Source organism: Phodopus roborovskii, unplaced genomic scaffold, assembly GCF_943737965.1.
Source record: "Phodopus roborovskii unplaced genomic scaffold, PHOROB, whole genome shotgun sequence".
In the NCBI taxonomy this organism is placed as follows: domain Eukaryota; kingdom Metazoa; phylum Chordata; class Mammalia; order Rodentia; family Cricetidae; genus Phodopus; species Phodopus roborovskii.
The window spans coordinates 12,764,961-12,837,049 of record NW_026126460.1 but is presented as its reverse complement, the minus strand read 5'-3'; the positions used below and the strand labels follow the sequence as shown (position 1 = coordinate 12,837,049).

The 72,089-nt window shown below is 36.9% G+C and overlaps 1 protein-coding gene across 1 annotated transcript; it reads right to left on the bottom strand.

The window, feature by feature from the left end:
* Positions 1-34,288: 34,288 nt before the first annotated feature.
* Positions 34,289-35,310, bottom strand: LOC127226391 (gamma-crystallin E-like). Its single transcript, XM_051190374.1, has 3 exons — positions 35,259-35,310; positions 34,930-35,172; positions 34,289-34,608 (listed from the first exon to the last, which is right to left on the bottom strand). The coding sequence occupies exons 1-3, from the start codon at positions 35,265-35,267 to the stop codon at positions 34,336-34,338; spliced, it is 525 nt and encodes a 174-aa protein (XP_051046331.1). The 5' UTR covers positions 35,268-35,310; the 3' UTR covers positions 34,289-34,335.
* Positions 35,311-72,089: the final 36,779 nt, after the last annotated feature.

Here is a 72,089-nt window from a genome sequence, read left to right as displayed (position 1 = left end):
ACACACACACACACACATACACACAAACACACACATGCATGATACAAATGAAGTTTAAAAATTTAAAGAACAATGAATCAGTATAAGGACAGAAATATAAATGAGAGTAATTATATGGAGAAAAAAAATAGAAAATGTTCTCTGTTAATAAATTATTTGAAGTTGATCAAATGATATAATCTCACCACCTCCACACACATATAAACTCCTAATAAGTTACCTATAGTGAATAATGTGCATGGAATGAATAGGCTTTTTAAATCAAAGAGAATGCAAAGATTCTGTATAAACTAAATCTTTCATTTTTCAGGGAACATCGGTATTCAAGATAATAAGCAAGTTTTCAGAGTCTTTTACTCAGAGGAGTCTCAAAAATCATATTTGGTACTCTGGAAACCAGCATAGTGTTCCCTCAGTAGAAATAGCCTATGATCCATATTCTTGAATGAATTTAAATTTAAAACATTCTTCAAATCAACCAAGTAGAATATGGCAAGGCACATGTGCTAAGATTGTAGTTTTCAAACTGAGTTAGGGTGTTAAGTGGGAAAATGGGTGATCTTTTCTCAAGGAGGGGAGTATAGCAATTTGTGGAGAAATTTGTGTTTAATCCATTAAGGGCTGTTATCTCTAAGTAAGAAGGCTCATTAGATTACTGTTGAGTGAATTAATTGCTCAGCCTTCTGTCATAATCTGTGGACCATCATAGGCACCTGTCACCTCTGTCCTTTATCTGGGTCTTCCTGCTTCCTGTGGATGAGATAAATGAAGTTCTAAGTGTAGCTGTGCTCATAAATAGAATCCAAATCCACTGTTGTTCCCATAACAATAATAACATCAAATTGCAATGAATTATAATTAAACCTGTCTATAATTATATACTTTATAATAGTTCACTCTCTGCTGTTAGATAATCAATGACACAAAACAAAATGACATAGATGTAGGAGAGGGACTTTTGGAGGGAAGTGGAATAACATAAATAGAAGGGAGATGGGAGTAGGTGGGTTTTACAGTAAATAGAATATCATATATTCATATATAAAATCATCAGAGAACAGATTTAATGAAAGTTATTTTTGAAGTCCTTTAATTGAATTAAAATAACACTTAGCACATATACACACGCACACACACACAGGGTCCTGATGGGCCAATGGGAGAGCCTCATGACACAAATACCAAAACCAGGAGATGCAACAAGCAAGAGGTGTTTATTAAATGAGTGCACTCGGGTGTCAGCCATCTCGGGGAAAGCTGCACACCCCCTAAAGGGTTCAGGCTCCTTTTTATAGAGACAAGCTGCAAATCAGCATACATGCATGGGGCACAAGGTGACTGATTACAGAGTATGATCTCATGTTTGAGCGATCACCCAGGTATGAACTGTTCTTATTCAAGGGATACTCATATAATGATTGGGAGAGTCCCCATTCTGTCCATTGGCCAGGAGTGACCCAAACAGGGCAGTTCATCTGGAACCATTTGTTCCAGGGTTAGGAGCCTATTTCCATGTTGTGGGCCAAGACCTGTGAGAAACTTCTTTCATACTCTGGCTTTCTCTTGGCTGTACATTTAGAGCCTTCAGTTATTCTGCAAAGGTTTGATGATTCAGTAACTAGCCCTATTTAACAAGATCAGTCTAGCATATAACCACTAGCCCCATCACCATAGTAACCTTCCTTGTTCTCATAATTCCTGTTTTTTCCTCCCATGTCAACGTCTATTTTTTATGATTTTCTATGTTCCACTTGCAAGAATTATTCTCCTGCCCCTTTCCTACATCATTGCTCCCTTGCTCTTCAATCTTACACACACACACACACACACACACACACACACACACACACACACACATATATATATATATATATTATTGATCCCAGTTCCCTCTCCCTCCCATTCCTCCCTAGGAACTCCCCATCCCATCCCCCATCCACTACCCTGGGAGGGTGAGGCCTTCCATGAGGGATCATAAAAATCAGTCAAGTAATTTGGGGTGGGCTTAGGACCTCCTCAATGTCTCTAGGCTAAGGGAGTATCCCTCAATGGGGAATGGACTCCCACAGTCCATTCATGCACTAGGGATACATCCTGGTTCCACTGTCAGAGGTCCATAGACTGCCCAGGCCTCCTAACTGATACCCACGTTAAAGGGGGTCAGTGTCAGTCCTATGCTGGTTTCCCAGCTATCAGACTGGAGTCCATGAGTTTAGGTCAGCAGTTTCTGTGGGTTTCTACAGCCTGGTCTTGACCCCTTTGCTCATCACTTCTCCCTGTCTGTAACTGGATTCCAAGAATTAAGCTCAATGTTTAGCTGTGTGTGTCTGCTTCCATCATCTACTGGATGAAGGCTCTAGGGGCGGCAATTCAGGTAGTCATCAATCTCATTATGAGGGAAGGGCATTTAAGGTAGCCTCTCCACTATTGCTTATATTGTTAGTTGGGGTCAACCTTGTAGGTCTCTGGACATTTCCCTAGCCAGATTTCTCTTTAAACCTATAATGGCTCCCTCAATTATGGTATATTATGGTATATCATTTTTTTTTTTTTTGCTCTCCTTTATTCTTTCCCTGACTCAATCTTCCTGCTCCCTCATATTCTCTTCTGCTCCCTCTTCTTCTCCCCCTCTCTTTCTCCTAACTCCCTCTCCCCTATCCCCTACTCCCAATTTGCTCAGGAGATCTTGTCCCTTTCCCCTTCTGTGGGGGGGCATGTAGAGTCCTCCTTATTTCCTAGCTTCTCTGGCAGTCTGGAAAGTAAACTCATGATCCTTTATCTCTAAAATCCATATATGAGTGAGTACATACCATGTTTGTCTTTTTGTAACTGGGTTATCTCACTCAGGATGTTTTCTTCCACTTCCATCCATTTGCCTTTAAATTTCAAGAGTCCATTGTTTTTTTTCTGTGGAGAAGTACTCCATTGTATAAATGTACCACATTTTCTAAGTCTTGACTAAGGTGAATAATTCTGTAATGAACATTGAGTGCAGATTTTTTTTTAGATTCAGTTCTTCTTGTATGCCAAAATAGAGTTTCAATATAAAATAGTCTATAGATATAACACATCCCATGACCCTTAGCCTAGTTCCTGATAATCCTTAATCCCCTCTGAAACATCATGAGGGAGGTCTCTGGTATTTTTTTTTTCTAAGGGTAACTGTCTTCCATGTTCCCACCAGAGTAAACTTTTAACTTGTGCTTTCAGCCCAGGGTGAGAGAGTCTTCTATATTCTCTCTACAGAACATTTCTGAAGTCCTAAGAGCCACACAGTCAGTCAGCATTCTCACAGAAATGACCGCACTTTTGGTATCAACTTTATAAGTTGTTTGTCTTTTTCTGTGACAAAATATCCCAACAAAAAAAATAACTGAAGGAAAAAACAAGGGCTTATTTCAGCTCAGAGTTCAAGCATCAGTCCATTCTGATGGGGGGCATCCTTGAAGCAAGAGCTTGAAGTAGCTGGTCATCTTTGGTTAAGAAGCAGAAAAGGTTTCGTGCTTATATTCAGCTAGTTTTTATTATTTTTAGTTTTATTCAATCTGGGACTCAAGCTCAGGGAATGATGCTGCCCACTTTTATGGTGAGTCATCTCACATCAACTAATCCAATCAAAATAATCCCTCACAGGTGTGCCTGTGACAATCAGCACCAATAGTTAACAATATTATTGTTCTGGCTTCTGGCATTGGGAGTTACAAGACATAAACGTGAGATCAACCTATCATTTGCTCAACTGTTACTTGCTTTGCCAATCTAAACATTTGTCTCTAAATTTCAAAGATAAAGACAAAGGTTTTGTCTTGTTTGTATGAGATAATGCAATGTTAATTTGAAGAAGCAAGTGGATAAATAAAAGGTAATTTCATATCTAATACAAAGCCAAGCTGTATGATTTGCTGTCTGAACATTTTGATATATATATACCTATTGATTATTTATTGTCTAATGTCACAACATCAAACAAATTTAAGGATGGGCCCATTTCATTTCTATAATTCAGACAAGTACTTACATGAAATAGAAAATTTTCAAGCTTTGTGACCAGATGAGATGAACACTAATTGCAAATGCTAAGAACTACGTCTGAGTTCATGCACAACAGGCAGAAGCTTTATTGTTGACTACCTTCCTGTGGCAATATTACATTAGACATTTAACAGAGAAAAAATACTAGCAGGTAAGTAAGATATGCCCTCTCCTTTGATATTCAGCATTAGAAACAGAAGGCAATTAACATGGGGACAGAGAGGCTGGACTGTAATTTCTATCTTAAGAAGTTAAAGGAAACCTCAAAGGACTGATGACATTTTGAACAAAATTGAGGATTGTAATTTGCTAGCCAAAAATGTTTCATCATCACATCCCATGCTGAGATCCTTGGTATTACTGGTAACAAGTTTGAATATAGAAAGATATGAGCTCAGAGCAGTGTATTCTCTCACAAAATGGGAAGTGTTGAAAAGTATCATCTTTCTAAGCAAGACCGGAAGATAAAACCCTTTGAATATGTTGCTTTCATGACTTTTCTCATGGACACAGCTCTTCCTCTGTTTACAGCTAAAGCAGAGAAGTCGATTTGTGCCTGAGTCATGTCATTAGACATCTGTGACTTTTTAGAAGGCCAAGCTGCTAATATGAGGGTGAACGTACAAACAGTATGCATGAGTTGGCAGACCTATCCAATCCAAATCAGTGCCCTCCAGGGCAGGCAGATGATATAAGTAGAAAGACCTGACTCACTAAGTGAGCAAGTATACAATGATCAAGGCATGCATTAAGAACATAATCCAAGGAATTACTATATTCAGTATTTCACACTGAATGAAATTGTACTTAACTCCTACTTTTGGGAAACTTTAATGTGATACATCCTTATTTCCAGTTTTAGCCTAATTTTCAGATGACTGGAATATTCAAAGTCAGGTTTTATTTTGGATTAAAAACTCCAGGAAAGAAGATAAGTTTCTGTTAGTAATATCAAGAAGCTCTTGAAGGTTTCTTGTTTGGTTGTTTTAGGGTTTAGAGGTTCAATAGATGTGCCTTTCTTTGACTGGGTTGAACTGGGTTATAACATGAGGTTTTTCATGGTGCACAAGACGACACAGGCAGTGACACAGAAAGCACTCACAGTTTATGGCTTGGGAATAGAATAAACAATGGCATCTATACTGGGAAAGTTAAAGCTCAGAGCATGTTAACTGGGAACATCCAATGCCTTTAACTTCAACTTTACAGATCTGTCATTGATAAAATAAATTAGCAACATTCACCTTCCCCTCAGTTTGACTACACTTAAGACAATCATCTAAAATTTAATGTAGAGGCATATGTAGGCTGTAAGATAAAGGGTAAGCAAAGAAATTCCATGTAAACAGTAACTAAAAGAGAAACACTCTCTGTAGTCACATCAACATAAATAAACTATAATCAAATATGAGGAATTTTAAGTAATATGAGACAAAGAAGAAAATGATGGCATAAACCATAGTAATGTATAATGAAAAGAAGTTCTTCTTACAAGAAGACCTAATATATATATGTATGTATATATATATATATATATATATATATATGTGTGTGTGTGTGTGTGTATAACATGTTTATACATACATATATACATGTATGCATATACACATACATAATATACACACATTTCAGGGGATCCAAATTGGAAAGGAAGAAGTCAAACTTTCTCTATTTGCAGATGATATGATAGTTTACATAAGCGATCCAAAAAACTCTACCAGGGAACTCCTACAGCTGATGAACTCCTTCAGCAAACTAGCAGGATACAAGATAAACTCAAAAAAAATCAGTAGCCCACTTTATTCAGATGAAAAAGGGGCTAAGAAAAAAATCAGAGAAACATCACCCTTTACAATAGCCACAAACAACATAAAGTATCTTGGAGTAATGCTTACCAAACAAGTGAAAGAGCTATATAATAAGAACTTTGTGTCTTTAAAGAAAGAAATTAAAGACTGTACCAGAAAATGGAAAGATCTCCCATGCCCTTGGATAGGTAGGATAAACATAGTGAAAATGGCAATCTGGACAAAAGCAATCTACAGATTCAATGAAATCCCCATTAAAATCCCACCACAATTTTTCACTTATCTTGAAAGGATAATAATCAACTTTATATGGAAAAACAAAAGACTCAGGATAGCCAAAACAACCCTGTACAATAAAAGAACTTCAGGAGGCATCATCATCCCTGACTTTAAGCTCTACTACTGAGCTAGAGCCCTGAAAACAGCCTGGCATTGGCACAAAAATAGACAAGTAGGCCAATGGAATCAAATAGAAAATCCTGATATTAACCCACACACATATGAACACTTGATTTTCAACAAAACAGCTAAAAGAATACAATGGGGGAAGGAAAGCATCTTTAACAAATGGTGCTGGCACAATTGGATGAGGGTATGTAGAAGACTGCAGATAGACCCAAGTCTGTCGCCATGCACAAAACTCAAGTCCAAATGGATCAAAGACCTCAACATAAATCCAGCCACACTGAACCTCTTAGAAGAGAAAGTTAGAGTTACCCTTGAACACATTGGTATAGGAGCCCGCTTCCTAAACATAACTCCAGTAGCACAGACACTGAGAGAAACAATTAATAAACGGGACCTCCTCAAACTTAGAAGCTTCTGTAAGGCAAAGGACACAGTGGACAAGACAAAATGGCAGCCCACAGACTGGGAAAATATTTTCACCAATCCTATATCTGACATAGGGCTGATATCCAAAATATACAAAGAACACAAGAAACTAGTCAACAAAACACCAAACAACCCTATTAAAAATGGGGTATAGAACTGAAGAGAGAATTCTCAATAGAGGAAATCAAAAAGGCTGGAAGACACTTAAGAAAGTGCTCAACATTCTTAGCAGATTTTTGCAAGGAAAGGAGTGAATTCATTGACTTAGGATTCAAAACCACAAGCAGATGTTGCCAAGTTATATCCACATGTTGCTTACAACATTCATTTAATTATCTACACTCTTTAAAATTATTGTTGCAGAACTTGGACTGACGCCAATATAAGATGCCTGCAGATCTCCTCTGATGGCTCTGATGCTCCCCTGATTCTTGCTACCTAAGTTCAGTTGAGATGATGTGGAGTTGGTACAGGGGATGAGAAAGGGCATCTCCACCTTGTAGCAAGAGATAGTTCAGGACTCACCACCGTGACTCAGCCCCACAGCCAGCCTCAGGCAGCAGTCAGGACAATGGCAGCTCACAGTCAGCAACGCCCCCAGACTGCCAGCAAGCAGAGTGGAGGCTTTAAACATATCCATGTGCACGGATGTGTGAAATCACTTAGCCATTCCACTGAAACAGGAAAATGACCCTGCAGAGTATAGTCAGATTTCCCTTGGCAGGGAAAATTCACATCTTGGTAGTAATGCTGAGACAGAAGAAATGTTCACAATAATTCTGAGGCAAAGTAGAGTAGTTGAGCTAAGTGGACCTCCCCCACCACCACATAGAAAAAAAGAAAAAAAAAAGATTATAGTAAAAAGAAAGGAAAATGTACTTCTAAAACACCAGGACTTCCTATGAAACAGAAACTGAACTTGAGAGGGAAAGAAGGAAACAAAAAAAAGCAATCTCAGTGTTGAGTGAAAAGAGATGGAAGGATAGAGAGAGTAGAAATGTAGGAGTTGGGGAGGTAAAGATGCTCAGAATACATTGTATGAAATTCTCAGAAACTGACAAAAATATTTCAGAGGAGATCGGGAGCTTTCAGGGTGGTATATCTGTAGACTGATAAAAATATTTCAAAAGTCTACCTCAATTGCAATGAAAACAGTAACCAAACATCTTATGATTCCTCAGTAAAGTGAAGGAGAGAAGAAGCTCCGCAGGTGGAAGAGGTTTGATCTTGACTCTGAATTCAAACAGGGTTAATATGGATGAAACACAGCTTTCTGTTTCTAGTTCTGAGCCCTGGATTAAGAGCCTAAGTACCTAAGGAGTGACTAGCTCACAGTCAGAACGAAACAACAACAACAAATCACAAGCTCTCAGTTTTCAGAGACAGGCTATGGCAATAATGAAAATCATATTAATAAAACACACATATGTCTATATATGTACATATATACATATATATGTATACATATATTGCATATACCCACACAAGTGTAAAGTTCACAGCCCACTTTTATCAATAGATCATATGAAGGTTATTCAGATCTTAAAATGAATATATTATTCCTAGGTATTTATGGCACAAATTTGGATAGGCTGGAAAGAAAACGGAAGTAAGATGAGCAAACAAGTCAAGAAAGGGAACTTTGCATAGACAAATGGCATTACTAGGCTGTGAACTGAGGTGGGGGCTGAATTTGAAAGCAGTGTAAAACACAATCCCATCTGTGCACAGTAAAAATTTCTGAGGCAAACAAAGACTCCAAACTACTCACACATGTCTGTTTACCACGCACAGATTCAACTGCTCTATTTCTGGCTAATTCAATTCCAATAGGCTGTTCAACCTGAGGCCAGTGGCCCCACATGCTTCCTGGGAAAGCTATGTGTATTGCCAGAACACATTCTTAGAAGACAACATCATGTCACAATATCAAAAAAACTGGCAAGCACGGCTAAGGCTTCTTCACACACAGATGAGAATAGTGTGGAGCTGGTCTTTGGGCACGTTTCTAGGTGGTAGCTACTTGTTTCTTTGGTAGTACTCTAAGTAGATTCATCTTTAAAAATTCAACATGAAATTGGTAAGTTGCTGATGGTTTTGGCAACATTTAATGAAAGAGATTAATCAGTAGACTTTCACTAGTATGTGGGAGAGGAACAAAGGCAATAAAATGCATTTTTGCACAAAAGAGAAATGAACTTCATTTTATATCTATTAGCAAAGCTATAGAGAAAGCATAAACCTAAAATATGGTTTAATTTAGTGAAAGGAAATAAGAGAAGGTCCATAACTTTTTGGTTTAAGTAGTTTCTAGAATTATCTTTTGTTTTACAAGTTGACTAGTAGGTAGTCTTTTCTAATTCAACTCTTTAACATTTCATTTTTTTTTAGGTATTTTGTATAAAATACATATATTCTATTTCCTATGCTTGTGAGTTAGCAGTTTACATTTCTTATGATGAATAATAGTTGAAAATTTTCAAATACATTTTTCACATAGTTTCATATCAATGTAACAAATTAATTATAATGTGGTTGGGAAAATGCTTCCCATATACAATTTGAAAACCAAAGTCCTGTTGGGCCTGGTGGTTCATGCCAGTAATCCAGAATTTTGGATGTTGAGGAGGAAGAATTTTGATTGCAAGAGAGACTGGAATACACTGAAAGATTTTGCCTCACCAAATGAACTCTTAATACTGTTTATTATTTAGTCTTATTTTTATATAAAATGTATCTATAGGTACTTATGACATTTAGAAGTGTAGAACTATATGAAAATGCTAAAGTGAAATGTATTATCTTTTAATCATTTTATTTACTGTTTTCTTCTCTCTCATGTGTGTATGCTCTTAGTATATGCATGTTTCCTTATGTATAGGCACATGTGTGTGCAATTCTTGTGTAAATATACCTTCAGTTCCCAACAGTAAACACATAAGGGGAATTTTCAGATCATTCAGTAAATATAAATGTATGAGGTTCATTTATTAACTGGCTAGTTATTTATTGTGGTACTGGCAACAGACATCAAACTTAGGGACTCACACATGCTACTAAATTACATTTACTAGTGTGTTAGAACTGGCTACATAAACAAGACCAGAATAAGAACAGTATCAATGGGCATGTTAACATGGAAGAGCTTTGCAGGATCCTATCCCTAAGCAAACAATGACTGCTGGGAAGAGAATTAGCCTCTTCCAGGGATGAGCCACTTCGTTGATTGTCTAATACAGAGTAGTTAAACCTAAAATCACATACACACAGACAACAAAAATGTAACCAACTGAATGAGTTTATTGTTATGTTTTTGCATATACACATATGCAACAACTATAAGAGAAAACTGACAAAACAAATATGACTGAATTTCATATTGTTGCCAAGTTAGTTGAGCTGACTGATGGATTTTTAATATTTCTTTGTGTTAGTGTGACTATATTGACAATCAATACAGAAATTTATCTTTCAAAATAAGCAACAAAAGGATAAAGTCTTCTATTCGTTTATCTCTTTAAAAGAAATAGAATTAAGTAATAAACAAATTTGGCAGGACTTTTTTTAATGTTTGACCTTGATTGAGATTATACAAAACCATGTAAAAGGAAATCATTATTGTTCTCCAATGAGTTAGACTGTATGATATTGGTTAAATGGAAAAGAATCATTTGTTAGTATTTGTCACAGAGTTAAAAAGAAAACAAAGATGAAACCACAGTTTCTACATTCTAGGCTAGCCAGGAAATTGCCAAGTAGACTAGGCTGGCCTTGAACTCACAGAAATCTTCCTTTTTTTTTTATTTTTGTCTCTGAATCTAGGACTAAAGGAAAGCACTATACCAAAGTAATACACAGTGCATCACTTAGATTTTTTTTAAATGAAGCCCTTTGCTGCCGTTATACAAAAGTACCAAAACTTGGATAGATTTGTTTGCATCGCATGTTAAGAACTTCCTGCTTAAGACAAGTAAAATGGATCTTAGACTTGTTGGGAATTTTCTGCCATTTCCTGAATATTTCATCATAAATCAGGGATTATAACCCACATATTGACTTTGTTCTGTTTTGATAGCTGCCAGTAAAGCAAAAAGCACCCTTAATAGAAAGACCTGATGTCCTTGTGCAATGGGCTAGCAATCTTGGGTAGGAGCATATTTCTCATCAGGGAACACTGTGTGCATTTAAATTGCCTTAGGAAGTAGAAGCAGAGATTCACAGCTAAGCACTAAGTAGAATTCCTGGAATCCAGTTGTAGAGAGAGAGGAGTGATAAGCAAAGGGGTCAAAGACCAGGCTGGAGAAACCCATAGAAACAGCTGACCTGAACAAGTGGGAGCTCATGAACCCCCAACTGACATCTAGGGAACCAGCATAAGACTGAACCAGGCTCTCTGAATATGGGTGGCAGTTAAGAGGCCTGGGCAGTCTATGGGACCTCTGGCAGTGGAACTAGTATTTATCCCTAGTGCAAGGCACAAACGGGACCTGGAAGCCCATTCCCTATGGAAGGATACTCTCAGTTTAGATACATGGGGGAGGTCCTAGACCTTGACCCAAATGATGTGACAGACTTCGGTGATTCCTGCATGGGAGGTCTCACCCTTCCAGAGAGGTGGATGGGGGTGGGATAGGGGGAGGAATGAGAGGATGGTAGGGGGAGGGAACTGGGAGTGGTATGTAAAATAAGGTTGTTTTTAATTTAAATAGAAATTAACTAAAAAAAAAAAAAAAAGGAAATGTGAAGATGAAAGCTGGTGAAAATGAGTTAATTCCCAGCATTAACAGGAAGTGCATGTCTTTCCTTGGGTTACAAAAAGATTCACCTTATGCCTATTTTTTTCTGATCTTTCCTTCTCCTTTCTCCTCGCAATAAAACGAAGCTAACAATGTTTTTTTCTGTTTGTAAATGAATTAATTCCTAGTTTCTGTAACATTTAAGTTATCAATAATCTTTTTTTGACTCTGTAAACCAAGGTCTCAAATGTTTTTCTTTTGTAATGTTTAGATTTAAGGAATCTTTGCTTTTATAAAATCTAAGTTTATGATTAAGTTATAACACACACACACACACACACACACACACACAAACAAACAACAACAACAACAACAACAAAAAGAAACCTTTGCTATCAGTGCTTTCTTCCAAACTCACTCAGTCTTCAGGTACATAACAAAGTAAAAGAATGGAAACGTAAAGGACATTAAAATCATTATCATTCTGTGTGTGTGTGTGTGTGTGTGTGTGAGAGAGAGAGAGAGAGAGAGAGAGAGAGAGAGAGAGAGAGAAACAGAGACAGAGAGAGAGCTAAGCTCTCTGTCCTCCATTAATATTCTGTTTTCTCTTTGAGGCATGTGGATCACTAATCACCACCTCATTGCTATTTATCCAAACTCCCTTAGTGCTCAGCCTCTACCAGGACATTTACTATAGAAATGAGAGTTGAAGAATTGGAAGACTGAAAGGAGATTTGAAATGCTATCTGCAATTCAAACAGGACAAGTGCTATATCCTCCTAGGACAGATGAGCCATTCTATGTGGACCCTAATTTCATCCAGGAGCCTTCATCACTAAATCATCTCTAAATGGCTTTCTGTCTTTGGTCTATCTGACTGTACATTGAATTCATTCCATGAATTTCAGAACAGTCATATTAACTACAGCAAACATCTCCCCACTACCTTTTTTGTAGCGTGTTTAAGATTGTGCAGACTGCCATGACTACAGCTTAGAAGTAGGTGAAAGTCTGCTGAGAAATGTGAAAAGTATCACAAAGGATTTTCTTGTTCTCTGCACATAGGGGCATCCTAAAATGTAATGGAAAATGGGTAGCTATAATCTTTAATTGCCTTTATAAGAAATCTAAACATGTTTGAGAATAATTGTGATTAAAAAGAAACTAGAGTAGAAATTGGAAGCAGATAACAGAGATTTCTAAACAAGGCATTAAAATTCCCTGAGGACATTTTCTTCTCTTTCCCTTTCTATCGCCTCAATTTTCTTTCCAATATCACCTGTTTCTTTTTCATTTTTAAAAGATTTACTTATGTATTTTGCCTACCTGCCTATCTGTACACATCATCCATGTAGTGCCTGTGGAGGCCAAAAGAGAGTGCTGGAACCCTTAGAACTGGAGTTATAGACAGTTGTGAGTCACCATGTGTGTGCCAAGAATTGAAGTCTAGGCCTTTGGAAGTGCACCCAGTATTCTTAACGGCGGATGTCTATCATATTTTATTGCTATTTTCTCAGAAAGACTGAAGCAATTTCATCTCTTCTTCATAACAAAGTGTTTTCCCACTTGTTTCATTGTTTCAAAATCATTAATAACTCTTTTAAATCTATTTAAACTGCAAATTGAAGGCAACAGTGTTAACTTTATTTGTTCAACTGATGCCCTTAAGTCTGAAATTCTGTGTGGGAAGAACTCACTGTCAAAAGGGTGGAAGATGAATCACTATGGAAAGGTGGAAATCTATCAAAATGTCACAATCAAATTAAGGTTTAATTAAAAGCTCACAAAAATCATTCAAAGTTGAATACCAGAAAGTTATTTTTGAAAATTACATTTTGCAACATTAGTATTCAGTATTTTAATTTATTACTAATATGTGTGTTATAAATTTGAGTTTTCATTGTTATAGATACTTGATATTTATGAAAATAGAATACTAGACATATTTGAAATTCTCTGTGTATTTACTATGCTATCCATCTCTGGCAGACTTCTGTTGATACAATTGTGTGATGAAAATCAGTAGAGATCAAGGCAGTTGCAGCATTACAACTTTTCCATAAATACTCTCTCTCCTTCAATCTCACTCTTGTCTTTAAGTACAGACTAAAATTATAGGAAGGAAAGTTGAATGGCACTAAAATCGTCAGGGCAAATACCATGTATCATCTACTGTATGTTCCTAGCTTGTACCATGAATGCTCAGCCTTAGCTTAGGCTGGTTTCTTGCTAGCTCTTATAACTTAACCTATTTCTTTTCATCTGCTGTTTGCCTTGGGGCTTTTTACCTTTCTTTCCTTCTGTATATCTTACTTTCACTGCTTCCTATGTCTGTTTGTGTGGCAGCTGCCTGGTTTCTAGCCCTGTGTGTGTCCCTCTCTTTCTCCCACATTCTCTTCTCTTTTTTCTTTCCTCAAGTCTAGATTTCTCCCCCTACTTGTTTTCTCTGTCTGCCAGTTCTACTTATCCTTCCTCTGTTTAAGTAGTCACTGTTCAGCTCTTTATTAGACCAATCAGGTGTCTTAGCCAGGCAGGTTGAAACAGAAACACATCTTTATATAATTAAACATATGTAGCATAAATAAATGTAACACATCTTCCACAAGAACACTTCACTCAAAACTTAAGCATTTTTTCATACAATATAAAACAGAATAAAAAAAGAATCGAAACTGACAAGAGAAATACAGATTAGAAAACACAAAAAGTACCCAAACAAAACAAGAATTGCACAAAAAACCTCCCACCAAAACATGAAGTCCATTTTGCACTGGCTATGTACTCCTGGACATGAGGCTTGCCCTCAAATGTGGTTGATATGCCCAGTGGCACTCCATTAGAGAAAACTGATTTTTCCCTTTCCATGCAGGTATCAATTGTAAACTACTTCTAGGTTAGGGGGTGAAACTTTGCATTCACATTTACTTCTCAGGAGTGGGATTTTTTTCTGGCTTGAATCAGTGTAGGTCTTCAGTCCACTATCATAGTCTCCATGATTTAATAAGTGTCTATCAACACAGTTGTTTCTGGAAGAAGTGTTTCTTTGGAGTCATCTACCTACCCTGGTTCATAAATTTTCCACCTCCTCTAGGTAGATCCCTATGCCTTGAGAGGATAGTTTTGATAAAGACAACCCATTTAGACCTGAATGATCTAAAGTCTCATACACTCTGTAAGTTGTCCAGTTGTGGGTTTCTTTGTTAGTTACCACCTATTGCAAGAAGAATCTTCTCTGATAAGGTTTGAGTGATTTTCTACTCTATGAGTGAAGCAATATGCCATTATGGGTCATTTTATTGCTATCCTCCTTTAGCAGAATAATGGTATTATATTTTCAGAGTTATTTATGTGTTTCATCTCATGGAATCAGCCTTAAATCCAATTTTTAGAAGAGGTTGGTTACTATGATAATGTTTGTGCCACTATTTCAACAGTATATCTTTCAGGTATGTCTCTATTGCAGGTCTGGGTGCTGTTAATGATTACTTTTTTCCCCCAGTAGGCCGTAAAGTGCCTTCCACAACTATGAATACTACTGATATGTTTTCACAATGTATTCTTCATTTGGCTTTTAGTATAACACTTTATTCTTCCTTTCCTGCTTCTACTTCCTATAGCTTCCTTGACTCTTTTTCTGTCTTCTTCTCATGTTGTCTTGATATTACCAAAGAGGTAATCCAGGATTAATTCTCTTTCAAATATTATTACCTCTGCTGGTGCCAAAAAAGATTACATAGACGTTGTTAAAATTATACATTTTCTTAAAATTTAGTAAATAATTAAATGTTTTTAAGTAATTAAAATAAAAGTATTACAAATGTTGGTAGCTTCTGTTTCTCAGTAATCAGACCATGGGGCTTTAATCTGTTTTCTATACTTGGCTGTATTTTGACAATTTTTTTATAGGGAAATGTTATTATTTAAAATACGATGTATATATTTAGAGAAAATAATTTACCTTCAGAAATACACATTTTAGAATACACATGAGAATTAAAGCAGCCTCTTAAAATTCCCTAAATTACACATATCAAGAAAAAAGAACTAGGCTAGGTAACTATCTCATTTAGTACTGAAGCCACAGCACCGAACAGTTTTGAATTTGATTTTTTTAAAAAGTATTTCCATTGTATTTGAAATAGTTTTGTTGAAATTCAGATGAAAGAGGGGAAAAGCCAAGAAGTGGGGTATCTATAAAAGTGCAATGATTCATGGAACAGAAAGAGTTCAAAGAGTAAAAGGCACATTCTTTCCAGGTAAAGAAAATACAGATGAATCATTTGGTTTAATAATCTATTTCTCTTGTTTTTGCATCAGGATTTCATAAAGCAGATGAGAAACAGTTGTCATGAGTTAGATATTTAATTTAAATGCCATGAGTTCTTCGATGACTCTATTAGATCATCTACTTAGGCTGAGAAACAGAGGATGACACATATGGTGACCAATTAGGCACATCCTGCTATGTGCTTGGTTCTGGGAAACACACATTTTGTTATCTAACTGATTTTAATGGACTGTGACTATTGAAATATCAATTTCAGTGACATGGTATCTCAACAAAGACACTAATCTGTAAAATTGCCATATACTTGATATTACTGAGTGGATGAGAGATTCATGAATGACCAAAACTAAACTTCTGTCCTTATGGAGATTAATTTTAATGTATAAGAAACAACAGATACTGTAAATAGATAACTTACAATGTGTTAGAAGCTAGAGACCTTCACAGGTTCTAAAATGAAAAGGTAAAATGCAATACTCACTAGAAAGTGACTTGGGAGTAGGTTACACTGAAGTGGGGAGATATTAAGGTGATTATGAACATAATTGAAAAGTATGATATTGCTGTTATAATTTGACAAAGAATATAGCAGGCAGAGCTTACAGATACAGAAAAAGCTCTGAAATAAAGATGGGAAAGTTATTTATACCAGTGAGACAGCAGACCAGAGCATCCTATCCCTCACCTCCAAATATGAATGATGATAAAGTCAACTATTGCAGTTAAATAAGGATCAGGATAAACAAATAGGCCAAATAGATGTTTATTCAGGGAGAAATAACTTACAACCTAGACAGATGAACACCAGCAAGTTCCACCGGATGCTCTCCTGTCCCAGTCCCGCAAGCCAGACAGCGTTCCTCAGACCTCCTTCCACAGGTCACTTCCGCTCATGGCTCTACCCCCAATGGGCGTGGTCAGTGCCACAGAAGGAGACAAAGTAAATTATCTCACTACAGTCAACTCTTTATGGATAATAATATTTGTGGGAAAAACCTGGAGAGCAATTAAGGGGTACAGCAAGTTATACAGTGATGAGGACTTGTGAATAGAAAAGGGTAAAAATTACTCTCCCTATTCCACCTAATTTTCCAAGCGAATGCAATGACCTGGGAAATCCTCTTTGGCCCCAGCTTCTTTCCAGGGGAAAAGTGTGAGATTAAGGTGACATTAGGAACCACAGACTGTAAGGATTTCAGCATCCCTGCACCATCACTGCAAGGGACTTTCACAGGTATGAACAACCCAGCTTCAGATGCTGTATGATTGGGGGCTAGAGACGCACAGATCAATAGTCATTCTCCTGGAATCAGAGCTTTTGGTGTTGGAGACTCAAGGTGTTTGCACTCAAAAGTATCTTAGACCAGGCATCATTTGAGAAGCTCTAGGTGCCATCAAACACATGGCATGTGTTCCTGGTAAGCAGTGTTCTACCACAGAGCAACACTTAAAAAGATTTATTATGCCAGGTGTGGAGGTGCACACTATAATCTCAGCACTCAGGAAGCCAAGGCAAATGGATTGAAGACTGAATACTTAGAAATAACTTGGGCTATATATTGAGAATTTGAAGAAAAAATACTGGGGAATTTAAAGAGAACAGTGAAGAGAAAAAGGAGGGAGAGGAACAATAGCAACTGCTTCTTCATCCTGTGACACTAATATTAAAGTTTCATTCCCTTCCACCTCAGTTATTACCCATCTCTTTGTTTTCTGCATTTTAATAAACACTTGCATGTATCCAAATTTTTACCTTTTACTACAAACTTAAAGTTGGGAACAAATAGAACACAGCTTCTTTTTTCATTCCAGTCACCAGAGGCTACCGATATTTACTTAGACATTGCTGGTCAGCTAAATTGTGACATAAATATATAATAAAAACATAATCAATTGAAACAATATGTGAAAAAACATGATTTGAAGTTCAGCATTGTCTTCTGAAGTGGACCTTTTTTCCCATGGGCTATTGTCTGTCTGTCTTTTTGACTGTCTGTTTCTATCTCTGTCCCTGTCTCTTTCTCTGTTTTATAGACACACACACACACACACACACACACACACACACACACACACAACAAAAGAAGGAGAAGAAGGAGAAGGAGAAGGAAAGAGAAGGAGAAGAAGAGGAGGAAGAGGAGGAGGAGGGAGGAGGAGGGAGGAGGAGGGAAGAGGGGGAGAGGACCAAGCAGAAAACTTTCTGGTAGAATATCTGGAGTTCTTTGTCCCTTTATCAACCAGAATACAATTCATTTCTTCTACAGAATTCATTTGATCTAAACAATTAAAGATGGCAGCCCTGATTAAAATATGGATTGAAATGTGCCACCAAAAGATCTCTCCAACTTTTAGATCCTCTTAGTGACTTTTAGAGTAACCACTTGTCCTTTATTTCTTTCATTTCTCACCAGTATTTCTTTATTCCAATAGTGGATGGATCATCAAAATGTAATTTTGAAATTGAATGAGTGTGAGATTAAGGAAAAAAAATGATTCAATAAACAGATGTGTCCTCTTCCCAAGAAATCATTCTTGCAATGAAAACCAAGGAATAAACCCTTTAAAAACCACAGTTTGGGGTAAGAACAGATTCCATGCAACTTTGTCTTCAATGTGCTCTCGCCCATTTATACTACAGTTTCCAAAAATCTCTGATTCAAAAATTTAGATTTTTTTTTAAATCTTAACAGTACATTCCTGTAGCTAAATTTCCTTACATTGTTATATCATTTCAGATTCTAGGCTTTATTATTTAGGATTGGCAACTGAATTGCTGAGTTGCTAAGAGACCAAGCCCTAGGTTAAAAATCTGATAAGGGGGCTATTGTTTGTACATGTATTACTGACCATGTGGGAAATAATTTATACACTGTGCACATCCATCTATTAAGAAAAATAATGCTTTTATGAACCACTCAGTTAAAACTACAACCAAGAACCCATTGTAAAGCAGAGGATTACAGAAAGTTATTAATAAGAGAGAAAATTGTTTTATGTGTTATGCCATGAGCTGTATATCCCTAAGCCTTCTTTGTCTCCTCCCACCTCACACCCAGTGGTGTGTGTGTGTGTGTGTGTGTGTGTGTGTGTGTGTGTGTGTTTGTGAACAATTTGTCTCATTCCATCATATGCATACAGGCTGAACTTCCAGTCTTGGGAGCAAGATATCTCACAGGCCCCTACACAATCTGTCTTCACTTTATTTATTTTTTATTATTTAAAACAATTTTAAATTTTAAATATGTTTTTATAATATTCTTCCCCTTTCACAGGTTTTTCCAGATCTTCTCTTCCTTCTTATCCACCCAACTTCTTTCTTTCTCAAAGAACAACCCAAAAACTCAATACAACACTAAAGCCCCAAACATAAAAAACAAAGTATAACATCACCCCCCAAAATACCCAACAAATTGTAACCAAATAAAAGCACACACACACACACACACACACACACACACACACACACACACACCAACAAAAACCCAAAACACTGTGGAGTCCGTTAGTTGTTGTTCTGCAACTCCTAAACCTAAGAGCTACCCTGTAGTAGTTGATATACCTTGTATAATTCAAATGGAGAAAACTGATTTTCTCTTTCCCAGAGGTGTAAATGACAGTTCTTTTGCCAACTTTTACCCTAGTGGCTAAGTTTAAATTCATTCTTGCATTCATTCATTCTAAAAATATGTATATAACAAAATAAAATATAGTATAAAACAAAAACTGTCTCATTGAAGTTGGACAAGACAAATCAACAGAAGGGAAAAAGCCCAAGAGAGGGCACAAGAGTCAGAGACCTACTCATTCACATTCAGGAGCCCCATAAAAACACTAAACCAAACCAATAATATAAGCACAGATGACCCAGTGTAGACTCATGCAGGACCTGTGAATGCCACTTCAGTCTCTGCGAGTTCATATGAGCTTTGCCAATGTTGATTTAGATGGCCTTGATTTCTTGGTGTCTTCCATCCATCCACTCTTGTTCTTTTTTTTTAGTAATTTATTTTTTTATTTTTATTTTACAAATCAATCCCAGTTCCCTTTCCCTCCCTCCCTCCCTCTTTCCCTCTCTCCCACCTTCTCATACCCTCCGACCACCCTCCCCTCCCACCCCCCACTCCACATGTAGGGTGATTCTCTCCAGGAGGGGTCATCTAAATCTGTCAAGTCATTTGGAGTAGGGACTAGGACTTCTCTCCTGTCTCTAGGTTAAGGGAGTATCCCCCCATGGGGATGTGTCTGCAAGGTCCTTTTGTGCACCAGGGATACATCTTGGTTCCACTGTCTGACTGTCTGAGGCCCCTTGTTCTTACACTCTTTCTGCCTCCTCTTCTGTGAGTTCCTTGAGCTCTGAGAGGAGAGCTTTGATGGAGACACCACATTTAGAGTTGAGTGTGCCAAGGTCTCTCGCTCTCTATGCAATGTGTGGCTGTGGATCTTTATATTTACTCCCATCTGCTGCCAGTGAAAGCTACTATGATGCTAGCTAAACAAAGGCTTGATCTGTGAGTATAACAGAGTATCAATAGGAGTCATGTTATCACTACATCTTTTTCTTTTCTTTTTTCAGACTAGTTGATGGGAGATGTCATTCTGTAAATATGTTTCTGTTATTGGTTAATGAATAAAGCACAGTTGGCCAATAGGAAAGCAAGATAGGTGGGACAAGGAGACTAGGTAGAGAGAGGAAGTAGTAGGGAGGAGATCCAAAATGGAGGACTGGAAGAATGCCAGCCCTTCTCTCCAGTAAGATAAGACACGTGGAAGTATTTAGATTAATATAAATGGGTTAATATTTAAGACAGATCTAGCGGATAAGAAACTAGTAACTGGCCTACAGCTTTATATCAAATACAACATCTGTCTGTGTTATTTGTGGCTGGTATGGCGGTGGGACCAGACAGGCTACAGGGGAAACCTTACTTATAACATAATGGCGTCCAACGCAGACCGAAGAACTTCAACTTAAAACTTAACAAAAGCTTAAGAAAGGGTTTTAGAAACAAAAGAACAAAGACAAGCAAGGCTTCTTGATAGCAGCATTTTTCTCAGTTGGAGTCTGTTTTGCTAGAGAGTGGCAGAAATTTGCGTGTCTCCTTTAAGGGAGGTTTCCTGATTCAGCATAAGTGGCAAAAACCCACCTGGCTTTTAAAGAGCTCTGCTGACAACTTAATGGTGTGTATATGAGCTGGCAATGGCAGTGGCCACATCTCCAACCCATCAGCATGCTGCTGGATGGTAACATAGACCAAGGACGTGAACACAGCTCTCACTTCTGGCAGTAAAGTTGCCTGCCACCATCTTGGATAGGCTGCAGCTAATACAGCTGTGGCTTTCATTTTAGCAATGTTGTTTACCAGATAGAAGACTTGTGGCCAGAAAAAAGATAAAGACTTATAGTAAAGACAGATTCAGACTAACAAAAAGGTTTACACTGTGTTTTAAAATATACGTAGGATTGGGAAAGAAAAAGAAACAGGATAAAATGATTTAAAAAATAATAAAAAGATAGAGAGTAGCTGGGGGTGGTGGCATACGCCTTTAATTCCAGCACTGGCGAGACAGAGGCAAGCAGATCTCTGTGATTTCTTTTCTTTTCTTTCTTTTCTTTTTCTTTTCTTTCTTTTTTTCTTTTTTTCTTTTTTCTTTTTTTTTTCTGTGATTTCAAAGTAAACCTGGTATACGGAGTTAATTCCAGGACAGATAAAAGTGACACAGAGAAACCCTGTCTCAATAGAAGTTAAAGAAACAGAGTAATAAAAAAGGTCATGTAAAGATGGAAAACACAGAGAAACTTTGGATACTATACGCTATTCTGCTGTCTTTAAATTGTTTGACTGCTGAGGAAATAACAACTGTTAAAAGAAATACTGCTGGATTAATTCTTTATATTTTTTAAAAATGCTTTTAGTTCAAAATTTAAGTCAAAAGACAGATTACTGGGGAAAAGGATTTCTAGTTTTGTTTTCACAGAAAGTGAAAAGCTGTGGATTCCTTCTAGACTAACATGGTTTGATCAAGCAAGAGCCCTTTAAGCATTGTCCCTTGAACAAGGCAGCCTTTCAGACCTCTATAGCCAGAATGTCTTCGTCTTCTTAGGATTCCTATGACAGTGCCCCCTACCAGCAGGAAGCAGTTTGGAAAGAACGATGCCCAAATTCCCAAATATTGTTTATAAATGTTTGTTTTCATTTAAATGGGGTTGGTTATAAATGGTTAATGACCACAACCAATCTCTTTTTAAAGGTAAAAAGGGGATTATGGTATAGATATGTATGTTTTGTTTTGAAATGGATTTTCATTTATTGATACAATTTAAAGTCAATTTTGTGATATGTATATTTCTTCTCTTATTAGGTAGTTTATATAGCTCATTTAGAAATGTAATGTTTAATTTAGTACAGATTATATACAGTTACCTATGATAGTCAAAACTTAGAGTTAAGTTAGGATTTCAAGATGTATTTGAGATGGATAGGCATTCTTCAAACCTTTGAAAGACCTACAGAATATGGCATTTAAAACGGTTTAGTGTTTTTTTTTTTTTTTTTTTTGTTTTTTGTTTTTGTTTTTGTTTTTAACAGTGCGGCACAACTGCTCCTGGAAACACCACTTGTGTCTAAAAGGAATATGGACATCAAAGAAACTCATTATGGAGTTTGCCTCTAATATGGCAAGACTAGCCATTTGGGCAGGAAACTACTCTTGCCTGGACTGTTTGACTTTATGCTGTATAAACTGAACATGTAGAACCCACAGGAAAATGACTGCTGATACAAGATGAACAGTGCTACAGGGTTCCTGCTTCATGGAAGAGTCTGCCAGACATTCTGCAGGACACAGAAAAAAAGTGACTGACAAACTGCCAATACATGTGGATAGTTTACAATTTCCTGCTTTGCTGAAGATTCTGCCAGACACACTATGGCCTATAGGCTGAAGATGGAACATTAGAGAAGAACTTCAGGTACTTGACCAGGTAGCAAGATGTCTCTGTCATTTCTAGAGTTTATAAATTATCTTTTTGTGGTCTTTGATGGAGTTGAAGACAGATAGTTATGGTTATAGTTTTCCTTAGTTAGGATTTCAGATAAGTTACATATAAGACTTTAGACTCACAAAGATAGGATAGATGATAGAATATTTTCTTTAAATCTTACTAAATGTTAATGGACTAAATATTGTTAACTGTGATTCTTATTTGATAACTGTTGCGTGATATATTTTACTATGTTAAAGTAAAAACCCTTCTTTTTATTTTAGAAAACAGGAGATGATGGGAGATGTCATTCTGTAAATGTTTCTCTTATTGGTTAATAAATAAAGCACTGTTGACCAATAGGAAAGCAAGATAAGTAGGACTAAGAGGAGAAAGGAAGTAGTAAGGAGGAGAGTCAAGATGGAGGACAGAGAGAGAAGAATACCAGCCACTCTCTTCCCTAAGATGAGACTACATGGAAGTACTTAGATTAATAGAAATAGGTTAATATTTAAGACAGAGCTAGCCCATAAGAAACTAGTAACTGGCCAACAGCTTTATATCAAACACAGCGTCTCAGTGTGTTATTTGTGGCAAGGGTTGGGACCAGACCAGCCAGAGGAAAAACCTACTCATAAAAAAATATAATGTTACTTTTTAATAGCTGAGTAATATTCCATTATATAAATGCATTATATTTTCTTTTTCTGCTTTTTCTCTTAAAGAACATCGAAGAGTTTTCAATTTCTAGATATTATGCATAGAGCAGCAATACACATAGTTAAGCAAGTGTCTCTGTGGTTTGATGATGTATCTCTTGGGTATATGCCCAAGAGTGCTATAGGAAGATCTTGAAGTACATAAGTTACCATCTTCCCAAGGAAACTCCAAACTTATTTCCATAGTGGCTGTACAAGTATACATTCCCACCATTAATGGAGCAGTGTTCCCCTTACTCCACATTCTTACCAACATGAGAACTTATTTTGTTGATCTTAGACATACTTACAGGTGTAAAATGAATCTTAAAGAAGTTTTGATTTGCATTTCCCTAATTCCAAGGATGTTGAACAATTTGTTAAATGTTTCTTAGAAATGTTATTCTTAGGTTTGGTCTTTTCATAGTGTTCAAGATTTCATGCATGTTTTGTGTCTGGAGTTTTTTTATTTATTTAACACTTTCTTTGATCAGTATATATAGTCTTTTTAAATTGTGTCTTTAATGCCTGAGATTCTCTCTTCTATCTCTTATGTTCTGTTGGTGAAGCTTGCCTCTGTGGTTTCTGTTCAAATTTGTAAATTTTTTATTTTCAGATTCCTTTCAGTTTGGGTTTTCTTTATTGATTTTATTTCCCACTTTCAGGAAGTGAATTGTTTTATTCATTTCCTTCAACTGTTTGTGTTTTCATAGATTTGTTCATTCCTTCTTTAAAGACTTCTATCATATTCATAAAGACTGCTTTAAGGCCTTTTATTTGTGCTTCAAATATGTTGGAATATTTAGGGCCTACTGTAGTAGGGTTGCTGGGCTCTAGTGGAGACATTGTCCTATGTGTTTGTTTTTACTCTGGTGTCTAGGAATCTGGGGTTGGGAAGATTGTAATTCTAGGTGATGATAATCTTGTCCTGTTCTTTTGGGGTGGATATTTTGTTTCCTGGTTTCTGTTTCCTCTCTGGTTCTTAGGAAAGTGTGGTAGCTGTGTGTTGCCTGTAGGAAAATTTTTTGAGGTCTTGATAGGTATGGCCACTGGGGTTCCAGGTAAAAATGTGTTTCCAGTTATTAGGAACTAAGACTTAAGGATGGGGAAGGGCTCACGGCAGTGGTGGGGCTTTGCAAGAGGGAGGAAACCTGACGGTTCCACCAGGATCTGCTTAGATAGTCCCCTGGGAATGTGTACAGCTGGTGATAAGAAGGCACAGCAGAAGGTCTGCTAGAGAACTGGGCATGAGATCAGTGCACTGGAGGGATGCAGGGAGATGTGAGGATCTGCAGTTAGCCTACCTGTTTTAGCCTATCTGTTTTCCTGGCAGGAGTGACCTGTGTCTTTACAGAGATTGCCTGCTGGAGTTGGGGGTGGGGTGGGATAAAGCAGATAATGGAGAGGGAGGTTAGGAGAGGAAGAGCTGTGGTATCCACTAAAGGTAATGTTGAGGGACTGCCACAGGTGTTTTATTATAGAAGTGGGGAAGAGACTGGGAGATTGGATTTGGAGGAATGGAGACAGATGGAGATCTACAGTTAACCTACATGATTCCCTGGCAGGAGCAACAATCTATTTTGTGTATAGGTTTGCCTATTCTGGCCACAATTCATAGTGACAGAATCAAATGATGTGGCCTCTTTTGACTGAGTTCTTTTACTAACCATAGTATTTAGAAGCTCAATTACACTATAGCATCTATTTCATTCATTATTTTAGTGACCCGAGAAATATTCTGCTCTCACCACACACAGTTTGCCTTGTCCATTCATCATTTGGTGGATGTTTGAATTGCTGCCACCTATGATGATTATGAATAAAATGCTGCACTGGGAATTTGTTGGTAAGTTTCTGTGTAGATATATGTTTTAATTTACTTTGTCCAAATATTTTGTATTGCGGCTGCCAGATAAGGTAATAAATCAGTGTTTAATGATTTGAAGAACTAACACTGTTTCCAAAGTAACCGTACCATTTCTACATTCCCTCAGTATAGCATATATGTTGGTTTTCATTTCTCTACATCCTCCACCATGGTTTTTACTATCTGACTATTAAAAAATGTTGCAGACATTCTTGTGGGTGTGAAGTGGTATTTCATGACAACTCAGTATTTTTGAGTATCTTTTCTAGTATGTGTTGACCACTTATATATGTTTGCAGAAATAACCATGAAGATATCTTTCCCATTTTAAAACCCATTATTTTTGAGTTACAATTGCTACTCTGATTTCCACAATTTTTCAAGTCCTGTAATTCTTGCCATGATGATGACTTTGATTAATCAAGGAGCATCATTTTCTTCCCAGAAATATTCTCTTGACTATGCATTACTTAACACATCCTCTTCATTTGGTAACAAAAGTCTCTGTGATAAATTGAAGCAGGAATATCAGTGTAAGTGAAAGCTTAGTACTAAAAATTAATTAATATAATTTGTACTATCAGAAATCACAAATGATTTCTAGGCTTTCCCTTATACTGAGTATATTCCAGAAATCTTAGAGACAACTACTTCATGGTACAAAATGCTTTAAGTCTTATCAACTAAAGCATATTTTTTTATATTGAGTTGGTATTTGGTTTTAGACTTAATTATTTCCTTCCTCATATATTGGAATCTCTGTGCCTCCTCTATTGCTTTTGGAAACAGGCATGAAAAATTGATGCGTGGTGGGTGGTCCTAAAAAATGTCAGAAGAAATAATTTTCAGATATTTATATATACTAAAGAAAAAATTACTTTGTTCTCTTTATGCCACAGAAAGTTACCATCTGAGAATGAAGCCTCAGGCTTCCTGTGGTGTACTCAATTGTAGAGGTAAAATAGTCTTCAGAAAAAGTGAAACCATGAAGTCTTTCTAAAACCAAAAGAGGAAATAGTGGAAGGAGGATTTTATTTGGTGGAAGTGAAATACAGTAAATTTCATCATTTATAGTGAACTCCCATCACCCTGAAGAGCTTTTTGTTGTGTGCAGAGAGCAAACAGTATTCATTCTCCTTCTGCCCAGTAGGGAAGGCCTAGGCAAGGCTGCCTGTTCAATTCAGCTTTATCTCTTCCTACTAGAACCAGCAGCTCTCCTTCTAACAATTACCTCTTACACAGCACATGTTCCCACTTTTAGTAGATTAGTTCCTGGACAGCCTTTCCCATTCACATCCATATTCTACAGAATATTATTAGGAAGACAACGTGTTCTTAATTAATGAAATGTGTTTCTTAGAGAAGGCTAGCACTCTTCTAGGAAGGCTTTTAGCTTATTGAAAGTTTTTTTTTATTGTTTTAAACTTAAAGAGAGATGTTCTTCATAGTTTACTTTATATAAGAAAAATATTCAACATATGCTTGCACATACAGGTTTGTCTTAGGCTAACTTTACTTGCTTCTGTTTATGTATTTAAGCAGGCATTCTTTGACCTGTCTAATTTATCCATTTGTATCATTTATATTGTTGCATAAACTGGACCCACAGTCAATATGTAAGTGAACTCTCCTAGACAATTGTCACAAGAGTATGTCAAATGCTAAAGGGATTTTTAGAAAAGGAGAATTAGTTCCAAAACTATTCTCAGTAATGCATTCATTGTATACCTACAGCCTCCTCCCAAAGAAATACTTTGAAAGAGCCAGCAATGGATTTAATGTCTGTCTATTCAAAATGAGCCTTATTGTTATACAAATAAAAAAGTTTTGAAGGCACTAGATTTCTTATTTTTCTGATGTAGAGCATAGGGTGTTCAAGGCTGACACAGCAACCTAAGAAAACACATCACATTGTCCTCTGGCTTCTTAGAAAACTCAGTAGGCAGCTGACCAATCTGTTTCTCTTCATTTATGAATTCTGTAAGGGACAGGTTCTTCATGCCAACAGGGAAAGAAAAGGAAACAAATGCTTCCTATTTCTTCATGTTGTTTAAATTTCTTTTTGAAAAAATATTTTCTTTTTCTAATGAGAAGGTGGTATGCTTCTTTTTAAAAGCCCACATATCGTTTTATATATAACTATAGTCTTCAGAATATTGATCATAGACACAAAAATGAGAACTCAACCAGAAATATAACAGACTAGTGTTATTTTTTGGAGACAAATTATCTTGCAGAGCATAGACTGTGCTACACTGTCCATGTGTGATCACTTGAATGAGAATGACCCCCATAGGCTCATTTATTTGAATATTGATTCTCAGTTGCTGGAAATTTTGGGCAACGTTAGGAAGTATAGTCTTGTTGAAGGAGCTATGTCACTAGGCCATTGCTATTGTTCTTATTTGCCTCACAGTGGTTGAGGGTAAGCCCCTATTGCTTAAGACACCATTTACTTTGAGCAGAGGACTTGGACGATCTGATATGGATATACCCTGAAAGCCTCCCTTGAGGACTAGCTTTCATAATACCACAAGGCACCATGTTAGCTTCCAAGGGAAGGAAGCAACCAATACTCATACAGGCCCAGCTATGGAAGCCTATGAATTAAAACATGGTCAGCATGATGTGCTGTCTCCAAGGGTGCAATAGTTATCCTGACAATAATTAAGAGCTCTCTAATTGGACTTAAGGCCCACCCAATAAAGGAAATCAAGCTTGGTATGGGAAACTTAGCTAGCTACCTGGAGCAGTGAAATCATAGACCTTGTAGGAGAACATATAACTCTCACTTTACTAAACCAGTAATTTGTAATTGCACTATAAATATTTATCCTTATATACACAAGTAAGTATAGGTCTTAACCCTCATCAAAAAAATCACTGGACCATTATAGAAAATCACAACTAATCAAATGCAGAAATCATATGATCATGTGGTGTCCATTCCCAACTGATACATCTACAATAACTTTCAGGGATCATTGAGGAAGAGGGAACAGAATGCTTGTAAAAGTCAGAAGTGTAGTGAGATAGTTACTTTGTCTTCTTCCGTGGCACTGACCATGCCCATTGGGGGGTGGAGCCATGGGAGGTCTGAGGAAGAACCTGATGCTCTCCTGTCCGAGTCCCACCAGCAAGAGAGCGTCCCCTGGTTCTTCCTCAGACTTCCTCAGACCTCCTTCCACAGGTCACTCCTGCCCATGGCTCCACCCCCAATGGGCGTGGTCAGTGCCACAGAAGGAAACAAAGTAACTATCTCACTACAAGAAAACTTTGCTGTAAAATTGTGTCTCCTAGAAATGTTATTAAAGCTACTACATGCATGAGGAGTTATCAACATGGCTGCCTAAGTAAGATCTTGAGAAGAATGGCACTAATAGGCAAGCTAACATGGAAAGGAGAAATCCCATGGGGTCTCAACCTTAGTCACAGGACTTCAGGCAACTAAGGAATACAAAAGCAGAAGAAATAGTACTACCCTGGATAAATCTTCCCAGTGATCAGCCCTTAAAATACAAACATAAAAATAATATTAAAATACTGAACAGGTAGGTTTATTTATACACACACACACATACATGCATACATACATATATATCGAAATAACTACAGAAATAGAGATCATGAATTTGAAAAAGACCAAGATGTAGGAGAGGGCTTGGGGGGGGGGGATAAAGAAGGAAGAAAATTATATAATTATATTTTAACGTCAAAGAAAAGAGGAAAGACCAAGGGTCAACAAACATTTTTTTTTCTATAAAATACCAGGTAATAGATAAAATTTTGGGGCCATACAATCTAGGTTGTAACTACTTAGCTCTCCAATAATGATATGAATGTAGTGATAATCAGTATGTGAATGACTGTGTGTGGCTTCACATTGTGGACAGTCTAAAAATAATTATCATGGTCGTAGAAAAAAATTAAAAAAACACCTCTAGGGCTCTTTCAGGTGAAAAGACTAAAGAGTATTGATAGTCAAACACAATGTAAGACTTTATGTTAAAGTTTTGCAACAAAAAAAAAAAAAAACTGAAAGAATGTATGTGAAACCACAAATTGTCTAGCTACTTAATCCTATAATACTTTATAGACTGAAGTAATAAGCAGTGATATATAATGAAGAATTAGAATTCAGATAATTGAGTTTTTATAATATTTTATAATATTTAACTATATATTTATTGATGGCACATCACTAGATAATACCAACAACACTGGTTTAGATCTTTTGTAAATCTCTGTCATTAACTACTAACCTCAAAGAGAAAAATTAAGAAATTATTTATTCTGATTCAAACATGGGTGACCACACCTGAGAACCTAGGTTCAAGTTGTCTTGAATAATGTGGAATAATTTACAATGTGGAAGTGGTTACATTCACCTTCACAAAAGAAAATCATGTTATTTTCCAAATGCATTGGTGGGAAATCGAGACAGACACGGAAAACTATCTTATGGGCTTTAGATATTATCTGAAGGCATTCTTGGATTTCCATTTGGCACAAACTAGTAGTATGTTAATTCACGCCAATGGTTTTTACCTTATAGTTGAAAGAATGTTAGTTCTTAATAGCAATGAATGGCTATTAAAGGAGCTTAATAATAATAATAATAACAACAACAACAACAACAATAATAATGTGACTCTGGACCTGTAACATCCAACTTCTCACAATCACTAAGTGCTCCTCATTTAACCAGCCCTGAATGTAGAATCTTTAACATAGTTGTGGTAGCTCTTCCCCCCTCCCGGGAATTCAATTCACAATCTGTACATATGAATCACACATGAGATTGTATGATTCTATGAGAAATGTATGTCATTAATAATATTAAACTATTATCAGTGCATATTAATACGACTCCTTTGTATCCATTTACTTACGAAGTTTAACGTACAGGCGTTCCATTGGCCAGGTCACAGATTCTTCATAAAATTATTATCATTGGCAAGTCTTGTTAGAGAGGTTCTTTACCGCTCAAGCACTGTAAACAATTTATTAGTCTAACAGTCGGTCTTTTATCAATAGTTTGGTTTCAGTGAATTAGAGAATTCCTTCCATCATCCTCTGACAGCTCCTACCTCTGTGTCTACAAATGTGGCAGGATAAAAATAATTGCATGTTCAGAGCAAGAATCCTGGAAACGTTTCCAGAGTCTTATCTTGTTTTTTTTTTTTTTTTTTTTTTTTTTTTTTTTTTGTTTTTTTTTTTTTTGTTTTTTGTTTTTTTTAAAATGACTTCAATTGAATTTTGAAAACCAGCACTTGATTTGAAATAAAAAAAAAGTTTCTTTGCGATGCTTTCTTTGTTTTTTCATCTATTAATATTCTATTCACAAAGCCAACTTTGAGTATTCATGTTTTCTTCTAGGCATGATAATAAATAGTTCATGAATGCCCCATTTCTCTATATTTTAGTTTTCAATTTCTATAAAAAGTTTGTCTTAGCTAGCTGTTTGACAAACACTGTCAAATTCTGGTCTGCATCATGAAGGGAAACCCTCTCCCTTTGAGTACTGTGTTTAGTATTTCTTGTCCAGAGTAACAAGTTATTCTTTAGAGCTAGAAAAAAAGCTATGTCTGTGGCTGTGCTGTCACTGTGGAAAAATATCTCTGGGGTCCTTCTCTAATTGCCCATCTGAGTTGGACACTATCTTGCCTTACATTCTTTCAATAGTTGGGAAAGTAAAGTGGATACATTGGAAGGATCAGGGAGAAGGGGGTGGTAGTGGAGGCAACACAAGTGCACACGTGCACAGAGGCTAGAAGTCTTCCCGTCATATGTGACTGTAAACTGCAGGTCCTGTAAGGCCAGCGAGGATTTGAGGTGGGAGCCTTGCCCAGATTCTGATTGATGTTTGGTCACTTTCGTCTCTGCTGTGGCTCTTAGTGGGAGTATTGCTTCCACCCCAGAGAATGTGGATGCATTCAGTCTTAATTAGGGTTACTATTGCTGCGATAAAACACCATGACCGAAATCACACTGAGAAAGAAAGGGTTTACTTGGCTTCCACTTCCGCTTCACAGTTCACCATTGGAAGAAGTCAGGATAAGAACTCTGGCAGTGCAGGAACCTGGAGGCAGGAACTGATGCAGAGGCCACGGCAGGGAGGGAGTGCTGTTTACTGGCTTGCCTCTCTAGGCCAGCTCAGCCTGTTTTCTTATAAAATCCAAGGATAGCATCACCCACAATAGGCTGGGGCCTCTCCAATAATCACTAATCAAGAAAATACCTAGTAGGTCTAATCTTATGGAGGCATTTTCTTAATTGAGGTTCCCTATTTTCAGAGGCTTGTTTAAGTTGACATAAAACTCTTAATCCCAGTCTCTGTGGAGAATCAATGGAACATGTGAGAAACAGGCTATAATAAGGAGTATTCATATTAATAGACTGTGATGGAATATTGTGATAAATGGGAATTTTAGAATCCTGTCTCTTTCAGCCTGAAGTATTCATCTTTAGGAAGATTCAATCTGTTCAGAGATAACAAACAAAATACCCTTAGGATTGACTGAATCACATTTTCCATGTGCTTTAAGATTCTTATGTTCCTATGCCTTTAGGTAAGGCATGTACTTTCTGGTTGTTACAGATTTTTGTCATTCCTTGCTGCTGTCTCTACCAGTAACTTTGTCATTCCTCTTTCTGTCCTGGTCCCCAAAGAGTTTACTCCTCCTCCATCTCTTAGATCATGGTACTCCCTTCCAAATAATGTTTTGTAGGTGACTATCTTATCCTACCTCATCAGAAATTACTACTTCACAGGGGTTTTCTCATTATATCTAAATGCAGGATTTCTTTATTAGCTGTCATTTAGAGTAAGAATTTATGTTTTGGATCTAACAAGAACAACAAAATAAAAATAAATCTATGGCTGTGCTAGGTCTATTGATATACAAAATTCCTTTGGGATTCTCCTTCAATTATCCCTCAATAGTTGAAAAGTAAGGTGAATAGAAAAAAGAAGCATCATGAAGATGATAGAGTAGAGATAAAAACAAAGCTGTACACAGAGGAAAGACAGAAGTGCCGAGGCCTTTTATATAACTATAAATGGGAGGCCAGGTAAGGTCAGTGAGCATCTGAGGTACATATTTCTGTTCATCCATGAGTCTACTCTGTACTAGATCTTTCAGTAAATGCAGAAGTGTTGGATGGCATCTGTGGAATTTTATAGTTTAGTATGCAAGCCAAACACACAAGACTCCAGACTGGTAACATGGAACCTGCGGAACTATCACTGCATAGGGGCAGATTAGAAGGATCTACCGAGTTGTGACTTGTTTCAGTGGGGTCCATGTTTGCTGTTGACACTCATTTCTGTTCAGTTCATTGGAGCATTTCAATGGGGGCACTCACAACACTAGAGTGGGACTCATTCTCCCTCATTCTCTTTCACTGATGACAAGTGGAAAGTATAGTTTGATGGAGCATCTACTCACAAGGGAATTACTGATTATAATGCTTGAATATATTACCTGCCATCTATTAAACACTCAGAATAACCCAATTTCATGCCAGAACATCTCGAACCCAAATGCTAAGGTCTGAGTGTTTTCTGAACACAAATTCTCATTCATCTTATATCCTGCCTGAATGTCTCCATTATCACTGCTCAGTAGAAATTTCCTAAGGAATGTAATCTTAGACTTAAGGCTTATATTTTAAAAGTTTATAAAAAGCCTTTATTTAAAAAGTTAAATGGTGTGGGTAAAATTGGTTTTAATTTTTATTTACTATATATTGTATCATAATATACAAAATGCTATTCTTTAAACATTAAGTTATATGCAATGGGACATTTGTGCTTTTCAAAATGAGTCTTAAAATTGTGGTGGCTATTTTATGCTTAGGATATATCTTCCCTCAGACTAAACTCACTTCAAGTGTTCATATGCACATGTGTATTAGACACAACTACTCTAAAATGTCCTCAGAGATTCTCCAGCTATCTTGGAGCTTGCAAGTATATTAGGTAAGGACTAAAAATTATTTAGTTCACCATAATTTTACTTCTAAGATTTGTCATTTTCATCATTAAAGCAAAAATCATGAGCTGTACAGCAATTTGTCTTTTCCCCTTTCCATGTAAACATATAAAATGCAGTATTTGTACATAAAGAGATCTGTTTGGTACACAAGAATGCCTGCTTAGATCTCTTTTCATGACTCCTTGCAGAAAAGGCACCTTGAGCTTTCCCAAACAAGCCCTCAGGTCCCTTTCCCCCCATTTTTAGTGAAGGAATTGTTACCAAAAGCCTCTGGTGAATTCAGCGTCACAAAGTTTGATCTAAGTTTGGGGATAATATCTTCCAGGTCCATGATGTGCTTAAGAGCTTTGCATTCCTGCCATGTATTCCCCTAATCATGTACTCTCAGCCCTTACTCATACACAGAGCATGGACCTGTTTACTCCAGTCCAAACCGGCAAGTGCTGTATAGCTCCATTATAAACGACATTGGAAAGAGTCTTTTGGCTTCTTTTAAAAGATGGCTCTTGATTCCTAAATCTGTGCTCTTGGCAGGCAAAATACTTAAAAATATCTTCATTCAACCTCGTAGTTTTAGAATCTTTGGATGTGTCAGTAATGGCTGTGCTAACAAGTAAGTCGCTAACTCTATCTCCCACTGATACAGTTTTATTTAGCTATTCTCCTTCATTCAATCGCCCCAAACGAGTTATAAGTGAGAGCACTGAGGAGAGCGAGTGCTCTACATGTGAGCTTACAGGGATACTGTTAGAGCAAAGCCATTGTCCGCGATGCAAATATGTAAACTCATGGAATCCACATCTTCACGAATTAGGAAACTAAGGCACAGAAATGCCAAGTGGCTTGCCTTACCACCTACAGCTAGTGAGTGGTTGGGGGATCCAGGATCCTGAGGTTGAGCTCCTGGCCACTCTGCCCACAACAGACACTGAACATAAGGCTATCCATAATTTTCCTGTCTGCAGTTTTTCTATGCCCTTCCAAGAAAGCCGAAAAAGAACAGAGGATCCCATTACTGCATGGAACACACAGGAAATATTTTATTAATGTCCAAATGGAGAAAATGGTAGAGTAAAAAAAAAAAAAAATCTCAGTAGAAATCCATGACTCTCCTCAGAGAGCCCACCCTGGCATTCATGGCGCCCCAGTCGTGGTAGCGCCGGTACTCCCCGGGCCTCAACAGGTACTGCCGCCCCCGGTAGTTGGGCATCTCGTAGAGGACCCAGCAGCCCTCCAGCACGTGAAAGGAGTGGAAGTCACTGAAGTGGAATCGGTCCTGGAGGTGAGAGCAGTCGTCGGTGATCTCCACCATCTGACCTCTGCAGTCCTCGCGCTCGTAGATCCTGATCCTGTGAGAGCTGGACTGTGTGACATGCAGAGTAGACAAAAGGAATGTCAGAAAACCTGACCTGTCACACCGCAGAACTCATCAAGAACCACTCCCTCCCCCCCCCAGCCATTTCTGTTAAGTGGGAAAACTGAAAATCAGTTCTCACAGCCTGTTCTGTTATGGGTCTGTCTTAGATCTGTCTTAGATTTCAAATGTCAAAGGTTTGCTGCATTTTCCCGAATCCTAGAGAATCCCTGTAAGGAAGGTAGCACCTACCCCATCCCTCTGCTCAAAGGATAACTAGATGAGGGAGAAGATAAGATTGAGGCCAGAGGAATGTAGGAATGGACTCACGTGGGGGATGAGGCAGCAGGAACGGACAGAGTCACTGAGGCCCATCCACTGCTGGTAGTCAGGGTAGTCCCCACGCCTCAGGAAGTACTGGCAGCCTGTGAAGTTGGGCTGCTCATAGAGCATCCAGCAGCCACTGTCCACGCGCACAGAGTTGCAGCGGCTGAAGTAGGGCTGCAGGTTGGAGTGGTCGCTGCTGCACTCATAGTGGCGGCCCTGGAAGCCGCGGTCCTCATAGAAGGTGATCTGTAAGGCAAGGCAGGGCTCAGAGACCTGATGTGGCATGGACCCGAGGGCAGGACCCTCCCCGGCCCTGGGTGCTCTGGGCTCACCTTCCCCATGGCTGGTGGAGTCGGTTCGGATGGGATGGTGCTGTTGGGTGTGTATGGCTCGGACCAGTGTCTATATAGCAGGAGGTCTGCTGCGTTTGCAGGAACAGCACAAAAGAGGCACGTGGTGGGACTGGGCACTTTCTGTCTCTCCTTTCTATATAATGACTGTGGGGGAGGTGTGGGTTATTGTATGTTTTCCCTTAGCCTCTCCAGAGCTTTCGAATGGATGACGAATCATTGACCTGGTTAAAAGGGTCACTTGGTGCAGCTCGGGTCTTTAAATGATGCCTATGTGGGAAACTGAAATTGAGTAAAGATGCTCAACTAGTTAACCATTGTAATTAAATGGTTTATTAGCCTTTTATAAATATCTGATCAAGGGCAATTTGAATAACTATGCATGATAGTAATGGGATCTGCTGTCCCAACGAGCTTGAGGCTCTTAGGCTGGAGAACTGCTGGAAGTGTGGCATGAGACGATGGTTGTCCCTTCTCCACATGGTGCTCCAAGTGGGATGGAGAGCACATAACTAATGGAAGGTAGGTGACAGAAGGCCAGACTCCAGGGAAGTCTGATTTAACATGATTTCAGCTCTGCTCCCTGGAACAGGGACCTGACCAGGGATTTCTAGATGCAAGTGAACATACAAATACAACATTTGAAATGTCAGGTTTGCAGAATCTCTGTCTTTTCTGCTGTTTCAGGTCTGGGAAAGTCCTGCTAGCTGTGTGGTTTAGGCTCTGAATCCCAGGCTGGTCTCTTCTCCCTACCCGAGTCATGCTCATCATCCCTAGTACACCTAGGTGCTCCAACCACACTGTACTAGTGTAGTATTCCATGCTGAAAGCACTGTGGGGACTTCTGTGCTCACTGTGGGTATTTAGCAGGCTCCAGCCTCTATCCACTCACACCTACAGGGCATTCCCATACTCACTTCCCAAGTCATAACAACCCTTCATGACTTGAGTCTCTGCTGAGTGTACCCACAGAGCCGGATGCAAAGTTCATCTTTGACATAAATAGTCTTCTAGAAGTACTGGCTTGTGGTTAATCCATATTTAGTGCTAGTTTAACATTTCTGCCCTCAGTTCTCTATTGCATGAGTGAGTAAGTTTAAGGAACTGAAGAAAAACCTCAAAAGTAACCAAATGCTTAAGCATGCCACTGGAGGAGAGCAGAGCACCTCATGTGTTTTCTATACAACCTGACTTGAAAACAATGTTTCAGTTACTAAATATTGCATATAAAAGAGAAACACATGAAAACCCTTGCTAAATATTGTGCTACTCATAATAATCTTCATAATATAAATACATTATCTACTAACTATAGTATGTAATGAAATTGTCCCCTTATGCATGTGTATTAGTTTCCTTGGACGGACAGCAATTTCCTTAAAAAAAAAGAGAAATCTATAGAGAAGAAAGTAGGCCTCGATTAGACAAAGTCTGAAAATTTTAGGTCATTACAGTGTTATGAGGACAACAAGAATAAGGGAAATACAGCCAGGAAGGGTCTGGGAAGCCAGGGATCAGGGCAGAGCCCCAGACACAGCTCAAGTGTGCTGGCACAGAGATACACCCAGGCAAGTGCCTTTTGGATACTTATATGGTCTGTTCCAAATCCCGATTTCAGTTCAGTGATCTTTGTTAAAGGTTCCTAAATAGTTCTCTCTAGTCATTATTTGGATATGAATTAAGGCTTTACCGGCTTGTTTATTTTAGTAATCAGGGTGAGTGAATACTAGTTGTCATGTTGCTTTTGAATCTTCAACTGTACTGTCAATCTCCTAAATATGGAGCTTTGTGCTAAGCAGAATTCTTTTGATATAATTTTCCCAAGAGACTGATAGTAAATAGTGTCACTCTACACACTAGTTACTGACTTCCGCATGCACTGGAGGTTGAATGTGAGAGCCTCTTACAAGTTAAACAGTTGTTCCTCATTAAGCTACAGATGCAGCACTCTACAGTTAGAAAGTATGGGGGAAGAGCCTTCTTCTTCTATATGATTGAAAGAAGACAGATAATATATGTGATATTCAGAAGGCAACCCCAGCAGAAATACAATGTGTTTTTATCCTTTCTTTCTCCTAAAATTTCAAAGAATTTAAGCCCATAAGCCTTTGGTCCATCATGGTGTTTGCATATTGGTTTATTTTCTGGGGGAGGAGATGCAGTGGCAGTGGGCAGTCCTTTAGAAAACAATACAGGATAAAATGAGCAGTTGAGTCTCTGTCAACTCAAAACCAACTGTACCTGTAGTATTATGGGATAAGATGGCCTCTTCTAGTATACAAATACATGTATATGCAGACAAAACATAAATATATACATATTGAATAAATCTTTTATAAAAGTATATGTTGTACAACGAGATTCTGTGATTAGCTTTGTCTCATTAATAGACAACAGCAATTCCTTAACACTGATCACAGTAAAGTACCAAGGCTCTTAAAGGGAAGCCTTGGAATAAATACAAATCATTATTAGCAGGAATATTAATTATCTGAGGAAGGAAAGGCAGCTGTATCATCCACAAACGTCTTCAGATAAATCCATCTGATCTAATTTATTTAATATATGATGTTTTCTTTTAATTTGTAGCACTTATACCTATGGTAGAATATAGCGCAAAACAATTTCTTAGAAAATTAGTCTGACGCAGCACCTGTGCAGTGCAGGCTAAGAAAAAATTGCACAGAACTACTCAGTCACATGGTAAAATAATCACTAAAGTAAATGACTTTTCAACCTTAAAGCATCAGAAAAAAGATGACAATGAAAATTATATGATATAGATTTGAGGCCATCCAGATCTAGATTTCATCTGTAATAATACAAAAATACATTTTCTGGCAATTGAACTTTAATTATAAAATGTGGGAATAAAATATTTGATTTAAGTCTAAGATTATTTTCTATTTAAAATTGTTAAACTTTGAAAGAAGTAAAGTATAAGACATCTTAAATATCTACTATATAAGAATTCAATGTCACCAAGATAAAATAAAAATAAAAAATATCTCTGGGAACATGTTTGCTTATTTTTATTTGTTATTAAAAATATTAGTCATTATATCTTTCTTTACCAAATAGTCCACTACTGTATTGACCAAAATAAATCAATCAGGGCCTAAAGAAATAAAATACAAGCAAACAAATACTGCACAGAAGTCATGACTCATGCCCTGCTCCCCGTTTCTTCATTGTCATCCTTTTGGCAAACTATACTAGGAAAATCTATGGCTATTATTGGCCTTCAGGAACTGTTTGTAAAAGCCTTTCAAAAGCAATGCTAAGTTAAATCAAACTACTCACAGCAAGCAAACAACAACAGCACCAAACAAAACTCTTGGCTTCTTTTTCTAAGAAAGAAAACGAAATAGAGTTACTATCTTAAAAAACAGCAGATTTTCATATACTATGGGAATATCAGTATAAAATATCATCTTTAAAAATAAAATCTATCCCTCAGTAAGTTTTTTAAAGGTCATTAAAGTGCTATAGAAGTATTTTTAATGTTATTTTGAAACATTTAGACCAGTGTGCATTTTAATAAAACGTATGGTTAACAGTAATGTTTATTGTCAACTCAAAGGGATTTAGAATCACTTAGGAGACATATCTCAGGATTTGTCTGTGATATTGTTTGTGCAGAAGTCTAACTAAGGTAGGAAGGCCCACTATAGAATATATTAGTATTCTTCTGTAGGCTGGGATTCCTGACTGAATGAAAATGGTAAGCTCTAGGAGTCGTTGCTCTCTGCTTCCTATTGCTCTCACCTTTCTATGGGAAGAGGTAAAGGGTCCTTCTGCTGTTGCTTCTTCTCTGCCCTATCCCTGAAGCAAGAATTTATAAAATTCTTTATTACAGGTATTCAACAGGAAATACAGACTCATGAATACATGACAAGGTAGAAGCAGCTGCTACATCCTGCCGTTTTGCCCAGGTGGAGATGTGAACAATTGCAAGGCTTGCTTCTGTTCAGACCTCCCAAGAGAGTGATAGAGACCCCTCCTCTTCCTTGTAAGAAATCACATCTGCTCATAGAAGTCCTGCCTTAAAGCCGGTACCCCCAAACTACTGGTAGAATTCAATTCCCACAATACATCCCAGTCCTAAAACTATGATCTAGATTAAGCCTTCCTCTCTCTAGTACTCTTCCAGCATTTGGCCATAGCATTGAGAAAAAGTAAAGGGTGGATTTAAATGAATTCCATATACTTATTATTGTATTTTTTTCTACAAAATTAGGGAGCTCAGTTGAGGAATTCCAAATATTTTAGAGATCATCTTTAGCCCTTCAAATTCTACACATAAATAAAATTCCAATTTCTCCCAAAGTATGAGGAATAAATACCAGAGGGCAGTAAAAAAATGGAAGTGAGATTGATTTTGTGATCTGTTTATTCTGCTTATGTATAAATTGGAAAATAAATTGCTAGATTTAATATTATTTCTGAGACCAATATTTAGTTTCATGGATAAATCAACTCTTTTATTGGAGTAGGGAAGAGGTTTTATTTTCTCTTATTTACCGGAAGTGTGGATATCTGAAATGGTGGGGATGGAGTGGTTGTAAGAGCAGAGAGCCCAGAGATCCTTCTCAACTGTACACATGAAGCTGTGAGAGCAAGAGCTGGGAGTGGGGCAAGGCTGGAAGCCATCTTCAGTGATGTCCTTACTCCAGTAATGCTGTGTCTCCAAAGCCCCCACCACTTCCCCAAGCAGCACTGCAAACCGGGGACCAAGCATTCAAATCTTGGACCTGTGGGGTCATTTCTTGTTTGCATCAGCATTCACTGGTATGAGGTGCAAGCAACTTCTTTCAGTGTATGAGAAAGTGAGCATCTTCCAGTGTATAAGACACACATTCTCATAGACACAGTCATACATATAACACATCTATGTATAGTTTGAATTACATAATGCCAGGTATGACAATGCTCCCTCCAGAAACTGTTACCAAATAAATAGCCCAGCCCTAGTTGTTGAAGGCCTTTTCTTGAGTTGTTAATCAGGGGTGTCCAGTAACCCCCAAACAGTATAGACTATTGCCATTTTTCTTGATTGCCCACCAGACATTGATAGTAACCCTCCATTGCTGAACATACCACACATTTTGATCACAGGACATGGAGAACTGAAGTTGGTCTCACTGGAAAGCTTCCACTTTGCTATAAATCTGGACAGAACACATGGCTAAGCAGGCCATAGGTTCCAAGGATGAACCCAATAGTATTATTGGCTCAATGGACATAGTATCAAATTGCTGTCTATTTTATATCTCTCTACAAATAGATTAATGCCACTCTTAGACCTCACTACAGAAAAATCCTTTGACAGAGGACAGTAGTTAATATAGAAACTCACAACTGGTCAAAATGCAGAGAGTGAAGTATTTGTGCAGTGCTCATCCATAAGCAGGGTATTTATACTTCCTTTCTTCCTGACCATCATGGAAGAGAGGATAGAATGATTATAAGAGTCAGATGTTGAAGGAGACAGGTGAAACAATGTCTCCTAGACCTGATAGGTTGGCTGTACTCAGAAACTCATAGCATCCGTGTTTTCCTTCCCAAAACACGCACTAGTTTGAGCCAGTCAACATGTCAGTATGAATGTGGAGTGGCTCCTTAGTTCTCATACCTGGCTAAGGTGCTACTTACACTTGTGGTTGCTGGTTCAGGAGGGTGAGCCAGTTTTCTTCAAGGGCATGACCCTTAGTAGGTAGATCAAGCTCTAATAGATGGTCTGTCACCCATGAGTATATGAGCAGCACAAACTTGGTTATACAGATTTTATCAGTGATATTGATGTGGAAACAACTGTACAAATTTAATATGTAGAGTTTAGAACATTAAAATGAATGCAAACACCCATAATACTATGGCTATACTTGAGGTAGTTGACATAGCTAAAGCTTTCCATATTTTCTGTGTTCTTTTTTCCATGTGAAGGAAGGAGACTGAGCAGAACTTCTGTGACTTGATAAGAAGTAGTAAGTTTCCAATTATGTGTGTTTATGTGTGTGCATGCCTGTGTGTATGTATGTCTGTGTTTATGCATGCACATACCTGTGTGTTTATGCATATTATGTCTCTCTCTTTCTCTCTCTCTGTGCATTTTGTGGGACATTTGATCACACTGTGTGAAGATGTGTTAGCTGTTTTAACTCACCTGTGTAAGACACTTTCTGATTGATTTAGTAAAAAAGCTGAATGGCCAATAGCTAGGCAGAAGAGGAAAGGTGGGAGTTTGGGGCAGAGTTAGGAACTCTGAGGCATGTGGGATTTGCCAGTGAGATGTGAAAGAAGTCGACATACAGTATGGAAGAAAGCTAATGATGCGCATAGAAGAACATGGATTAATACAACTGTGTTAATATAAGTTTAAACAGCTAGTTGGAACAAGCCTAAGCTAAGGCCAAGCTGTCATAATTAGCAACAAGTCTCCATGTCATATTTTGGAAGCTTGTGGTGTGTGTGTGTGTGTGTGTGTGTGTGTGTGTGTGTGTGTGTGTGTGTACAGGCCAACAGATGTTGATCAGATGTTGTGCACCTTGCTTTTTGAGGTTGGGTGTTTTATTATTCTAGAAGTCACCAAATAGCTTGCACTGTCCCGAAAGCCCCAGCTGGGATCACTAATGTGTGGTACCATAACCAGGAGTTTCTTCTTCTTCCTCTTCTGCTTCTGTGGATTGATTATGGGGATTACATTCAGGCCTCATGCTTATAGACAAAATATTTTATCTACTGAGCTAATGTCCTATTCCCCTAAAATAGGCATGATTAAATGACCACAAAATATATTTCAGCAAAATGATTAACTTCTCAGATGAGATTAATGGAAACTTGTCTGGCTTAATGTAAAACAAATCTAAATGTTGTGATTAGATCTAAATTCATTTTACTTTTAAGATGTTTTTGTATGGACAGGTTTTGCTTTATTGGGTCTCTGGCTTACACATTTTTGGTTCTGTTTTTATGAGGTTTCTTATTTGTCTTTTGTTTTTATTGCTTTTTAAGAGAAATAATGAGTTTGGATTTGGGTGAGTAGGGAGGTGGAGAGTTTCTGGGAGGAGAAAAAGGAAGGGAAATGCATGATTTTTTTAAATTAAAGTTTTTATTCCTATTAAATTTTTTTTCATGCAAAGCTGAAGTGTCTGTCTTTGTGTCTATCATCCCTACTCTCAGAATGAGACTTTTCCTAGGCAAAGCTTTGTTTGCTTCTGTAAATGAACATCCACCCTCTTGCCCTTTCCTTTCTCATATCAGCCTGGTTTAAGTGATGCTCAAAGGAAACCATGTGAGCTCATGCTACCAGCTGTGGCTGGCCTTGGGTGAGCTGCAAAATCATCCAGGTTTACTGGAACTGAACTCCTGAGTCAACCACCATTTTTCCCAGAAAAACTGCGGTTGTAATTTCTAGGAGGACTCTGATAGACCCAGCAAAAGATCTGGAAAAATCCTTGATAAAATAAAACTAACAGGAGAAGGCCCAAACCTCAGATGCAATCATTTTTGGCTGGTCTGACAGCATATTTCATTCATTGAGCATAAACAAAAGCAAATTACTGAATCAGTTCCTAAAGGTTTCCATGGTATTCACAAAGGGGGTTCTATTATCAGCAGCCAAATTCAAACCAAATCAAAACAAAAAGGCAAGTACATGTGTAAAATCTTTACCAACCATCAAAAAGATCTACCACTAGCCCAATTAAAAGCAAAAATATATTTGTGATCTTAATAAATCCCTATTCACATATGCACAATGCTTAAGTAGCCCAATCAGTTAGTTGCTCCAAACAAACATGAATAATTGTCTGACAAAAGGATAGAGGATTAAAATTGTATCCCAAGATTATATGGATTTAGAGTAGGCCCTCGTGCTTTAACTAGGGATCATTCTTTTTCCTCACAAACACAGCCTGTACACATGGTTTTCTAATGTCTTGGGGAAGAAGATGCATGTTATTTAGTACTTCAGTCAGAGAATTCATCAAAGTTTTATACAGTATTAGCATTCTGAGACTTGAGGATTTGGTGGAAACATTTGAGCTACCCTGATTAATAAATTTCCTTTCTCTACAACATCTTACCATCATCCCATTGTCCATATAGATGATGTCCTTTCCATCATACTAAATAGCATTATAGAGTATACGCAGTTGCCTTACTTCTTGAGCTTTGTCCAGGAAACAGAGCATGTTTTTCATAAAATATCTGTTACAAAACTGTAATAAGTGAATACCTCTATCCAATTCAGTAACACCTATGAACCCAAGAAAAATCACCTAATTGCATTTCAGTCTGATTCAACTCAAGTCAATTCAGTTGGAATATTTAAATGCTCATTGTGTGCATAGCATTAATGTGGTACAACTATCTATCAGAGACACCTAATGTGCATGGTGCTTTGTGTGCATTATCTTCTAATGTGCATGGTGCTTTGTGTGCATTATCTTATTGATTTTTCCAGGGCTTCATTATTTTTCACTTCATTTTACCAATGAAAAAAGTATGTCTTTTTGCTTAGATAATGTTAGATAATAAAATAGCTTAGGTAATGTTAGATAATAAAATAGCTTAGCATGGTGCAATATTTCTTAGAGTCCAGTAGGTTTATTCCCCTGTGTTTAAAAATTAACTGAATGATCTGAGAGCTAGCATCCATCATCTTAGTGGCTATTGGATTACATATAATTGCCTAAGGAACGTGTGTGTGTGTGTGTGTGTGTGTGTGTGTGTGTGTGTGTGTGTGTGTGAGAGAGAGAGAGAGAGAGAGAGAGAGAGAGAGAGAGAAAGAAAGACAGAGAGCATCCTTATCCATAGAGGTGGCTGTATTAAGCATGTTGACCCCCTGAACAACCTGAGACTATGACATTCATTTGTTACTATGGAACAATTATAAGTGGGACTGGATATACTGTGGTTAGGGGCCTTGAAAGTTTCTCTAACGCTACCAATCACTGCTCATTAGAAAGACTATACATACTCTGGTCTAGGGAGCTCATTCCCCATTTTTAAATACTTAAGGAGAATTCTTGCAACTTTTCTTGGGAAAACTTTTGTGCTTCGTAGATCAGGAAACACATCCATGAGACACAAATGCATTTTCTCTATGTTCAGTGGTGAAGAAACATGATAACATGTGTAATTTCATAACTAGAAAGTACTAGAAAACATGGTGGTAGGTGCAGCTCAAGGCAACCCAAGTTTAAGGCTGCTTGCTAACACCTTTCCAGATCATTAAGCAAGCATTGACAATTTTGTGAGGTCTTCAGATTTACACACAATTTCATGAACCACCTAGATGTGGCTCTCACTGTGTGCATTTTCATTTGCACTCTGGTTTTCAAAATTCTCATCAGCATGACATATTCAGCTCTGCTTATATCATGCTAGGGCTTCCCCCAATCCAGGGCCTCAAACTCCAATTTCACCCACAAACCAGTTCTGAAGGACATGACCAAGCTTATTGGAGCAAATGAAGATTCACTCCTCATACTGAAATTTTGTTTTCTTGTAGCTATGTACAGCAGGAATGGAGAACTTCTTTTTCGCATCTAGGTGTACTAGGAAACAGAGTAGAGGGCCAACTGTGGGCACCTGTCAGACTTTTCCATTTTCCTCCATTCATTAAGTTTTGGTCAGAGACCACAGGATGGTGTTGCCTATGTTCAGGGTAAGTCTTCCCTTATTAGTTAAATATCTTGGAAAAATCTTAAGCTCTGTTATCTCTCTAGTCCTATGACTGGTGCATTTTAAAATGTGTTTCTATGATAAATGGGCATGACACTCTATGACTAGTGGCTGAAGGCAATATTGTCCTCAGATGAACCCATTCCTCACAGACACAGGATTTCTCTAGTGCCTAGATTTGGCTCAAGGGAATCTGAGTGATCTTGCATAATTTTCTGGGACTAGGTGGCACAACAGGAAACTGTGTGTTCTTGTGGGGTGTTTCTGCCCATCCTCCTGTTGTGGTGCTCTTAACTGAGTCAGATTTTCTCTGACCAGTTTTCTACATACACACACACACACACACACACACACACACCACAAGGATACACACATACACACACACACACACACACACACACACACACACACACACACACACACACACACGTATAATGTCTCATATTCTTTCAATATCCTATGCTCAGTGCTCAATTCTCCTGGTAACTGATTTTAAGAATCCTAAGGTTGCAATTGAAACTCTATTCCATTCCTTCACTATTATCCATTGCACTATCTTTTCTATTCTTCCTGTTCATTTTCTTTCCTCCTCTTCCTGTTCCCCCCTCCTTTACTTTTTCCTCCTCTTGTTCATTTCCCCCTCCCTTCTTTCCCTTTTCCACACCCTCTTCTCTTGTTTTTTCGTCCTAATTCTCTCCTCTTTTAATCAAACAGTAAATTCCACTCCACTAAGCATCCCAGTGGGTTTCTTCCTACATCTAATACACATCTAATGCATATAATTGAATCTCAAGTTTGCTACCTATGCACTTTCCTAAGGGGATTCATTTGTTCATGTGCCTTTAGATAAGCTGAAAGGAATTTGCGAGTTCTAGTCCAAACTAGCAACTATCTTTAGTCATCATTTAGAAATGGCAATAAGATTTGTTGAATGGATAAGTTAAAAAAAACTATCTTCATAAGCATTTGTGATTTGAAATTGAGGAATTAGAAATTAAAAAACATGGCTACAAAGCTCTGCTATTTACTGACATGGGAACAGGAATGAGTCTCTGAGAATAGGGAGAAAATGTGGTATAGTTACTGCCAGCTTGGGAACTACCTGGAGATGATAAATGGAGTGGTCCTCAGAGAAATAAAACCACTGGAGCTCATCAAGTAATAGAAATAGGAAGTGTCAAGTAGGCTGGACAATATCCGAACAACCACAGTGGGAAAAAATGGTACTCATAAAAAGTAGCCTGTTTTTTAAATGTACCACATTTTCTTTATTCATTCTTCATTTGAAAAGCATGTAGGTTGCTTCCAGGTTCTGGCTATTACAAATAATACTGCTATGAACATAGTTGAACAGATGTCCTTGTATGAATGTGCATCCTTTGGGTATATGCCTAAGTCTGGAAATGCTGGATCTTGAGGTAGATTGACTCCTATTTTCCTGTGAAGCCACCATATTGATTTCCCAAAGTGGCTGTACAAGGTTGCATTCCCACCAGCAATGGAGGAGTGTTCCCCTTGTGCTTTTTTATTTTTACCATTCTGATAGGTATAAGATGGTATCTCAGAGTTGTTTTGATTTGCATTTCCCTGATAAATAAGGACGTTGAGCAATTTCTTAAGTGTCTGTCGACCATTTTAAATTCTTCTATTGAAAATTCTCTGTTTAGTTCTGTACCCCACTTTTAAAACCAATTATTTGGTGTTTTGGTGACTAGCTTCTTGAGTTCGTTGTATATTTTGAAGATCAGCCCTCTGTCAGATGCAGGGTTGGTGAAGATCTTTCCCATTCTGTGGGCTACTATTTTGTCTTGTTGACTGTGTCCTTTGCCTTACCAAATCTTCTCAGTTTCAGGAGGTCCCACTTATTAATTGTCTATTTCAGTGTCTGTGCTACTGGTGTAATGTTCAGGAAGTGGCATGTTGTGCCAATTCATTCAAGGGTACGTCCCAATTTCTCTTCTAAGAGGTTCATGTGGCTGGATTTATGTTGAGGTCTTTGATCTATTTAAATTAAAGTTTTGCACATGCCAGTTGATATGGATCTATCTGCAATCTTCCACATGTCAGCATCAAGTTATGCCAGCACCATTTGTTGAAGATGCTTTCTCTTTTTCATTCTAAAATTTTACCTTTGTCAAAAATCAGGTGTTCATAGGTATGCTGATTAATATCTGGGTTTTCAGTTCTATTCCATTGGTCTACCTGTCTGTTTTTGTGCCAATACCAAGCTGTTTTCATTACTATATCTCAATAACAAAGCTTGAAGCCAGGGATGGCGATGCATCCAAAAGTTCTTTTATTGCACAGGGTTGTTTTGGTTATTCTGGGTTTATTGTTTTTCCATATAAAGTTGAGTATTGTTCTTTCAAGGCTTGTGAAGAGTACTACTCAATGAAAAAAAAACAATATAAACTTGAAATTCACAGGCAAATGGATGGAACTAGAAGAAACTATCCTGAGTGAGGTAACCCAGACACAGAAAGACAAACATAATATGTACTCATCCATATATAGATATTAGACATAGAGCAAAGGATTAAGAGCCTACCAGCCTTTAATCCACACCTACACAGAAGCTAGGAAACAAGGAAGACCTTAAGAGAGACATGGTCTCTGGAGAAGGAGAAAGAAATAAGAGCTCTTGAACAAATTGGGAGCACAGGGTTGGGGGGAGTAGAGAGATAGGAGAAAGAGGAGGGGAGAGGAGAAGGTGGGAAGAGAACATAAGGGATCAGGGAGATTGAGTTGGGGGATGAACAGATGAGAGCAAGAAAAGAGATACCTTAATAGAGGGAGTTATTATAGGTTTAAAGAGAAATCTGGCACTAGGGAAATGTCTAGAGATCCATAAGGACAACCCCACTAAGAATCTAAGCTATAGTGGAGAGGCTGCCTTAAATGTCCCTCCCCTATAATAAGAATCATGACTACCTTAAATGCAATCACAGAGCCTCCACCCAGTAGCTGATGCAAGCAGAAGCAGACACCCACAGCAAACTCCTGGAAACCCATTGTGGGGGGGGGAGTGATGATCAAAGGGCTCAAGACCATGCTGAGGTTGAGGGAGTTGAAGATAAATAATTATAGCTACAGTTTTCCTTAGTTAGGATTAAAGATAAGTTACATAGACTTTATACACACAAAGATAGGATAGATGATGGCATATTTTCTTCAAAACTTGCTAAATGATAATGGACTAAATATTGTTAACTGTGATTCTTACTTGATAAGTGTTGTGTTATATATTTTGTTTTGTAAAGGTTAAAACCCTTCTTTTTATTTAGACAGAAAACAGGAGAGGATGGGAGATGTCATTCTGTAAATATTTTTCTCATACTGGTTAATGAATAAAGCACTGTTGGCCAATAAAAAAAATATAAATTGTTTAACCAAAAAATAATACACAAAGATTTAAAAGTTCAGTTATTCCTCCCTATGCACAGAGGCCATGGGGTGGAGGGTCCAGAGAGCTGCAGAGTCAGTTTGATAGAATCCATGGGAAGGAAGGATGCCAGAAAACTCAAAAAAATAAAAAACTAAAAAAATAAAAAAGCAATGCCTGGGGCCTTCAGGTGTGACCATCCGTCCCCGAATGCTGTGAGAGTGTTCTGTGGCCTCCTGTGTAATCTGAGAAAAAATCACGGCTTCCAAAGACAAAAAAAAATTGTATAATATTTAAAAAAGCACATACAAGGAAAAATGGCATTCTGTAATCCCAGTTTTTATTCAACTGACATCATGTTCCTTGTATTGCTTTTTACCGAGATGCTCTCTGTAGAGTAGAAATCATACTTCCAGGAGAGTGGTTAAATCTGAATTAAAGAGAAAAAAATAGATACCATCTGGAGGGCATAAATCTATTTGTCTTCAATCCCAAAACTTCAATTAAATATTAACAGTGAACAGAAAGGCTGTTTTATAGGTACTTACTCAAGTAAGTACCTTACACTTAACTCACTCTCTTTGTTAATTTGTATTTTCTATTATTTTGAATCAAGTGTCTGTGAGTTTGTGTGTCTATATGTGTCTGTGTGCAGATGCACTTGGAGGCTGTGTGGCATGTTCTGGAGCTGGAGTTATAGACAGTTGTAAGCCCCCCAACATGAGTCATGAGAACTGAACTCAGATCTTCCAAAAGAACAGTATGTGTTCTTCAACACTGAATCATTTTCCTAGTTCCTAGTTTTGGTAGTTTTCATTTAGCTCCTTGAATCTTCAAATTTAAATGATTTCTCTGTCTCTATTGCCAGTTTAGGCAGCTGACAGGTGTATCACATGATGTTACAAACAGAATTTAAACCCCTAAAGACATCTGTTAACAGAAGCACCAACTAATTCAGTCCTGAAGATGATGAGATAAAAATTACATCAAAGACAGTTAATTTACCAAATCAGGAATAACACATGGCCCAGAGCTTTTTAAATACAATGTGAAAATAAAATAATTGGGCAAGATCCTATTAACAAGCAGTCTGAAGTGCAAAGCACTACTGCCTCCTTCAAACTCATTCTTAGAAGAGTTGTATTTAAGGGAAGTGATTATTTTGATCCAGATTTAATTTAAACTAGTGGGGTTAGGATTATTCTAGTATTTATGTATTTAAAGTAAGGGAGATTTAAACATGTGTTTTGGGATGGAATGAAAACAATATTCAAAAATACTTTAAAGCAAAATATGTAAGGAGGGGAAAAAGAATCTGTAATGCCATATGAACTTTAACAGAAAATCCACAGACAGAATAAATACAGATATGAGGATGTTCATTTACATCATGTTGATTTGCACAGTGTCTAAAGCACAGACAAAGTTAAAATACTGCACAGGCTTCTCACTGACAAATGAGAAGAAAAGGTAATATCAACTCACAATATGTGACCGTAAGCTCCTTCCATCAAGGAATGTCCACTCAAAAAAATGAAGGATTAAGAAAATATTTTTATAATATAGCAAAATGACAACCATCACATGACTAATAAATTAAATCATTTTCCCATACAATGTCTCACCTATGCCCAGAGTCAGCAAATCTGGTCCTGTGAGAGCCATGTCACAGTTTCTCCAATGGAAGCTCTTAGTAATAAAAATGGTAAAATTTCCAGAGACTGTTGGAGACTCGAATAGCTATCATCAGTTTTTTGTTGTCTTAATCCAGGCAGCCTTTTATGTGGGTGAGGTCACATGCTGAGAGTGGGTACAAAGAGAAAAATTAAATCTCCTTTACCTTGAGTATATTTTGTAAAAACCCTTGTTAGATGTTCCTCAAAATTCATTGCTAATGAAAGCATTTGCCAATGAATATTTTGCCTTTTCTTATCAAATCCTTCTCTATGTCATCACTGATGGGTAAGAAACACAATGGAGACACAAAGACTTGAAGGCATCAGTTTCTAGGGCTTGGAACTCTGATGAACAAGGCCAGAGGTGCCAACATAATCTTCTTCATAGTGCCATGCTTGAAAAAGACCTTAAAAAATGGCTGGAAAAGATACATTTTCTGAAGTCTATAGATTGCCTAGAAAGACACATTATTGATCATACTTTTCTCCTAAATGTAAGAAACAAACAAACAAAAAATAGAATGATACTTTCCCTTTATTCTTTACTTCCAGGGCTCTTCCTTGGACAAAGACTCCAGGAGATCTGCCTTAAAAATATGCTTTCTAAGCCTCATTCTTGGCTTTCTGTCCATCCTGCCCTTTCTCCCAGTCACTGACCTCACAGGTCATTAGCAGCTGCTCTTGGCTGTGTTTATTGATTTTTGAGAAGTGGGTTCTCTCTTGCCTTTTTGGCCTCTTTGTTATTCTTTCCTGGTTCTTCCTGAGTCATAAATATATTCAAAAGCGAGCTGACTTAAGTTTCTCAACTTAAATGCTGCTCATCCTTATCTGTGGGGAAAACTTGTAAATGAAGAGTTTGATGCAGTAAATTGTTTAAGATGTATCTTACTTACTTTAAGAAAACATAGATTATTAATAATGTAAAGAGCTCTCTGTCATTTTTCTGACCCCAAACTAATATGCTACTACCCGTCTAATGTAGTTGCTACTCTCTTCTTTGCCCACAGATAGACAAGCACCAAGAGTCCCTTAATAGAATCACAGCCAAGAGCTGCCAGGAACATAAAAGCATTGCCAATATAAAAATGTATACTTTGGTAAACCAGAGATCTAATTTCAAGGACTATCCATTATGAAAAAACAAACAAAAAAAGCAAAACAAAAAAACCAGTACTGCTAAGTTTTAAAATGTTATCCAAACGCAGTGTTTTATAGAAGGCATCAGCAAAGTCATCAGGATCTGAAGGTTTATTTGTGAAATTTCTGATCCCAATCTCAATTTCTTTTAGATAGGAGATTCACTATACCCATTTTGGTAGATTATGTCTCAGCACCCTGGCCTTCCTATGTTGTAGAATCTTTGTTTCCCAGTCTTACCTTGAACTCAAATGGATTTTTATTTGTTTATTTTTGCTTTTTAAAATGTTTTTTTATCAATCAATTTATTAATTATTTCTTTTCGGAAAACTTACCTTAAACTAGTTCACGTTTTCAGCAATGTTGAAAGCACAAGTTCTACGTGTACTGGCCAATGGCCTTGCTGAATCAGGGTGCAATATTTGTTGTTGTTAACACATTATCTACCAATATGTATATCTGTGGTTGGATATGTCCAGAATATTTTGAATTGATCTGTACTGAAAGGAAAGGGTCAATGAGTTTCAAGGGATCCTCTGTCCAAGAAATAGAATTATTGAAGCAGATTATTATGGATTTTAGTCCATTAGAAGTGACTGATTGGTAAAATAGACCATTTTGCTTGGCATTCATCATTAAAAAACATCAAGGAGAAAGACTAGTGGATTTATGACTCAAGACTTCTTAGAAAAATAATTTCATAATCAGGCATCCTTACAAAATTTAAAATTCTGACTGTGATAGAAATAGACATTTCTGGGGGTAAGAAAGGGTTTTGCCTTTGCAGCAGTGTTCCAAATTTCAGAGTCAGCACTGGGTACAGGGAAAGTTCAATGGGTTGATGCATATTTATTGAAGGTTAATGGGTCAAGTGATGAAAGGCTATTTTCACTAATAAATGTGTTCATGTATTTATAGACAGCGAAGTTCTCTAGAAAATCAAGAACAAATTAAGCATTAAGACAAGGTATCCAAAGTACTCAATACACAGATTCTAATGTTTTTCTGATAGTTTGGATCATGGATTATTTTTAAGCCTACATACACTTTATTCACTTAATACTGAATTGGCACCTGCTGTAAGAAAGTAGGTTATTAAGACAAGGCACAGTAAGAACACCTGAGAATGTGTCTGACAAATTGCTAATGCATCATTTTCAGTGAGTTGGAGTTTTAAGTGTGTGAGCAAAAGATAAGCAAATGATTAATCTCTCCATAGAAAACAATGAGGATAAATTGTTATTATCTAAGAATTCTATTTAAGAGAAAATAATCTGATTTAAGAAAGAGAATTCTGCGGGGAGTTGGTGGCTCTCACTTTTAATCCCAGCACTCAGGAGGCAGAGGTCTGTGAGTTCAAGTCCAGCCTGGTCTACAAGAGCTAGTTCCAGGACAGGCTCCAAAGCAATATGAAGAAACCCTGTCTCAAAAAACAAAACAAAGCAAAAGAAAACAAAAAAAAAAAAAAAGAAAATTCCACTGTTTTTAAAATACATCCATTACTAACAAGTTGTAACTCTGCTTATGGTGTTTTGATATGCCAACAATACAGAATGATTAACTCAAACTAAATAATGAATCTGTCACTCCACATCCACATATTTACTGTTTTAGAACTGTTTCCTTATCTTTTATCTCATGTTTGAATAATCATTTTGAATCATCCTAATTTCCTTAGCAGCCAAAAGCAAAAAGAAAACTATTCTGGTTTTGAAATGTTTGTATTGGTTTTCTTAGAAAAAGTACCTGATTACTGTAGTTTAAACTTACACATTAGAGAATGGTATATCAGGAAGAAATTGGAACCATATAATTTGAGAAAAAATAATTAGAGATTTCATTTCAGAAAGATACTTGTGTATATACTTGTGTATACCTATAGAACACGGATGCTGTTATACAACAGACACTACTAGATGAACTAAGTTGTCTTCCTTGGGGACACTTATACTTTGACTTCATTACATCCACAGCTGTTTAATTTCAATTTCAACAAAAATAAAAGGTGGCACTTGGTTGTCTTTGTTTTATTTTATTGTTAATTAAATTATTATGACATTGTTTGCACACTCTCTCTCCTCCCTTCTAACCCTTCCCATGTCTGCCCCTCCCAAATTCATGTGATCCCCTTTTCTTTAACCATTGTCATAACATACACATATAAATGAATAAACATAAATATAACCTGCTGAGTCTGTTCAGCGTTTCCTCCATATATACATTCGTAGGGTTTACCACTTGGCATTGAATAATGAACCAGAAAACTCATCACTGAGGAAGTTTAATTTCCCCTTCTCCCAGCAGTTGTTAATTACTTTTAACTTTTCATCTGGAATGGACCCCATGAGATTTTTACCTATCTACTTTGAAATTGTTGGAATAGTTCAGGTCTTGTGTAGGCTTCTATGTTGTTGAGATTTCATGGGAACAGCACCCTGTCATACATAGAAGACACGATTTCACTGCAGACATCCTGGTCTTCTAGCTCAGAATCATCCTGCCCCTTCTGTGATGCATTCTGTGCTCTAAGTACAGGGGTTATGTTGTATGTTTGAATTGGGGCTCAGTTATACTCAACATTTTGACAATTGTGACTTTCTGAATTGATTGATCTGTGTACTGACTAGGGTAAGTTATACACTTATCAATGATCATAAGGACAAGTACTTAGAGTGCTATTAGGAACTGCATTTGTGAAGGAAGGTTGCAATAGTAGGTTCTCCTCTAAGATCTATGATCACACTAGCCAAGTGTAGTTGGATACGTTTACAGGACCAGGCATGATTCCACTCTTGTTAAGTGGGCCTTGAAACCAATTAAACAGCTTGTTGTAATAATCCATACAAAATTTTTGAAATGATTAGCCTTTTTGTTGGTAATATTTCTTTTAACTTAAAAATTTTTTTGCTCCATATCAACAAGTATGGAAATAAAATTTTCTCTTAAAATTTCATTGGTTTACATCTATCACAGTATATAATATGTCCTCTGCCAAAATTAATAATTGTCTGGTTATATTTTTATTAAAAATAATTGCTTATCATCCTGTTTTATGAAATAAAATTAACCATAACCAATCCATTTGCATGTCTAAGATATAAAAAATGAAAAGAATTTAGTTTCCTGTCAAGAGTGAAAAATTATGTTTTCAAAATGAATTCCCATTAACTAAAATATGATTGTTCTTGAAAAATATTGTTTTACTTTAAAGTGGGAAAAAAGAATCCTTTACTTCATATTAATACATGTCATTCTTTAAATTTGGATTTTATTCTTCCAAAAACAAATTTAATAATGTCTTTCATCTTCTTTATATTTTTAAATGTTTAATATTTCTGCAATTTATCTCTATTTATTTATTTATTGTTTGCTTATTTTTGAGGCAGGGTCTCACTATTTAGCTGCTCTGGCTGGCCTGGAACTTGATACATAGAACAGACTGACCTCAAATCCACAGAAATTCCTATCCCTCCCTCCCCAAATCTGATATTTATGGAGTATCCTCCAACAACTAACCCATACTCTATGGTGATTCATTTAATATGTAATTTTGAAATCAGGAAATTTTCATGTATTTTTTTCTATTAATTAATTCATTAATTTGTTTGTTTGTTTGCTTGGAGACAGAGTGTGAATGGCTCAGCCTGGACTTGAACTCCTGATCTTTCTCCCTTCACCTCCTATGTGCTGGGACCATATATATACCACCACACTTGTTTTACTTGATCGAACACTCTTATAGACCTGGTAAATGTCCCAGCTTTTCATCATTCTGAAATGTTCATAAATTAAGGCATATACACAAGCAATTTTATATTCCACTCCTAAATATAGGGTGTTATAAACCTCAACTAGGAACTGACACATATCACTATACATTTACTAAGAAAATTGCTCTATTAATTTAACATTTTAGGGGCAATTTGGAAAGGTAATTTTAAAGTATAACACATACTTTTGCTAAATATTGTCACGTTTCTAATTAGTAGAAAATCTGTGGTATGTAGATGTACCAAGAACTCATTACTTCTGTCATATTTATCCAACTTCTTTTAACAATAATATATATTTCTTTTCATTTCTATGCTTTGCTAGTCAATTTCTCTCACTTAATTGCCTGCCAATTAAAGTACCAACATTTCTCACAAATACTTAAGGGCCACCTGGAAGATAAGCACTTTTCTCTAGTTAATTACCCTGACATATTATGAAAATTCTCTATGTTTATTAATGATTTTAAACTCACAATTTTCCATGACTTGTTGATGATTCAGAACTTCCACTTTATAATTAAGCAGTTATAATAACCAGGTTTGGAGAAACTCACTGCGTATTTCAAAGTTGTACTCATTATAATAACTTATTTTACTTTTTATATTTTTATATCAAACTGAATCAAATTTCTCGCTATTTTTAGTCTATAAGTAAAATGTATTGTTATTATTAATTTGCATCTGTAGAGAGTAGATGTATTGTGCCAGAAAATCATTGTGTATAATATGTGAGTTTATGCATTTATTTCTATAATATCACCCATGAAAACAGGGCACATCAGATATTATCAAGCGTGTTCCTGCATGTCTACATATGTACATGTATGTGTGAGCACATACTTGATCTTAGTTCACTGTTTCATAAAACATTGTTGTAGAATATTTTTACACTGTGTCAAGATGTGTTGCTGTTACTGGTTTAATAATGAGGTGTAACAGCAAGTACCAGGCAGGAGGTATAGGCAGAGAACAGAAAGGACTCTGGATGAAGGAAGGCAGAAATACCAGGAGACACTGACCAAGATGTACAGGAGGAAAGTTAACAGCCACAAACCACTTGGCAGAACATATAGTAATATAAATGGGTTAATTTAACTTATAAGAGCTAGTTAGAAAGAAGCTTAAGTTATAGGTGGAAACACAGAAAAAGGAATAATCAGGGAAGAGGACCCAGGAGATTCTGGTTGAGGGCAGTCATCAAGATGTTCAACATATGTAGGTGTGAAGGACAGTGAGTGGAAGAAGAAAAGGGGGAAGGGTAGTATGATCACTGGGACAAATATATCGATTGCTGGGCTTTCTTGTTAATAGTAAATTTAAGTTCTATTTCCTTGAACCTATTTAATTTATGTGATATGGTTATCAAGCTTGAAACATTGTTCACCTTGGTATCTGTGTTGATGATGCAATGACAGGCAAGAAACCTTGTAAGAGCAATGAACAGAAACTCTTAGAAGCAAGTATTCAGAAAGGTAAATCCAGCCCTGTATTAATATTCTTCCTCTTGAGGATTAACTTGTTATCAAAAGCTAATTCATGCTTGAATAGTCAAGTAAACATACTAACATAGGGAAATTTAATAGTACAGTATAACCATGGTCCCCTTATTTTGTCCAAAGATTTTTAAAATGTATTTCAGGCAGTAGAAAACTAGGTTTTATTATCCTTCTCAAAATTGAACAAAAGTCAGAACTAAACAAAATTAAACAATAACAGCAGGCAATTGTTCAAAATTAATGTTAATAGGGTAACAGATTTTTATAAGGAGTTCATTTAAACTTAATGTGGCAAGCCATTAAAGAAATGATTAAAATGATATTTTGTTAATTGATATTTAATTAAAAACTCAACACCATTCAGGTATAGGTAAAGCTAAACACAATGGTGATCAGTCAGAGGTGATTCAAACTTATTGATTCTGGAGGGAAATTATAGAGGTACAGATCATGGTAGAAAGATTTTGTACAAGACACTAATTTTAAGTCAATCTGACTACATTATTACAATGAGGATAATGACTTTTTAATGGCTCATTAAGAAAAATACAGAGAATGAACAGAGAAACACATCAGGGTTTCTTATGGAGAATTTGATTTTATTGGCATAGCTGCTGTGACATATTTGTGACTGATGAGGTTAGAGAGAACAGACACAGCAGTGAATACGGGAAAGAGATGAAAAGGGGCCAGTCATCAATATGTATGCTAACATGGTTGGAAAAAAATCAAGAGGTCCCATCCCTACACAACTAAAGAATGATGAGAGTGGGAGAAATAGTCTTCTCCAGGGAAGAGCACACAATTGGTTATACAGTATCAAATTGCCAGCCCTGAAAGCATATACATACAAGTAATGTTATATGGACAAAGCAGGTTATATTTATGTGTATAAGTATGTATATATGTAAACAACAATTAAATTTTTTAAAAAAGCAATGAATTTGAAAGAGAACTATGAAGGATATATAGGAGGATTTGAAGGGAGAGAAAAGAAAGGGGAAATGATGTAATCATATTATAATCTTTCTTTTTTATTTTAATTTCATTTTACATTCCAATAACAGTTCTCCTTCCCACCTCTTCTACTGACCCCCCACACCTGCCCTACCCAGCTCAGTCCCCCTTCACTCCTCTCAAAGGGTAAGGGCTACCACGGGAAGTCAACAAAGCCTGACCCATTAAGTTGAGACAGGACAAAGCCTCTCCTCCCTCTGACACATTAATTTTGAGTATGGGCATCCCATCATAGTGAATGGGCTCCCAAAAGCTAGCTCATGCATCAGGGATAGATCCTGGTCCTACTCTCAGCAGCCCATCCCATAGACCAAGCTACATAATTGTCTCCCACATGCGGAGGGCCTAGCTCCATCCCATGGAGAATCCACAGCTGTCTGTCTAAAGTTCATGAATTTCCATGAGCTTGGTTTAGTTATCTCTGTAGATTTCCCCTTGGAGATCTTAACCTCCCTCGTTCATATATTCCCTCCTCCCTCTCTTAGACTGTATTATCAGTGCTTGGCCTGGTGCTTGGGGTTGTGTATCTCTGCATCTGGTTCCATCAATTACTGGATGAAGGCTCTATGATGACAGTTGGGTAATCAAAATCTGATTACAGGAAGACCAGTTCAGATACCCTCTCCATTATTGCTAGGAGTCTTAGCTGCAATAATCCTTATGGATTCCTGGGAATTTCCCTAGCACCAGGTTTCTCCATAACTCCATAATGGCTCTCTCTAGCAAGATTTCTTTTCATTTCTTTCCTACTCTGTCCCTTCCCAAACTCGACCATCCTATTCCGTCATGTTCTCATCCCCCATCCCCTCCCCTTTAATGCTCTCCTCATTGCCAGTTTGCCCAGGAGATCTCATCTCAAAAATATATTTAAAAAAAGAAAAGAAATGCTAACAAGAATAGGAAAATCCAGACACATACTTTAAAAGACAAATACTTTATAATCTCACTGATATGAGGACTACAAAATGGTTGAGCTGACAGAAATAGAGAATAGAATAGTGCTTATCAGAAGCTGGGGAGGGGAGTTAAGAGATATGTTATAGGCAGGGAAAGAGAGTAAGTTATGATGTTTTCAAGTAGCATAGAGTGGCTAGAGTTAACAAAAATGTGTATTTAAAAATAGCTAGAGGGGAGAATTTTGATAATTTCATCAAATTATAACTGAAGTCATGGACATGAAAATGATATTGATTTAACGATTATACATGTATACATCTATCAAATAAATAGGATGTACCTTATAGCACTTTAATTTGTAATAAAAATTAAACAAAACTTTTAAAACTGCAATAAATCACAAAATTTACAGGCAAATTATACCGAGTAAAGTAAATCAGGCCTATGAAGGCAAATGTTTCATGTTCACATTCCTATGTGGATTCTAGCTTGAAGCCTTATGCTTTGTGTATTGAACATGGAGTATTTTCAGAAGCTAGGAAGTCAGAAAGGGACAGCTGGATGTGATGCATTTAGGAAGGGGGACATGATAATATAGTCTAAACGAAAGTAGAGAAGGATGCTAGTGAGATCAGAGGGGTGTAAGCATGTTGTGAGATTATGGAGTTGGGGAATGAAATGGTAGGGAAAATGTTGGCCAAAATGAAATCTGCATAATAACCTATGGCTTTGCAACTAAAACTATATATATGTATATATATATATATATATATATGTATATATATATATATATATATAGAGAGAGAGAGAGAGAGAGAGAGAGAGAATGAAAGAGAATGTAGAACACATTTGGTGAGAAAGGATGGAGGGAGGGTTGTGGTGCCATGCAAATTGATTAATGCTCTTCCCAAGAGCCATTGACTAACACAATCCCAGTACCAGTTAATGGAAATTTCCCTTTAAGTTATTGGTCAGGAGTCTAAGAGACTCCCCAAACAATATAGACTATTGGTAGTGCCCTTGTCTGCCTTCCAGAACCAATAGATCCTATTGCTGAAAACACACATAATTAGGACAGAAGACATAGAGACTTTGAACGAAAACTGACATGGAATCTCCTTCTTGAGGACTAGCTCTCAGAGTAAATGAAGGAGCTATGAAAGCTACCAAAGGAGAAAAAATGATCGATGATCCAATAATCAATAACTCAGCTGTAAATACTGTAGAGCACAATACCCAGTCCAGCAAGATATTATTAATTGTATGACGATGCCAAATATCTTGAACACTTGATAACACCCCAGTGCTTACATGACTTGGACTGACCATTTACTGCCCTTGGTGGAACTTGCTACACCACATCTGCCTGTGCTTTGCTTTTGACTTATTTTAGATACTTATAATACTGATTTTAAGGAAAAAGTCATTGAGCTGAAAGAACTGATTTTATCATGATGTTAGATTTTAGCTCTCATGAAATTTGAATTTGCTTGCTTTGCTTCTTTTACTTTGCTATGCATATGTAATCAAGGAAGACTTTAGGAAAGGTATGCACTGTGAAAAGTTATTGTAATAAATAATTAAAGTCTATGAGGAAATGATTTTGTTTATAAATAAAGCCCATGAGAGATGCAGGTTGCCAGGATAAGGTTAAGCCATACTGTGATGTACTTCCTCTCTATCTATGGTAAAACAAAACTCAGAAGTACCCATGGCTTATTTCTTCATTGCTGCTCTTGCATCTGTCACTTTACACCCTGTCATTATCTGGAGCTGGACTCCAGCAGTTGTGTAATAGAGGCACTGATATCGTTGGAGTACCCAAGAGCTATCTAGTTGGATGGAAGACATGCTCAATGGGAGAGAATACATACCTGGTACTGTAAATATAGCCAACTAACCATTGCTGAAGAGGTCATAGACCCTAGATGAGAACTTAGTACTGCCATTTTTCCTGAAGAAAACGTAATTTCTGATTGCATTTTAAATACTTATTTTTATGCCCAAAGCTAAGTGTTGCTTTCACCTCTCATCAAAGAAGAATCCTTTTTGAGTATATAGCAGCAGTTAAAGAGATGCTCAATTGGTCAAAACACAAAAAAATAAATGACCCCAAGGTGCCTGAACCCAAGTGAGACAACTGTACTACAACCCCTACACCTAAGGCCCAGGAAACATTGAAGAAGAGAAGCTGGAAAAACTGTAAATGTCAGAGGACTAGGATACCTGCTGAGTGATAGTGTCTTCTAGACATGACAGGGAATGGGTACCCATGATATCTTCATGGTATGGTAGCCCAAAAACCACCTGCATAATGACAGCACCAGGCATCATGCCAACATAGGGGCATGTAATTTCACAAAGTCTCACTTCTACATGAAGAGCTATAGACAATCAATTGCTGTTCAGAAGGAACCAATTTTCTCCAGAGAAGACCATCACTAAATGGAATCATTAGATTAAGATGTGTGTACTACTACTACTAATAATAATCAATACTAATAATAAGATAAGAAGTCATGGAATTTTGGAGGGAGTGGAGAGGGAGGTTTGTAAATGATTTCAATATAGTAATCATTCATGCCAATACCAAAAATTAAATTAAAATATATTTCAGTATGGAGGGAGGGGATCATGAGGCTCCACCCCTATTTGATGATGGCACTTGATGGGTGCTTTAAGAGGAAGAGTTAGTTTTCTTAGGAGGATAGGCACTGACAGGCTCTCCACATAACAAGGGTAACTTCACAGCCATGTGCAGAGGAATAGTACTAATTGAAGCAAGAACTAGATGTATTGGGAAGAGGGCAATGAGTAGGTAAGGGAAGGAATGGAGACAGATAAGATTAAGATATACTGTATACACCTATAAAAGTTTCAAAGAATAGAGAAAAACAGTGGCTAGAGTCTTCATAAGTTTTAATGTCATAAGAAGAAAATATGAGAAATAAGAATATCCTTGGAAAGCAATCAGTCATTGACTGTCAATTCCTGTAATTTAATTTCTGGATATAAAAGATCTAGGAGAAAAGAAAGTCTGTAAGGCAAAGCATAGTGTGTTGAATAAACACATGTCTCATGTTTATGCATAGAAATTAAACTGCATTCTAAATTATATCTTAATCTATATTCAACATGTAATTCGTGTGGGCATGATAATTTTGCCAAAATATTTTTATGGAAGCTTCATACTTATTTTAATTTTTCTGCAACAATTAAAACAACTGCTTTAAAATCTACATTGAGGTATATAGAAATAACTCAATGGGTAAGAGTACTTGCTGTTCTACTAGAGGACCTGAGTTCATTTCTTACTTCCCACATGGCAGCTCACAACTCTTTGTAATTCCAGTTCCTGAAGGTTCAATGCCTTCAGATCAGCACCAAGTACTCATGTGGCACACTTATATACATGCAAGCTAAAAGACCTTCAAAATAAAAATAAAATTTTACATTGTATTGTCAAGAATTATTAAAATTTCAGCATTAACCACTAAAACAATTACTACTGGGACTTCCCGAAGAACATAATTCAGAACCCAAACATGGGAATAATTAATAATCTTTTAAATACTTGATATGCTGGTTATTTTTAGTAGACTTTGGACAACCAGCAAAGTTAAAAATATTGAGTTTTAAAATAGAACCTCACCCATTTGGTTAAGCCACAGCAACAATAGCAAAGCTCAGAAGGAAATAGAGAGTAGACTAAAGAACTGAAAGAAATGAGCTCCAGGGTAAGGGTCTCCTATGTGATTATACTTTTCCAGCTTCCTTTTAAAGTTAAAGGAACTTTGCAAACTTATCTGTGATAGAGACTAACAGCATACACAAAGCTGCTAGATTTTTGACATGTAGTCATAACATGTTTACTTTTATGATGTCAAATGCACCCTAATGAGGGAACATAAAGTCCCTGATTTCAAATTTGATTGTCAAAGTAAGAGCCAGATGAACAGGAAGTTTTCTGTAAGATCATGATTACAACAAATGTCAGTGAAGCTGTACCCTTCAAGTCTCATCAAATTGGATGGCTCAACAATATCTGAACAATTATAACCCAATGTACATGCTAATATGGAAGGTGGAAAGCACACAGGTCTTCACTTTAGGCAAAGAACTAGAGCCACTGTGTAATTCTGAGAAAGTAGGATGGTCTTTCACCAGTGAGGTGATTTGAATGAGTATGGACTCCATTGGCTAATATATTTGAATGTTTACTTAGTAGTTAAATCCTTATTTAGGAAGGATTAGGAGGTGTGGCCTTGTTGGAGTAAGTGTGTCACTGGGGGTGGGCTTTGAGCTCATGCCAGGCCTAGTTGCTCCCTTCCTACAGATGCCTATGGATTAGGATGTAAAGCTCCCAGTTATTGTTCTTGTACCATGCCTGTATGCTTCCTGCCATGATGATCATGGACTAACCCTCTAAAACTCAGAAAATGGCTAACATGACTAGCTAAAATCAATGAAAGAAGTTCCAGAAAGACACAAAACTTTAGACAACAGACTCTATAGTCTACTGTCTTATTTTTTCCTTTTATTATGGTAAAGAAAACTGACAAAGTAACCTAAGGAAAAGAGGAAGCATTTTGGCTCATAGTTTATGGTTATGGACCATCATATAGAGAAGTAACAGCAGCAGGAGATTGAGGTGGATGATCACATTTCATGCACAGTCCAGAAATGGGAAACAAGAAATATCCAAGCTTAGCTGACGGTTGTAACATGGGAAACAACAGCACATACAGCTTTTGGTTTTTCCTACCTTGATTAATATAATCTCACACAAACTTTTCTTAAAGATATTCTTGACAATGGATTAACCATTATTCTACTGTAATAAAAGTGAAACTTAAATTGATTTATCTTTTTTATAAATTTCATTTAAATTAGAAATAATCTTATTTTACATCTCAATCCCAGTTTTCTCTCCCCTCCTGTCTCACCATCCCCCTCACCAACCCCCCCACATCCCACACTCTATCCACTCCCCAGGGAAGGTAAGGTCCTCCATGAGGGATCATCAAAATCTGTCAAGTCATTTGGGGCAGGGCCTTGGCCCTCACATATTTATCTAGGCTAAGAAAGGATCCTTTCATGGGGAATGGGCTCCCTAAGTCTGTTCATGCACTAGGGATATATCCTGGTTCCACTATCCGAGGCCCCATAGACTGCCCAGTCCTACTAGCTGACACCCACTTTCAGGGGGCTGGTTTGTTCCTATGCTGGTTCCCCAGCTATCAAACTGGGGTCCATAAGTTCACACTTGCTCAAGTCAGCTGTTTCTGTGGGTTTTCCCACAGAATGGTCCTGACCCCTTTGTTTGTCACTCCTCTCTCTCTACAACTGGGTTCCAGGAGTTCAGATCAGTGGTTTGCTGTGGATCTCTGCTTCTGCTTCCATCAGCTACTGAATGAAGGATCTAGGAGGGCATTTAAGGTAATCATCATTCTCATTATAGGAGGTAGGCATTTAAGGTATCCTCTCTACTATTGTTTAGATTCCTAGTTAGAGTCATCCTTGTGGATCTCTGTACAATTCCCTAGTGCTAGATTTCTCTTTAAACTTTTAATAGTTCCCTCTATTGGTGTGTCTATTTTCTTGCTCTCTTCTATTCATCTCTTGACTCAATCTTCCTGATCCCTCATGTTCTCCTACCCACTCTTCTTCTTTGCTCCTCTTTTTCTTACCTCCTTCCCCCTCCCCCCACACTCCCAATTTATTCCAGGGCTCTTGTCCCTTTCCCCTTCATCAGGGAACCATGTATGTCTCTCTTACAGTCTCCTTGTTTTCTAGCTTCTCTGGAGGTGTGGATTGTATTTTGTAAACATTTGATCTATGTCTAATATTCGTATATGACTGTACATACCATGTTTGTCTTTCTGTGACTGGATTATGTCACTTAGGATGATTTATTCTAGTTCCATTTTGCTGAAGAAAAAAGACATCAAATTATCATAGGCAGAGATCAATGCTACCATGTAGGGAACTTCAAAAGCATATCTCAATTGCACACCCATGATAAATGCTGAAATTAAAAACAATAGCAGCTTTGGTGGAGTCTTATTTAAACGCTTGCCTATGGAGGCTAAGAGGAAGAAGGCTAGTTCACAACATTTCTAAGAAGGAACAACGTGATAATGGTTTCTTTGAACACACATCTTACTCTGTTCAGATGTTTGAGTTAGTAGTGAGATGGTCTTTTTATTTTGTCATGTGAAAAAACAGGCAGGCTGGATCTAAAATGGGACAGTAATTCACATTATTTAAAATATAAACAAAATTGATTCCAGTCCTTTAGTTCTTCCCAAAAGTTATCTGATCAAGATTGTCAAAATACAAAGAGAAAGTAGTTAAATATATCATCTATTAAAAATGGGTCATTTTTCTTCTTTTCTTATAAAAGCAAAGGACCAACTAGTTAGATATCTTCTCTTTCATACAAGATTATGATTTTTTTGTGAATGGAGGGATGGATAAAGTTATATACATTTTCCAGTATCCTTGGTTTTAACAGAAATGTTGAGATTGCTTTTGTAGAAGAGACACACTGAAGGGAAGTCTCTAATGTACCTGTAGCATGTCATTATGGGACTATGTCTTACTTCTTTTATTCCTAGTGAACTGAGGACCAGCACTGAGTTCCTCCTGAAAAGCTCCATTGTCCTTCTTTGAAGAAGGCATCACTTTCTCAATCTCCTGGACAACTCCATCTTTTACTGATACTTCTATCTGTAAATTTGTCACCAAAGTTTACATCTTTATGATTAATCAATTTGCATTTACTATTGGATTCAAGTGTCTTTCACAAAAATTTGAATAAAGGTGCATCCAAGAAAGCATTGCCAACTGTAGCACTGGTCAAAGTAACTTTAAGTAAGACTGCTAAAGAATTAAAGAGAAACAAGGACCAGTAATATGCCCTTAAAAAAAAAATTAACTCTCAACCTCTCTTCTAATAAAAGGAAATTGGAAGTTTGGCATGTAACACCAAAAAAACAAAAAACAAAACAAAACAAAAACCAAAAAAAAAAAAACAAAAAACAAAAAACTTTTTTTTCTTTTTCTTCTTATTTTACATGTTATAATATATGAACAACTTTAATCTTCTTGGACAATTATTTTTCTATGGCATTAGAATTACATAATTGAATTCCAATAGCAAGCTACTACTAGCCTGTTGAAATGTGAATTGTGTATCTACTATAGTTTTCCTAAAGAATAAAAAGATGTTATAAAAATATCAAAAACTTAGGAGGAAAAATGTAAAATCTAAATGCTTTCTAAACAGTAAATCCATGTTCAATTAATAATTACACAGTATGTATGATCTTCCTTGGAAGAGAAAGCTCTCTTAGGGAAGTATAAAGAGTGTTCAGCATAGCTGTCATACACTGTCACTTATCACACTTGCACAGTCTAGAATAATGCAAATTAGGTGTCTATATATAACTCTAAGCAGTGTGATGATACATTATCTCAGGGTCCTATGATTTTTTTTTCATACTCATTGTCTTGACAGTCAAAATAAGTCTCTGAAACAGTGAATTTTATTTTAGCTTTGCAAAATGTATACTTCTGTATGGAGGACTTCACTATCTTGTGTGTATTTTCTAGGGATATCAGGCTGCAGGGTTTTACATACAAATACCAGACATATAAAATTGATTTTTAAATCATAAAAAAGTTAAAATTAATAATATATATGTGTAGGAATGATTGTTTTTATTTATTTGTAAACAACAAGAAGAAATAACCTAAGATATATAGAGAACTACCAAAAAGGTTACATATAAAATGAAATATGCACAAGGTAACGGGCATGAAGAAATGAAGGCATCCAATAATGTACCATTGCATATAATTTTGATTTTTAAGTGTGTAAAAGACTAACTGAATTAGAATACAGTATATTTAAAATAGTTATTAAACAACTATTACATAATTTAAGAAAAAGATGAAGCATTTATCATCATTAATGAAAGCCTTTCTTAACTAATATATTATTAAGAATTAAAAATAATAAAAACACAAATTATGTATCCAAAACTTGCTAATTTCTTCTTTATTTGAACTGCAAACATGGGGTTTATATGGCTGAATGGAAAACCTAGATGTGTGTGTGGTAAGCTTGTACTTTTCTTATGATAACTATGCATGGGACTATTTGCAGATATCCAGACATCAACATCATTTCTTGAAAATGCTGTCTGTTTTCCAATGTGTATTTCTGACTCCTTTATAAAAAAAAAAATCAGGTATCTATAGATAAGTAGATTTACGACTGGGTCTTCAATTTGATTCCATTGATCAATATGTTTGTTTTTGTGCTAATCTCATGCTGCTTTTATTACTATAGCTTTGTAGTACAACTTAAAATGGGGATGAGTGATACCTCTAGCAGTTTTCAGTTATCCTGATTTTATTGCTTATTTCCATGTAAAGTTAAGAATTATACTTTCAAAATCTGTAAAGAGGTTTGAATTTTGATGGTATTGCAGTGAATCTATACATTGGTTTTTGTGGAATGGTCATTTTTCCTCTGTTAATCCTACAGATTCACAAGCATGGGAACTCTTTCTTTCTTCTTCAATCTCTTTCTTTGATGATCTGAAATTTTTATCACAGAAGTTTTTCATTTTCTTGGTTAAAGTTAACGTAAGTTACTTTATATTGTTCGACACCATTGTAGAAGTTATTGTTTCCCTGGTTGCTTTCTCATTCTGTTTGTCATTTGTATGTAGGAAGGCTACTGATTTTTATGAGTTAACTTTTTATCCAGCTACTTTGCTGATAGAACCTGCACAAAAACTCAACTCCAAATGGATCAAAGACCTCAAAATAAAATAAAACCAAAATAATACTGAACCTAATAGAAGAGAAAGTGGGGAATAGACTTGAGGACATTAGCATAGGATAAGACTTTCTGAACAGAAAGCCATTAACACAGATAACAAGATCAACAATTATTAAATGAGACCTAATGAAACTGAAAATCTTCTGTGAGGTAAAGGACTCATTTGGTCAAAGCATCAGCCTACAGAATGGGAAAAGACTTTTACCAACTACATACTCTGCAGGGCACCAATCTCCAAAATATATAAAGAATTCAAGAATGTAAATATCAAAAATCCAAATCACCCAATTAAAAATGGGGTATAGATCTAAACAGGGAGCCCTCAATAGAAGAAACTCAAGGGCTAAGAAACACTTAAAGAAAGGTTGAACATCCTTAGATATCAAAGTGTAAATGAAAACTACTTTGAGATCCCTCTTACACCTATCAGAATGTCTAAGATCCATAAAGGAAGTGGCAGCTCATGCTGGCAAGGATGTGGAATAAGGGAAACACTCCTGCATTTCTGGTGGGAGTGCAAACTTGTACACCCCTATGGAAATGAATATGGAAGTTCCTTAGAAAGATGGGAATACATCTACCTCAATATTCAGATTTGCCACTCATCTTACCACAGAGGCACTTGATTAACCATGTTCATTGCTGCTTTGTTTATAATAACCAGAAATTGAAATAATCTAGATGCCCTTCAACAGAAGAATGGATAAAGAAAACATAGAGTATTACTTGGCTGTTAAAAAATGACATTATTGAAATTTGCAGTCAGATAGATGGAACCTGAAAAAAATCATCGTGAATGAGTAACTCTGATCCAGAAAGGTAAATAGTATATGTATTTGCTTATATGTGTACATTAGCCATTAAGAAATTGGTATTAATTAACTATCCTATGATCTGTAGATCCAAGAGAAGTTACAGAGTTACAGAGGAAGAATGGGGTGGATGCATGAATATACCTGGGAGGAGGAAATGGAATAGACATTATGGCTGTTTTTATTTTCATGAAGTAGGAGGCCCCTGGACGCTTCTGAGATGAATAACCATCTTACTTTATTTAAGTTTGTAAGAATAAGTCTTGGAGAACAGGTAGGACAGAAGCATGAGAGACGACTGCAGTGTCAAGCCTGGGTGTTGTATCATGAACCAAGGACAGAGAAGATTCAGACATGGCAGATTTTGTGAGCAAAGTTTAGCTGATTTGATTATAGGATAGGAAAAAAGTCACACCCACACCCACACACCATACCTACACACACACATATTCTTCAATACATGCACGCACACACACACACACACACACACACACACACACACACACACACATCATGTTGCCTTCCACACGACTGAAAAACAGCATATAAGAAATCTCATGTACACATCTATAGCTCCAGAAAAGAAGGAAAAAAATCCTGTGGTTAACTTGGAACACTTCTTAAAAGACAAGATATAGAAGCAGACAAGAGTATGTTAATTCTTCATCTATATACTAAAATGTTTTGATTACTCACCAGTCTCGTTTTTCAACCCCACCAACCAAAACTAATGAGATAATGATTGCTGTGATCATCTTCCTGAGAAACTGATGTTTTAAGCACAACTTTCTTCAAACCAAGAGTCAGGAGTATAATATCTACCAAACAACAAGCAATTAACACCTGAATTATTGAATAACAAGTGTGCCTGACCATAATGCAATCTTATATTGCATTGAGTCTTCTAATATTTACAAGCATTTTGATAGTAAAAGAGGATACATGATGCCCAGGTCTACTACACTGACTTTGTAATATAGCATATAATATTGAAGATTTACACTTCTATTTGTTTTTCAAGATTAATGTTTAAAGAAGCTGATTTCTTCTCTAAGGTTGTATGTCATAAACATGTGGTTATCAGTATGCTACTGACGTGCCTCTATCAGACTGTACACCCAACCCAAATTATCTGTATGTCTGTCTATCTTTTTTTTCCATAGCCTATTGCCCCATTAATGTCAATACTAAACTATGCAGATCAAGGTATCATATACTAAATAAAAGTGAGCTCCCCTTTTTAAGAAGAAGAAGAAGAAGAAGAAGAAGAAGAAGAAGAAGAAGAAGAAGAAGAAGAAGAAGAAGAAGCTGATTTCACTGATCTAAATTAACAAGTATTTGATATGAAGAATTAAATGAATCCACAGTAGATTTAAAATCTGGCTGTGAGTGTGGAAGTTAAATAGAATATTTCTAATATCAAATGAACACAAAAGTATAAGAAAGAGATCATCTTGGTGGGTGAGAATATAAAGTACTAAAAAAAAAAAAAAGCAAAGACATAAGCCTTAGCTGAGAATGTGTGTATGACCATGGTAGTATAATGCAATTAATTGTTTTCATATAGAACATAATTTTTGAAAGCATTTCAAAGTCATTCCATGATAATGGTTATTGTTTTAATTTACTCCTGATATTAAATCTAGATAGTTCTGTCAATATTTATCTCATGTATCTCATTTACATCCATACATGAACTAAAAATAAGGCTTTTCCACACATATCTGTGACAGCAATGTTGAAATAGTTTCAGGTTCACTGTACAACATTAATTTTATTCATGACTGAATCTATGACATTTCATATAGATGGGAGAAAATTTTAAGCTTCTGGGGTGTAGGAGGGTTTTCTCATATAATTTTTATGGTATTACACATTCTTCTTCATGTTCTTTTTAACACAATATTTTGTTAATTTGTTGAGGTTTTCATCCATGCACACAATTTAGATAATATTCACTTTCCCTTACTCCTCCCCACCTAATAGCTCCCAGATACTCCTCTAGACCTTGTGCCCCTTTCTTTCTTTCTTTCTTTCTTTCTTTCTTTTTTAATAGCACACCAAGTCCAATCTGTATTACTCATATGCTCCTGGATATGGGGCCATCCTCTTGAACATGGTTCATCTATTAGGGACTATACCCTCAAAGAAAACTGACTCTTCCTTGGACATCATCAACTATAAATAGCTTTTTAGAGAGGGGAAGGGACTCATTAATACCTCCTCCATCCATGGTGGAATGTTGATTAGCTTGAACTTGTATAAGTTTTGTGTTGACAATCACAGTTACTGTGAATTCATGAACCTGGCACTCCTGTCATGTCCAAAAGGGGCCCAGGTTTCTGTCCCTCTTCCATAATGGTCCCTGAAGGAAATAGATATGATGTATCTTTCCTATTTGTGGCTGAACTTTGACAGACACTTATGCATTCCTTGTACCTAGACCAGCTGTTAATTTCTGCATTAACTACCATCCAATTCACAATGAAACATCTCTGATCATATAACAACTGCAACATTATACGTGTATAGAGAGATGAATTTATAGAGAACTTAAATATTTATACATTTAGCAAATAATAGTTCATCCCTGGGTCATGTGAGCTTCCCAATCATTTATTCTCTGCCAAATTTACAATTTTGGGCTTGTGTGTCCTCCTGTGGAATAGGCTTAATTTCAGTGAGAAAACAGTTCATTACCCCTATTATATTCGTACCTCTTTTGTAAGTACAAGCATATCTTGCTAACCCAATCATTAATATAGCTCCTGGGATTCACAGTTGCCAAGGCTGTTGAGGACTTTTCTCCCTCAGAAGCCTGAATAGTACCTTCTCCCACTGTGAAAGTTATCCAACAGGATGGAAATTTCTCGGTCAATAAAACTTGATCTCTCAATGTTTAACCAGTGGCATATGTGCATGACTGACTAGTGGCTTAGTGTGTATGTGGCTAATTTGTGGCTTAGGTCTGCATGCTAATCGTTAGGCATGCTTTATTTGTTAGGTTACAAACAAAATATCACTGCTATAGAGTAAGGAAGGGGAGAAGATCTTTATGGTGCTCTCCGGGTGAGGTCAGAGAGGAAAAAGAGACCACAGCAGGTTTGCTACTATAGAGCTAGGGATGAGCTTGCGGAGATTGGATTTGAAGGAACCAAAGTGTGTGCTGTCTTAAGCAATAAAGCCTTACCACCAAGTTTTGGTGGACAATCAAGAGCAATGACAAAAACCTCTACTGTTTTACAGTCTCGGGAAACTCCTGGCATCTCAAAAGGAGGCATTCATCACTCTGGGCTTCTTGTCTAGCGATGTGTGCTATCTGAGTTGATCATTATTGACTGTGTAGGATAACTTTTCTATGACTACAAATATATGTGTATGAAGCTTATAAAATAGTAGGTTTCCATGTGGCTTTTCCAAACATCTTCAAAGTTAATTATGCCTCCCCTCAGGCTCTTAATAATGGAGACATTTTAACTGGGGAAACATGGAAGGGGAAGGTAAGAGATTGAATATGACTCTTTCCAATGACAAGAAATAACTTTCCTGCTGCACTTGGTTTAAAAAAAAAAAAAAAAAAAAAAAAAAAAAAAACCTCTATAACAGCTACTTTCCTTCAAGGGCTATGAAGAAAACAAACAAAAATTTGCCAATAGCACAATCATTTTAGTGATAATTAAAACAGCGTACTTTTCCAAAGGAGCAAGCTAAATGAATGAAAAGTGAATCTCATTATAATTTTTATTGGATAGAATGTTTTATGGATTATGGGAGTGGGAATCAGGATTCCACTAAACTCACTATAGAATGAAGTTGAATTTATTTGGGGAAAAGGAACATACACAGTAACTGTCCCATCACTCTAGCTCCAAGGATGAAGAACCTGCCACCCTGATGCTCTCTGCAACCTGAAGGGGCTTCAGAGCCCCAATCCTATTCCAATACTATTCCAATCCATGCCCAAAAGGGCATGGTCAGTGCTAAGGGGTTGAAGGGTGATGCTGGGGGTGGGTGAATATATCACTACAATGGCTGGGATTTTTTTCTTATTGACTCCTTATTTATCACCTGGGGAA

Bases quoted from the DNA above. Each gene is read 5' to 3' on its own strand.
- LOC127226391 (XM_051190374.1), bottom strand. The intron at 34,609-34,929 runs GTGAGTCCATTC...CATGTCACACAG, and splicing joins CCTGCTGCCTCATCCCCCAC to TCCAGCTCTCACAGGATCAG.